Here is a 71,041-nt window from a genome sequence, read left to right as displayed (position 1 = left end):
GACGAAGGGCTGTTTCCCTCCCAAGGCTAGCTTCGCAATTTGCAACAGCACCGTTGGTGTTGAAATGAGATGATATGTACTAAGTGCCAAACACCCTGGCCTGAGACCTTGTATCTGGGTAGAGGAACTGCTTTCACAAGGGAGTAAGGGGAAGAGGAGGGCAGAAAAGAGACAGAATCTCAGCACACGCTGTGTGGAGAGTGAACTGGGTCTCACATGGTCTCTGCCTCCATGTTCAACTGAGAGTTTCAACAGTTTCAAAGTCCACAGCAAGGACCTTGGAAACAGGGGAAAGGTTTAAGTGGTCTGAGAATGGCTTTGTCAGACTCTCACTTAGCCTCAGCCCTTCAATGGCCCTACCTCTTAGGAATCCCTGATACTTCCTGCCTGTCTCTGAGAGCTTACTAGTGATGCCTTAGAGGACAGGGCAACTGGGAAATAAAAGGAGCAAAAGCTCAGGCGGAACAAATTGATTCCTTGTTAGCAGACTTGGGAAAGGTCTGTTGAGAATGGCCGTGAAAGGTGGGCAGAGATGCCTCTTTTGGGTTCACGATTGGCTTAGTCTGGGTTCTCCTGCAAAATAGACTCTTAGCAAGAATTTTGGTACAGGTAGCTTTTTTGGGAACAAATCCAAAGGAACAGGAATGGAGGACTGGAAAATCAGGCAATCAAGAAAGAACAGAGAAAAGCAATCCAAGAGTGCAGTACTGAACTGCAAGTTGGGCACCACCATGGGCCACCAGAGCCCTATCATTTTAGGAGTTACCAAGAATGCACCTCAGAACTGCCCACCCAGAGGATGGAAGAGTGGAGTATTTCTCTACCAGCTCATTTCTGCCTCAAAGGTTGTCCCACGAGGGGTTAGTTCTTTTGCGCTTGCAGGTATACGCATATGTCAGAGTGGGCAGTGGTTTCTGCAGGGGTCCCTAGCTGCTGTGATAGAGATCTGAGGCAGGAAAACACCAGGTGCAGCTGTTTGCCATAGCAAAGCTGGATTAAAAAGACAGCCTGGGAAGATGTGAGGTCAGTCACAGGTGCAGTCCGATATAACTTCTGGTCAAATATCCTTTCCCTGTTTTCCATAAATAGAACTACATTTCCATTTAATTCTGAGTCCAAAATCAGGGCCTAGGTGGAAATATTAATTCATCCTTTAGTTAACTGCTTATCTAGCAAGGCATAACTCCCAAAGTGTAACCAGTGACCCAATATAATGATTTATGTTTTGGCTGTGGCAAGATGTACAGACTGACTATTCTGAAACACAATACTGAAGAAAGTATGCTTGCTTGAGTTTGTCCGAAAATTGGGTGCAGAGAATCAAGTGCATCCTACCTTTGTGATCCAAAGGTAGGATCTTCAAAACTCTATGTGTCAGGAGCTGGGGATAAAGAGGGAAGAAACAGCAACTCTCAAGAAGCTCATGGAACTGGGCTGACAAGTTTTTTTTTTTTTTTTTTTTTTTTTTTAAGCCCCACCAGGCCAGTACTTCCCCCAGTTTTCATCTGCCTCATCCATTTCCATCCGTGCTTCTCTGTAATTTGACCTAAACATAGTTCTGCCACGGATTTGTCCTGATCGCTTCCTTCTCTCTTCAGCCGGTTTTCATCCTGGAAACTTGGCGAGGGCATCCTGATCTGTGGCCAATTGGCCCCTCATGTTCGATTGTTGAAACTCGGGGGGCTGTGCTATTCTTAAATTACTTTTAAAGATCCGTAGGAGTAATTCTTTAAATGCATGACATCTGATCGAAAGGCAAACTGACAAATCATCCAACCAACCCGGATGAGTTCTAAAGACAGAAAACATACACAGAACCTGGAAGGAGCCTCATTCCTCACCAGAGTTCCTCAGTTCCAGGTGCGGCACCTTCTCCTCTCAGCCCAAGCCCCGCCCCTTCCAGCCCCCCAGCCGCTCCAGAAGGGGGCTGGCGGTGGAGATCAGCGCCCGGCAGAGGGTTAATCTCTGGCTGGGAGCTCGCAACGCAGGAGGACGGCCAGACGGGACAAGGGAAGACTAGGGAGGATGAAGGAGGACGAAGGAGGACGAAGGAGGAAACGCAGGAGCACTCCCCGCCCCGGCTACGCCCGCCATCCGCCCCGCCCCGCGCAGCCCTAACGCGCGCACCCAGTGTCTAGACTTGTCCGCATCCGGTAGCCCTAGTAGGAAGCCGCGGTAGCAGGAGTAGGTAGAGGGGCTTCGAGAAGGAGACGGCGACAGCGCCCCCACTCGGCGGTTCAAGCCAGGAGCGCGGGTACCCGTGAAGCGCAGGTCTCTGGGGAACGCGCCAGCTTGGCCCTTCGCAGCCAGAGCCCCTCCGCAGCCAGAGCCCCTCCGCCCATTTGGTTTCGGGTAAGAGGAGGGGTCCGCAACTCTGCAGCTCTGGCGGGATGCGCCTGCGCCCTTGCTCAGTTTGGTTTGGCCTTGCGCGGCCAAGTAGCCGAGTCGCCAGGATGCGGGTGCGGAAGGCGCCACAGGTTCCTGTAGGTCTGGCCCTGCAGCTGCGGCCAGAGTCTAGGTGGGAAGGTGGACTTGCCGTGCCCAGACCCGTCTCAATCCCAGTCGCCCTACCGGGCTTTCTGTCCGCGCTCTGGGAGCCTGCCTGGCATTTATTATTTGGAATAATGTGCTCAGCAGGAAGAGGCCCGGGTTGAACATGCCACCCCGAGTCTCCCAGGGGAAACCCTTGGCGCTCATCCTTCCCCGCCGCTGAATTTTACAGAAGACCACCTTGGCTCCCAAAAGGGAAGGAAGCGGCCCAAGGTCATATCGTAGTCAGAGGTCGAGCTAGGACCAAAAGCCAGTAGTTCGGTCTTCTAGGCTCGGCCGTGTCCCCTTCTTCACCGCATCTCCCTCATCTTGCCCCGCATCGCGTCCTCCATGAGGCCCTGTACTCAGGACTTGGGGAGTACTCCTCCCCCTCTCCCCCCGCTTCGCCCTCGGGAAGGATGGTGGACAGTGGTTAGGCTGCCGGTCCTGCTGCCTTGAGCACGAGCTGAGACTGTGGTTGCTGGAGGACCTGACAGGCAGCAGGACTGGAGGAGGAGAAGGGAGCACGGTGGAGGCGCCATGGGGGGCAGTTTGGGGATGTTGAGGTGGTGGCGGGCCCTGGAGCACGCTGAGCCGCTGGCGTGGACCGCCGGGCTCTGTCTGGGCGGTGCCGTCTTAGCCAATGGGAGCGTGGCTCGAGCCGAGCCCCCGTGGCTGCAGCCTCCGGCCGGCGGGTAAGAAGTGTGGCGCTGCGATTGGCTGCGCTGACTCCGCGGTGTGTCGAGCGAGGGGAGGCTGCGCCTGCGCGTCTCAGGCGTCCCGCGCTCTGCTTAAGTGCTGGAGCGAGCGGGAGAAGGCGTGAGGCTGGCTGTTCGCCCTAGGCCGTTTCGGGGAGGGTTCGGTGCTGCCCGCGTCGTTGAGCTCCGCGCGTTTTTTTCCAGCCAGTCGGCCAAAATTGGCTTAGAGTCAGCTGATGCGGAGTCATCGGCTAACCTTGCGAGGAGTTAGTTGCAGGGGCACGTATATAATTACGGAGGGCCGCCTGCAGGCCTCCTGCTGCCGGGATCCTTTATGATGCAGCATTTGTCCTATTTTCTCCCTGAGCGTTGGGAGCCTGGCCCTGCACGGGTTTATATACACCCCAGGCCGGCGAGGAAGCTGACCTTTGGAGTTTGTGCAACTCTCCTACTCTCTCCATACACATTTGTATAGTGTCTGTTTCCTACCGGACACCAGCGTAGGTATTTTGAACGAAGTGAATGATAGAACACGTGGATCCTATCTGAGGGGCGCTCACAGTCCAGGTGGGAATTAGTAGTTAAGACAGGGGCTTGAATGCTTCAATACCTCTATTCCTACTCGTTTAGGTAAGTGCTATTCTAAGTGCTATTACAGAGGCACAGAAGGAAGCGACGAAATGCGAATGTAGGCGAGAGATTGATTTTTTAGTTAGGGCACCAGAAAGGCATCCTGGTGGAGTGTTATTTGAATCAGGACTTGGTCATATGAAGAAGGCACACGTGGTATAGGATGAGCAAGACGCAGAAATTGGAGAGTTCAGGGCTTGCCGAATGATGGTATCGCAAATGGTAATGAGTAGATGGAAAAGGATGACTAGAAACATGATTTGGAGCGGCCAGGTGAGGCCCAGATTGTATACCCTGATTTGAAATGTCTTAAGCGCTTATGAATAGAATGGCTCTTTAATCTGTCAGTTGTGGTACTATTATTTTTTTAATATCTGCACCAAAACCTTGGGAATATTTTTATTTTTCATTCTTGCACATCCTCCATTAAATTTGTCTGTTAAATCATATTGGGCTCTTCAAGATGTAGCCAGACTCTGACCACTTCTAATCACCTTCGTGGTTTCCCTTTTGTGTATCTCCAGAGAATACCTTTCCACATTTCACTGGAGCTGTGCAGTGCACAACCTTTGTGGCTATAAATTGTGGCCCTTGATTACTGCCATAGCATCTACATGGTCTCCCTGCTTCTGCTTTGGTTCATCCTCAGTTTATTGTTAACCCAGTGAGACTTACTGTATTATTGTATTAAGTCTGATCATAGTATTCCTCGGCTGAAAACCCTTTTAAGTAATTTGCATATTATGTGCCTACTGTATACAGGGCACTGTTAGGTGTTAGAGATATGACAGTGACAAAAGCAGACCAAAACTCCTGCCCTCAGAGTTTACATTCTAATGGGACTGAGAGCCAACAAGATAAATAAGTGCAATGTGTATAACTTTCTAATGTGGTAAGCCAAGGAGGGGGAAAAATAGAAGCAGGGAAAGGGATAGAAAATGTCAGGATGGGGTGGGATTGGTGGGGTGGCCAGGGAATGTTTTACTGAGTAAACATTTGAGTAAAAGACTGAAGTGAGAGAATGAGCTTGTGGACGGTGAGGGGGAAGAATGTTCTAGGTAGAGGGAAAAGGAAGGGCAGAGTTTCCAAAGCAGGAGCTTGCTTGTCATGTTCTAAGTATAGCCAGAAAGCCACTGTGACTAAGGGAAGTGAACGAGAGGGATGAGGCCAGAGAGGTCATGAGAACCCAGATCACGGACGGTCGTGGGGGCAATTTGTAGTGATTTTGGCTTTTAGTCCGAGCAAGAGTTTGGTGCAGGAGTGACATGATCAAGTTTGTATTTCACAAGGTCATGTAGACCTGTGTTGAGCCGTGTCTGAAGAGGGGAAAGGGTGAAAGCAGGAAGCCTGGTTGGGAAGCGGTTGCAATAATCCAGGCAAAAAGTGATGAAGGCTTAGACAAAGATGTTATCCGAGGGTCCTAGATATATTGTGAAGGTGGAGTCAGGATGTGCTGACAGCTTAGCCGTGGAGTGTGCAAAAAAGAGAGGGATCAAGAATGAGGAAGATGTAGAGAGGCAGATATTCAATGCCATAGCACAAGCTCAGTTTTGGACAGGCTCAAGTATAAAATATACCTATTATAATTTATAATAATAAATTAAGTTCATAATATATAATATATACTAATATAAATTAAGTTCGAGTATAGTATATGCCTATTAAAATTTATAATAATAAATTAGATACATGTTAAACATTCCAGTGGGGATGTCGGTTGGGCAGGTAGATACATAAGTCTGGAGTTTGGAGGAGAAGGCTGGGTGGAGATAAACATTTAGGAGTTGATAGCATGTATATCTTATTTATTTTAAATTAATTAAGTGAGAGAGAGAACGGGGGAGGGGCAGAGAGAGAGGGAGAGAGAGAACCCCTAGCAGGTTCTGCGCTGACAGTGCAGAGCCTGATGTGGGGCTTGATCTCCCAAATTGTGAGGTCATGACCTGAGCCGCAGTCTAGAGTTGGATGCTTAATCGACTGAGTCACCCAGGCACCCCTGTAAATCAAATTTAAAGCTACGAGAGCTCATCATGGTGGTGCAAAGCGCCCACAAATGGAGCCCTGAGCCTCCTGTCGTTTAGCGGTCTGACTTGAACTTGATAGGCAAGTCCTATTCTCCTAGGGATGGAACACCTGCTTAATCTGGCATTTGTGATTATGGCAATTTTGACAGCCCTGGTAACACTTTCTCTCAGGGAAGGACAGATGAGAAGTAGAGAGGAGGAGGCACGTGTTGCTGTTGTCATTGCAAGATCTACAGGGTGGCAGTCTCAGAATATGGGGCAGGCTTAAGAATTAATAATGCTCAGGGGCGTCTGGGTGGTTCAGTTGGTTGGACGTCTGACTTTGGCTCAGGTCTTGATCTCATGGTCCATGGGTTCAAGCCCCGCATCGGGCTCTGTGCTGACAGGTCAGAACCTGGAGGCTGTATCAGATTCTGTGTCACCCCTGTCTCTTTGCCCCTTCCCGGCTCATGCTCCATCTTGCTCTGTCTCTCAAAAATAAATATATGTTAAAAAAAAAATTTTAAAGAATTAGTAATAATGCTGTGCAGAAAGAACCTGCTTTCAGTGTATTTTAGCTAGTATTGTTTCGGCTCCAAGGAACAGGGACTATAACCATATTTAAATAACATGGAGAATAAGCATCTTGTATGCCTTACAGAGCTGGAGGACTGGAGGGCAAATGAGTCTCAGAAATAGGCCTGTCCTGAGGTGGTTCTGTTGTGTTTCTCTTTTTTCTCCACGTCCATTTCTCCTCCTTCCTGCATGTGGGCCTGGCTCTTCTCTCTGCAGACTGGCTTTCTCCCTGTGCCTCTCTGGCTTCAGGCCCCGTGTAGCTTGGCTGTCACCCTCCCCACTGCTGCAGCTAGCTCACTTGTCCCTGCCCCACAGAGGCTGATTTGCATTCTTTCCCAGTGCCCGGGGACAGAAGGATGGGTTTTCTCCCGGACCCAGTCCTCTGCGGCCAGAGGTGAGGTCTCACTGTTGGGCTGCAGCTGCAGAGGCCAAATCCTGTGTGGGTCTGAGAGGACAGGGATCAGGTGAGCAGGACAGATACCCCAAAAGATGACGACTTCAGAGAGTGGTGGTGCTTTATTATCAGAGGAGAGTTGGCATCACCTCAGTTTAATCAGGTGCCTGGAATGTCTCTCAGACTAACTAAAGTGCCTGTATTAGGTTTGCCTTCGCTGTACTGGGCTATGAAGTTAAATCCTTGGCTTGTACCGAAGGGCTCTGTCACACATAGCCATATGAGTCACCCCTGCATTTATGATAAAATGGTGAGACCATCGTCTACCATATCATTTAATGTTCCATATAATGCTTTTAGACTTTGGTTCCAGAATAGTCCTATCTCTAAGGAATAACAGGCATCTTTTTCAAATTAGGGCTTTAAACCTTGTCAGGTTTCCCGATTGTATGGCCTTAAGGAAGTCCCTGTTAACTATGTAGTTAGCATGTGTAGCTGAGCTGGGCTGGAATTTTTAGGCAAGGCCATATATACTAAGTAATCAGAAGGGAAATAGCCAAAGGATAATATGTCTCTATCTGCATAGGGATTTCAAACTCCAACGCCCATGGAGTCCAGGAAGTTAACAAAGGTGATTGTAGGTAGGCTTAAGATAGACAGTAGGTGTAAACTTTGTATTGAGTTCAAGCATAACTTAGCGGCCTAGTTGCATTGCCCTAGTTGCATTGCTTTTTAAAACACAAGGCTGGCTAAACAAAACAGCCAGGTAGGACACATTGGAGGCAACCTGCCAATTGTCAGAACTGGAATCTCACACAGAAGCTCACTGGTCTTAAAGCTGCTCAGTGTGGGGTCCCCTCCTAGGAAGATTCCTGCCTAAACCCAGCTTGCCCTCCTCAGTAGGACAGGGCCTTCCTTTCCCACTTGGTATTGCCACGGCCCATCCAGACTTCATATCTCGAATCACATATGTTCTTTTTCCTGCCTAAGCCCTGCCTCCTGTGTTCCTGTTTCCTGCTGATTCCTCACCTTTTTCAAGGATGTCAGTATAGGGAATGTCTGTCCCTTACAAGGGAGACCTTGATCCTGACCCACAGGAATGCAACCAGCTGTGTCCTCTGCAAGATAATCCTGTCAGAATGTGACAAGGGAGCCCAGCATCGGGGCAAGAATGCACACACTGTTTTTTTTTGGAGAGGAGGTACATTCCGCGGGTTATACATTGAAAATGGAAAGGAGGTGTCCTTGAGAGTAGACTCAGGTGTTTTCAGCATGAGGAAAGATTCTCCCAGATTACAGATTGACACGTGAGCATCTTGATTTTGTGACAGTATCTTAGAAATTTGGTCACTGGCGGTCAAGCTGCCTGTGCCAAGTTGCCCTGGGGCAGCTGACTGAGCTCAAGGTTCAGGAGACTGTCCCCACCGCCACTGGTACTCTGCCTTCTTATAGCACCCGCCTGTCACAGCCACCTCTGCTTCCAAACCAAAAGACAAGTGAGGGCTCTTCAAAGTTGAGAACTCCATATTTACAGAGAGGAAAGACCAGCACAAAGCATTAAGATGGCAAACGTCCCCAAAGACTACGTAGGAATGCCACTGCCTATAGCACTGTGTTTGGGTGAAAAAAGCAACTTGTTTAAGAAACTTAAAAAAGAGGGGCACCTGGATGACTTAGTCGGTGAAGTGTCCGACTTCGGCTCAGGTTACGATCTCACAGCTCGTGAGTTCGAGCCCTGTCTTGGGCTCTGTGCTGACAGCTCGGAGCCTGGAGCCTGCTTCGGATTCTGTGTCTCCCTCTCCCTCAACCCCTCCCCCGCTCACACTTCATCTCTCTTCTTTTGAAAATAAAGATTAAAAAAAAAAAACTTAAAAAAGAAGAGATCTAAAATTCTACCATTCTGTGTGTAAGAGACTACATTGTGACTAGTGCCTTATTCAAGGGGCTGAGTTTTCACGTTCTTTAAGCTATTTTTGACTCCAATCCTTTTCCATATTGCTGACTCGAGGGAAAATAAAATTGAAAGCAGCCCTCTGTTTGGAGATAATATTGAAGTAGTCTCTACCACAGGCACTGAGCAGAAGGCATGGAAGTGTTTTAGTTATAGACAACTGGATTTGGAGTCACCCAGTGGTGGTGACCTCAGACTCTAGTCCTGACGGGAGAGGTGGAGATGTGTGTGCTCAGCCAGCTCAGCCACTTGGGTGGGGGAGGGAGGCACCCAGGTAAAGAATATGAGCCACATGGGCTTGTGCCTTCTATGAAGGGCTAGTTTGGGCTCCATTTTGCTGTTGCCTGCCAAGTACTTGCCATGGAATCTGCTTTTGGGCTACAGGCTGACCTTCTACACACAGCTCATCCCCACTCAGCAGAGACTCACCGAGCCTCCTTTGTGCCAGGCTTCTTTGAGGCATGAGGGAGTCAGTGGTGAACAAAACGGACAAGGCCCCTGGTCCCACTGAAGAGGATAAAGTAAAGAAACAAGGTGATTTTGGATTAAAGAGTGATCTTACAGAGAGCAACCTCTGTGTACTGCATAGGGGATCACAAACAGCCTGTCTGATGTCCCAAGGGTCAGAAGGACTCAGCCATCTAGAGTGAGGGAGGAGCAAAGGCCAGGGTCCTGAGGCAGGAAGGAGCTTGGAACACATGAGAAACTTTCAGAAGGCCAGTGTGGCTACAGAGCAGTGAGCAGAGGGGAGGGTGGTACCAGACAAGGTTGGGAAGGGAGGCAGAGGCCTACTCCAACAGGCATGGAGAAGCTTTTAGGCAAAGGAGTCACATAACTTGACTGTGTTACAAAGATCTTTCTGGCTGCAGTGCTGAGAATAGAGTGCGGTGAGCAGGGGCCAGAGTGGGAGCAAGAGTCTGCTGCAGTGTCCGGGAAAGATCACACAAGCCAAGGGATCCCTACGTGTTTTCTATTCTCGAGGGTTAAGCAGATTAGATACCTCTACCTGCTGTGGCAGTGAACAGCGCAGTGGCTGGCCAGGTAGTGAATTTATTACAGACCTAGTGACCCAGGTGGCTGGTACTCAGGTTTGGGTGGCAGCAAAAGGGCAGGGAGGAGCTGCCTCCTAGGCAGAACCTCATTCCTGATAAGAATGGTCTAACCCCAGGCAGGTGTGCAAAGGAGGGGCTAGAGAGGTTCACCAGGAAAAGACCCACAGCTCCTCCAGCTGTCGTTGCCTTGCTCAGCTCCCTCCTAGCCTCCCTTCCTTCCTTTGGGCCAGGAGGGCTCACTGTTAGCCAGAACGGGAGGGCAACTAATGCACACACCAGTCAACTGTTAATAATGCACAACTGGTCATGATGTGCATGACGTGCGTATGATGTTTTGTCGACGAGTAGTCTTAAGGTGACACCACGTGGTACATGGCCTTGTTGCAATAAGGTTGATTTGACTTCAGAAGAAGGTGGTGGGAGAGACTGGGTGTGCATGTGTTTTAATTTAGGTCGATGGAAGTGTGTCTCATTTTCTAGCTCCAGTCTCCATGCGCTGAGAGCTACTGACGAATTGAGGCTCAGAGCCAGACCCTGTTTTTGGTGGGGTGGGGGAGAGAGGTGGAGAGTTGAGTCCGGTGATACGTGCCATGGGCTGGAAGAGCTGCCTGTGGAAGCACGGGACCAAACAGAGTGCAGGCTGGTGTCCTGAGTCACCACAGATTGGTGATCTGCAGGTTGTGGGGAACACAGACATGAGAATGGGACTCATGGAGTTGGAATCCCCAAGGGGGTAGGTCCCCAGGTCCTTCCTGCGGTTGCTACTTAGCTTGGTTTTAGGATCACTGGCCTGGTCCATCTTTCTCATGTTACAAATGGGTGATGGCTTGCCCAGGGTTGCCCAAGGAGTTGGTGGCACAGCCGGAACCAGAACCAGAACCCAGCCTCCTGACTCTTTCTATCCTATGAAGCTGCAGCTTGATGTAGGCGGTGCAGGAGGACACTGTCTGGTGCCATGAGCAGACCTGGGCCAGACAGACAGGTCCAGTTGGGACTCTCACAACCTGGAGTGAAAATGGCCACTCCCGTCTAAGCCCCTGAAAGGTAAACGCGGGAAGGCAACAAGGCAATGCTGAGTATACATTTTGCGTTTCAGAACCCCCCCGGGAGGAGGCTGACCATTCTACCTCTTGTGGCCATAATGCTGACTGCCCGCCTCTTCAGACCCCTGTCACAGCTCCCAGGGAAAACCCTGAGTTTGTGTGATAGAGAAAAGGGAACAAGGTAAGAAACTAAAAGATGGAGGTGCCCTCGAGGGTCACCTTCTAGGCGAAACAGAGCTCTTCACACACGGATGATGCAGGAGGTGTTAAGGCCTGACCCTCAAAGATGTCTGCCAACCCCTGCTCTCTACCAGCAAAGGAAACCCAAAGGTGCCTGCAACAGACAAAGACTTTCACAGGGCACAGAAGAATATCTTTCAACACTGCTTTATTCTCTTCAACTTTTTATTTTGAAATAACTACCCTTATACAAAGGTTGCAAAATTAGTACAAAGGGTTCCTGTGTCTTTCACCTAACTTCCCTTGCATTGTGCAATCAGCAAAACCAGGAAATTACCACTGATGTGATATGATGGACTGATCTAGAGACCTGATTCAAATTTTACCAAATAGCCTACAAACGGACCTTTTCCTGGTTCCAGGTACAAACCAGGGTCCCACAGTGCATTTAGTTGTCATGTCTCCTCAGTCTCTTCCTACTGGGGATAGTTCCTCAGTTTTTGTTGTTCATGACCTTGACACTTTGGAAGAATGCCTGTCAGTTTGCGTTTGTGTGATGTTTTGTCATATTTACACTCCGATCTGTATGTCTGGAAGAGTCCTACCTGAGTGAGGTGATGCCCCTCTTGGAACATAGAATGTTCTATGTCTATGGAGACATAGAACGTTGATGTGTCCCAATACTTTGATCTCCTGGATAATTGCTGTTTTTAAAACTTACACATGGAACCAGTTAACTAAAATGTCCTGAGGCTTCACTGAACTGTTTGTGTGATTTAGAGAAAGCATTAAGTACAAATTAAACAAGCAGCTCTTCTTTGAGAACTTCTGGAATTGCCTTTTCCAAGGGGGTTCAGAGTGCTCTGTTACCTCATTTTTGTCTTTTGCAGCACAGAGGCAAGGAAAAAATAATACGTTCTGTTCCTTTATATTTGAAAGGAGAGAAATTAGGTGTCAGGTTAAATTCAAAGTCTCAGCAGCTAGAAAATTGATGGATATTTTCTATACTGATTAATATGTCTGTCTAGAAGAACATGCATTTAGGCTTTTAGCACCATTTTCTTAAAGGCATTTCCTTGGGCTACAGAAGCTTGGTTGGAGATGGGCTTCAACTAGCAGAAGACCTCATATAAGAAGAGTATAGGGGCATCTGGGTGGCACAGTTGGCTGAGCATCTGCCTCTTGATTTCGGCCCAGGTCATGATCCCAGGGTCGTAGGATTGAGCCCCACGTTGCACTTCATGCCGAGTCTCTCTTGCTCCCTCTGCCCCTTCCCCTGCTCATGCACACGTGCTGTCTCTGAAAGGAGGAGGAGGAGGAGGAGGAGGAGGAGGAGGAAGAGGAAGAAGAAGGGGGGGAGGATGGGGGGGAGGAGAAGGAGGAGGAGGAGTATAAAATGGCCCTTCCCACAAAGGCAGCATCCCATTGAAGAGAGAATGGAGCCTGGCTCTTTTGAAGGACAATGACCTGATGACCTGCCCTCCCCCAGGAGAGGTGACTTACTGGTGCGTTCCCCACCTCCTGGACACCACCTCCTGGATCCTGGTTATACATACCGGTTGGCTTAACTCCAGTGCTCAGCACTGCCTGCCTGGGCATGATGTGTAATACTCCAGGATAGCCTGACCCAGGCAGAGTGGAGAAGGGCTTCTTTATCCTTTCCAGCCTTGGCTCACGTTAGATTCTTTTGGCAGTCACATCACTTGTGATTCATGGTTGAGCGGACTACTATGTTTTCACATATGCTGCTGTGTGAGGCCATATTTCTCCCAAGCTGCATTGTGTCCCTGACATTTGTGCCTCCTAGACTCCATCTTGTTATGATCAGCCTGTCAAATCACTTAGTCATGACTCCTCTCAGCAGAAAGCTGGGTTACCGGTCATTGTGGCTGATTCATGATGGAGGAACAAAAGGGATAGAGACACAGACTGGTAAGATGGAAAAGAAGCCAGGATTAATGCCCTGGCCAGCATGGGGTGGCATCTCAAATGTGGCCTGGCAAGTTCCCAGATGACAGTACTCTGGGGACCAGGGGCTTCTCCCACAGGCCCTCAAGGGAAGTTCCTGCCCCATCTAATGGCGCTGGTAGGTTAGGACAGCAGCCAGCCAGCTCTTCTTCTCTGAATCTGGCTGCTACCTCTTTGGGATTCTACCCCTCAGAAAGTTTACTGACTGTCCCGAGTTGAACTAGAACCGCCTGTGAGACTGGCATAGCTGATGGAGTAAGGGGTTTGGGTGACCCTCAGTTTGCTGCCGCCCCTTCCTGCTGAATCAGAAGGTCAATGGGAGGGGCCTGGGAGTCTGCATTGTAACAAGCTCCCCAGGTGCTTGTCAACTAAAGTTAGAGAATTGAGGTGTTAAGGCCTTTCCAGGCCCAAGAACCCTCAAATTGAGCAGTAGCCCCAAGCTAGGGACCCACAGCAGCTACAGGAGCCTCCCAGTGAGAATAGGAGCAGGACGAGGCGATCCCAGCAATGGCCAAGGGGGAAAGGTGAGAAGCCACGCAGTCCCCAGGAGGGTACCCTCATGTTGCTGGAGCTTCCGCATGCTAATCTTGGCCCCACTCCCCCACCTTGTCAAGGTTGTGCCTCTTGGGAGGTGAGTGTGGAGGGATGGAGCCTTGTGCTGGGTAGAGAAGAAGAAATACACCACTTACAGCTGGGTCTGGGCAGTACAGCCTGCTACAGTACACCCAGAGAGAGTCAAGTCTGGGTCCGAATATATTTGAGAATGGGGAAGTAGATGAGAAAAAATCTGGCGGCAAGTCCGTTTGAAATAAGTTCTTTCTCCTGCTGTGACCTTTCTGTTACTTCTCAAAGTATCAAGTAGTACAAAGGAACTTGCAGGGGGAGGAACACATATAATCTGGTCCAGACGGACACCTTGTTCTTTTTTTGCAGATTAACCTCTGGGGTCTTGGAAAAACAGCGATTCTCTTTGGATAAAATCATTTAACTACCTTTGAACATTCTAACTGTACCATTCTGCTCATGAGACCAGCATGTACTAGGATTTAAAGTCCAAAGAGACTCTTCTATGACAGTTCAAACGGACAGGAGTTTACTCTGGCAGATTTTCTACTGGACCCTCGTTTCTGGCTAGTGAACCCATTGTTCTTGAAGAATGTTGGATAACACATTTTTATGAATATCTAAAAAAACTTTGTTTTGAGTAGATAATATATTAGCAGAGTACAAAATTCAAATGGTAGAAAACAGTACAAGTCTATCTCCTACCTTCTCTCCCCTGTTACCAGCTGCTCACTTGCCTCCACCACCTCCATTTATCATTTCTGGTTTAATATTCGTTTAAAAACTAACTGCACTTCTCCTTCTGGAAAGATGGAGTAGATGTACTTTTCTCTATTGGCTTCCAAAAGGTACGACTAAACCCCCCGGGTATTATGTAAAGCAAGCATAGCAAGATTCTAGAAGATGGAGAGAAGAAGGCAGATCAGCTAGGGACCTCGGGGACTAAGAAACAACACAGTGATGAGCTCTCTAGGTTTTCTTTCCCCTTCATCTATCCCACACTTGGAGCTGAACCCAAAAATGCCAGTGAGCCTAGGCACAAAAAGCCCCAGCAAAAGCTTGCTCTCTTTAGCCAAAAGACCAGCCTAGCAAGACAGAAAACTGTGGACAATAATCACTGCGCTCTAGGCAGCCACCACAGAAAAAAGCTGTGGCCTCCCCCAGATGGTGAGGTGTTGAGCCTGCACCTCCACCTTCACCAGGCTGTAGTGAGGTACTGCACTCCCTCCATCAGGGGTAGTGTCAGAGAAAGCCAACGAGGGGCCAGGACTTTTGTTCTCACCCAGCAGTAATCAGGCACCCTGCCTGTGTGGGTGGGAGTCAGGGAGAATCAGGACTTTGCCAACCTCTCAGCAGTAGTGAGACCACACTCCCGTGCATGTGGGGAGCAGTAGTGAGACATCCCGACCCCTCCCAGGCAGGGAGTATGAGTGGAGACCTCATAGGGAGCCGGAACTCAATCCCTACCCAGGGCGAACACTTTGCACTTTATGAAGGTAGTATTACCCTGGTTCCAAACTCTACAAATACTGTACAGAAAAAGAGGGGGTGCCTGGGTAGCTCAGTTGGTTGAGCATCTGACTCTTGATTTTGGCCGAGGTCATGATCTCAGAGTGTGTGAGATCGAGCCCTGCGTCGGGCTCCACACTGACAGTGCGGAGCCTGCTTGGGATTCTCTCTCTGCTCTCTCTGCCCCTCCCCCGTCCCTGTGTCTCTCAAAATAAATAAACATTAAAAAAAAAAAAAAAAAAGAACCACAGACCAATATCCCTCATGCATACAGATGCAAAAATTCTTAAAATATTAGCAAATAGAATTCAGTAATACACAAAAATATAAACCATGAAAAAATAGGTTTCTTTCAGGAATCATGATAGCACACAAAATAAAAGAATATAAATAAAGTGTATTTTTATATCCTAGCAATGAACTGTGGATATCAAAATTTAAAACAATACCATTTAAAAAACTCAAAAAAATGAGCTACTGAAGCATAAATACAGTAACCATGTACAGGATTTTGTATGCAGGAAACTATACAGTGCTGATGAAAGAAATCAACGATCTAAATAAATCCCATACTATGTTCAGGGATCGAAGAACTCAAAAAAAGTAAAAATGTCAATTTCCCTCAAATTGATATACAAGCTTAGCACAATTTGTATAAAAATCCCAGCCAGATTTTTGTAGATAAGGATAAGATTGTTCTAGAAGTTGTACGAACAGGCAAGGAAAATAGGATAGCAAAAACAGTTTTGAAAAAGAAAAGATGGGAGCACATAGCTCAATGAAACAGAAGAGAGAATCCAGAAATAGACCCACCCAAATATGCCAAACTGATATTTGACAAAGGTGCAAAAGCAATGAAATGCAGAAAAGACAACATTTTCAAAAAATGGTTCTGGAGCAATTGGACATGCTTAGGCCAAAAAAAAAAAAAAAAAAATGCACTTTGACCTAAGTCTCACATTGTATACAAAAGTTAACTCAAAATGGATCATGGACTTAAAATGTAAAACACAAAACTATCACACTCTTAGAAAAAAAACAGGAGAAAATCTTTGGGTTCTGGGGTAGACAGAGTTCCAAAACTTGACACCAAAAGCATTACCCATAAAAGGAAAAATTGATGTCAGACTTCATCAAAATGAAACACGTTCCCTCTGCGAAAGAGCCTGTGAAGAGGATGAAGAGACAACTTCCAGGATAGGAGAAAATATTTGCATACTATATATGTGACAGAGAACTAGCATCTAAAACATGTAACAAACTCTCAAAACTCAATAGTGAGGGGCAGTTGGCTGGCTGAATCAGAGGAGCGTGTGACTCTTGATCTCGGGGTTGTGAGTTCAAGCCCCATGTTGGGTGTGGAGGTAACTTAAAATCTTGGGGTGCCTGGGTGGCTCAGTCAGTCAAGCACTGACTTCAGCTCAGGTCATGATCTCACGGTTGGTGAGTTCAAGCCCTGCATCGGGCTCTGTGCTGACAGCCCAGAGCCTGGAGCCTGCTTCAGATTCTGTGTCTCCCTCTCTCTCTCTGCTCCCCCAACCCCAGCTTGTATTCTCTCTCTGTCTCTCAAAAATAAACGTTAAAAATTTTTTTAATAAAAAAATAAATAAAATAAAATCTTAAAAAAAAGAATATAGACAAAAGACATGAAGAGACATCTTACCAAAGAACATATACAGATGGCAAATAAGTACATGAAAAGATGTTCAACATCATTAGCCATTTGAGAAATGCAAATTAGAAACGGTGAGATTATCTTTTTTAGTCATCAGTATGGCTAAAATAAAAGTGGTGAGACCACCAAATGCTGGCAAGGATATGGAGAAACTGGATCACTCATCCGTTGCTGCTGTAACGTAGAAGGCTTCAGCCACTTTGCAAAACAGTGTGAAGGTTTCTTAAAAACTAAACATGCAACTACCATATGACCCAGCAATTGCTCTCCTGGGCATTTACCCAAGAGAAAAATAGATTTGCACAAAAACTTGTACAGGAATGTTCATAGCAGCTTTATTTGTAATAACTCCAAACTGGAAACATTCTGGATGCCCTTTAATAGTTGAATGGTCAGGGGCACTTGGCTGGGTCAGTCAGTAGAGCATGCAACTCTTGATCTCAGGGTGGTGATTTCCAGCCCCATGTTGGATGTGGAGCCTACTTAAAAACAAACAAAAATAGTTGAACGGTTAAACTGTGGTATACCCATGCCATGAAATACAATGTAGCAGTAAAAAAAGAATATTGATACATGCAACAATCTGGATGAATCTCCAGAGAATTATGTTCAGTGAAAAAAGCAATCCTAAAAGGTTATATATACTGTGTGACTCCATTTATATAACATTCTTGAAATGACAAAATTGTAGCGATGGAGAGCAGATTAGTGGTTAAAGAGGCTATGAGGTGGGAGAGAAGTGGGTGTGGCAATAAAAGGGTAACATGAGGGATCCTTGTGGTGATGGAAATCTTCTGTATTTTCACTGTATGTCAATATCCTGATTGTGATATTGTGCTATATAGTTTTGCAAAATGTTGCCATTGGGGGAAATTGGGTAAAGGGTTACAGGACATCTCTCTGTGTTATTTTTTAACTGCATATGAATCTACAATTATTTCAAAAACAAAAGTTTAATTGAAAAATAGCTATCAGGAAGCAGCGTAAAACCTAAGGGTTAAGACATTGAATTTGCAAAAGGCTTTGTTAACAAAGCTGTATCACTGGAGGACGATTCCATTCCTTACACAGTGGCAAGAATGGCCACTGCAAACTGCTGGCTTACTTTGTCCCAGCCTTGCAACCCCAGAGGAAAAAGGTCCTCTTCCTCACTAGTACCAGCAGATTGTCCTCAGGGGCTTGGAGTGGGGAGCAGTGGGGTGCTCACTGGTACCCAGGAACAGGGCCAGGTGTGACCACAGACTTTACTCATGGTTTCCTTCTCTCTTGCAGACGCATGCAGCTGCTTTACTCCGCCTCCCCTGTCCCTCTCAGCCTGCGCACTTACTCTGATGAGGTGAACCCGGTGAGTGGCAGTCCAGCTGAAAACCAGCCAGGTGGTCAGAGCCCTTCCCTTCCGACCCCCGGCCCCGGGCCACCCTCAGAGCAGGGCCTCAGTGCTTCTGAGACATCTGGAACCACTTTCCACTCTCTTAACTGCCCCCTTTACCCCCATCAAATGAAGTTAGGGGTTGAGTTTAGACTCTGGAATCTCTCATTCCTGGTTTCAGTTCCAGCTCTACCACTAACTAACTACCTTGGGTATTTAGAAAATATCTATTTCCTCACTTGCAACGTAGTATAATAATCATACAGTATGGAGTTACTATGGGGATTAAATAAGAAAAATGCATGCACAGTGCCTTGCGTATGGTAAGAAACGATCAATATACCATAATGATGGGGATGGTGGTGTTGGGGATTATAGATTAGGGAACTGATGCCAGAAAGGTTAGAACCTGGTCTGATTCTGAGTCTAAGCATTTCCCACTATACCATGGTGCTTCTCTAGAAAGCTAGAGGCGGGTGGGCAGGGCCAGGACTGGCTCACTCAGGAAGCACTAATCGTTACTGCCCAGAGGAGGCTTGATCACTATGCTCATAGGATCTTGGGTTCCTAATGTGGGGTATGACCTTCTAAAACAGGTTGGCAGCAAAGCTGTCCTGGTCACAGGCTGTGACTCGGGATTTGGGTTCTCGTTGGCCAAACATCTGCATTCAAGAGGCTTCCTTGTGTTTGCTGGCTGCTTGATGAAGGTAAGAGATGGGTCATCTTTGTCACCATTGTCCTTTACACATACTTATTGTTTTGTAGTGTTTTTAAAATTGTAGTAAAATATGCATAAAATTTACTGTCTTAACCACTTTTAAGTGTACTCTTCTTCAGTGGTATTAAATATATTCACATTGTTGTACAGAAATTACCCCCATCCATCCCCATAACACTTTTCATCTTGTAAAACTGAAACTCTATACCCAATAACAATAACTGTCCATCCCCGTTTCCCCACTCCGCCCCCTGGCAATCATCATTACAATTTCTGTCTTTATGAATTTGGCTACTGTAAGTACCTCATATAAGTGGACTTTTACAGTATTTGTCTTTTGGCGACTGGCTTATTTCACCTGGCATAATGCCCTCAAAGTTTGTCCGTATTGTAGCATGTTACAGAATATCTTTCCTTTTTAAGGCTGAATAATATGCCATTGTATGTATGTGTCACATTTCGCTTATCCATTCGTCTGCTGTTGAACACTTACTTGTGTTGCTTCCAAGTTTTAGCTATTGTGAACATGGGTGTACACATGTCTCTTTGAGACCCTGCTTTCAATTCTTGTCCGTGTATACCAGAAGTAGAATTGCTAGACCATATGGTAGTTCTATTTATTTTTAAGTGTTTATTTACGTATGAGGGAGAGAAAAAGAGAGAGGGCAGGGGAGGGGCAGAGAGAGAGGGAGACAGAGGATCCGAACTAGGCTCTGTGCTGAAAGCAGCCTGGTGTGGGGCTCAACCTCAGGAACCGTGAGATCATGATCTGAGCCCCAGCTGGATGCTTAACTGACAGAGCTACCCAGGCGCCCCATATGGTAGTTCTATTGTTAAGTGAGGAAGTTCCATTTTAAATGAACTGCTTTCCACAGTGGCTACACTATTTTACGTTCTCACCAATGGTGTACAACAGTTCCAATTTTTCCACAGCCTCACCGATATTTGTTTTCTGTTGCTGATGTTTTATAGTGGCCACCTTAATGCCTGTGAGGTGATATCTCATTGTAGTTTCGATTTGCATTTCCCTGATGAGCCTCTTTTCATGTGTTTATTGGCCATTCATTATCTTCTGTGGAGAAATGTCTATTCCAGTCCTTCACCCGGTTTTAAACTGGGTCATTTATTTTTTGTTACTGTTGAATTTTAGGACTTACATATTCTAGATATTGAATCCTTATCATATAAATGATTTACAAATATTGTCTCCTATTCTGTGAGTTGTTTTTTTACTCCATGGGTAGTGTCTCTTAATATACATGATTAAAAAATTTTTATGCCAATTTTTTCTTCTGTTACCTGTGCCTTTGATGTCATATCCAAGAAATCATAGCCAAACCCAAAGTTAGGGTGGTTTTGTCTTGTTTTTCTCTAAGCCTTTTACTTTGGTGGGGGGGTGTTACATTTAGATCTTTGGTCTATTTTGAATTAATTTTTGTATATGGTATTAGATAAGGATCCAACTTATTTCTTTTGCATGTGCATTTCCAGTTTTCCAGCACCATTTGTTGAAAATACCATTTTTTTTTTTCATTGAATGGTCTTGGCACCCTTGCAAAAGTCATTTGACCGTACACGTGAAGATTTCTTTCTGGGCTCTTTCTTCTATTCTGTTGTTTCATATGTCTGTCTTTATGCCAGTACTAGACTGTTTTGACTAATGTAGCTTTGTAGTAAGTTTTGACATCAGTAAGTCTGTATCATCCAGTTTTGTTCTTCTTTTTCAAGATTGTTTTAGCTTTCTGGGGTCCCTTGAGACTTCATGTGAATTTTAAGTTGTGTTTTTCTGCAAAAAACATCACTAAGATTTTTACAGGTATTGGATTAAATCTGGAGATTTCTTTCGGTAGTATCTACAGTTTAACAATATTAAGTCTTCTGATCCATGAATGTGGGATGTGTTTCCATTTATTTATACCTTCTTTAGTTTCTTTCAGAAATGTTTCACAGTTTTCGTTGTCCAAATCTCTCACCTCCTTGGTTAAGTTAATTCCTAAATATGTTATTCTTTTTGATGCTGTTGTAAATGGAATTGTTTTTGTGATTTCCTTTTCAGATCGTTCATTGAGTACAGAAATGCAACTGATTTTTGTGTGTTGACTTTGTATCCTGCTACTTTGCTAAATTCGTTTTTTAGGGGCGCCTGGGTGGCTCAGTTGGTTAAGTGGCCGACTTAGGCTCAGGTCACGATCTCACAGCCCGTGAGTTCTAGCCCCGCGTCGGGCTCTGGGCTGACAGCTCAGAGCCTGGAGCCTGTTTCAGATTCTGTGTCTCCCTCTCTCTGACCCTCCCCCGTTCATGCTCTGTCTCTCTCTGTCTCAAAAATAAATAAACGTTAAAAAAAAAATTTGTTTTTTAGTTCCAGTAAGTTCTTCAGGGAATCTATAGGGTTTTCTATGTATAAGACCATGTTATCTGAAAACAATTTTACTTCTTCCTTTCCAACTTGGATGCCTTTCATTTCTTTGACAGACTCCAGAGTTCCAAAATAGTTACTTCAGACAGATTCTGCCAGTACACTTGTCTGGGGCAGGGGGGCGGGGAGAGATTCCTGGTGCTTCCTACTCTACCATCTTCCCAGAATCCTCCTTCAAGCTGAGTATTTCATACCAGTACTATGGGCCAAGATTTGTAGTTGTTTTTTAATTGCTTTCCTAACAACTGGTTCATCTGTTGCTTAAAACAGACCATACCTTTTCTATTCACTTCATTCTCACTTGTTCTTCATGGCTTTGTTCATTCATTCATTTATTCATTCATTTGCCAAATGCCAATGATGTGCCTGACGCCTTGATAGGTTCTCTAGAGGAATAAGACCTGGTCCCTGCATCTGAGGAGCTCACTGTCCAGTGGTAAGGGGACAGCCATGCACAGACACAGCTGGAAGAGTTAGAGCAAAGAGGGCTCTCAGGGTTGTGCAAAGAGTGTTTCATGAGATTGCATGGAAGGAAGGGATTGATTCTGGCATCACGGCAGAGGTGACATTTGTTCTGGGCTATGGAGAATGAATAATGCTGTCCCAGGTGGAGACTGGGAGTTCTGGATAGAAACTGAGGATCCTTTGAAATTCCTCAAGTGGAATTTGGGGGCGTATGAAGGGAAGCATTGGGACATGAAGCTGCAAAAGTAATCAGGGACAGTTCTCCTGATTTGTAAAGTTGTACAACCTCATCACAATCCACTTTTAGAACATTTCCATCACTTAGACATTTCCCTCCTGTCCATTTTCACTTAATTCCCACACCTTTCTCTAGTCCTAGACAGCACTGATTTCTGTCTCTTTAGATTTGCCCTTTCTGGACTGCTCATGTATGGAATCATACAGTGCATGGGCTTTTATGCCAGGCTTCTTTCACTCAGCATAATGTTTTTGAGGTTCTCCTTGTTGTAGAATGTATCAGCAGTTTACTTCTTCTTATTGCTGGATAGTATTCTATTGTATGGATGTACCACATTAAAAAAAATTAATTCACTAGTTGATGGATATTTGGGTGGTATGTTTGGATTTTTTGGCCATTATGAATTATGCAGCTATAAACATTCATATACATCTCTCTGTGTAGAAATGTTTTTACCAGATTCCTTTTAACAGAATTTAGAAACCAACAGCTGTGCTCTTTGTCTCTCTCAGTGGACAGAACTAGAAGATGTATAAATAATCACACACACATATACATACATATGCACACACTGTATATATTTATAACTATCCCCTATCTACATTTCCTATAAATATCACACACACACACGCACGCACACACGCACACACACACATTCATGCACGTATAATTCATGAGGTTATACTGACCTTCTATTCCAGTTCAACACTACAGCATTCTTCTTTGCTTCCCTCATTCCATATTTCTTTTTTTTTAATTTTTAAAAATGTTTATCTATTTTTGAGAGAGAGAGAGCACGAACAGGGAAGGGGCAGAGAGAGAGGGAGACACAGAATCTGAAGCAAGCTCCAGGCTCTGAGCTGTCAGCACAGAGCCCAGCTCAGGGCTCAAACCCATGAACCGTGAGATCATGACCTGAAGCAAAGTCGGATGCTTAACTGACTGAGCCACCCAGGTGCCCCCCATATTTCTGTCTTCCTTTTCCTGCAGTTTGAACATTGATCCCCAACTATATCAATATATTTACTCATTTGGTTAATACTATAATACACACACAATTGCTTCAGAATACTACATTCATACCATTACAAACAAAAACCTACTAAGTTGTGTCAGCTCAGTTCCTCCAAGAAGCAGATGCCGCCATAGGATAAGATGTGCAAGAGATTGATTTGGGAAGTGCCTGTAATGGCTAAAGGGGAATAGGGCAGGAAAAGGCAGGAAAATCCTTTAGATTGTGGTGCCATTCTGTGAAAAACAGTGGGAAGGAAGGAGGGTTAGGTAGGCAGAATTTCTGACTGCGGTCCAGTCCGAGAGTCTCATTTGGGACGATTAGGCATCTCCAAGTAAAGTATACCAGGAATGGCCCAGTATTCCTGCCATGCTGGGCCACTGGCTGAGAGCAGCTCAGGCCAGCATGGCCGTGGCCATGGCATTCATGCTACAGTGGATCTGAAGATGAGGCAGCCAGAGACCTTCAGTCAACTGCTCCTGCAGCAGATTGTCTTGAAGGGAGGTCTACTGCAGTAGAGCTTAAGATTTCTTTGAAGTGTTTTTATGTATTAACTGTGTTTAGAAGTTAACGTGGACCAGGAAAAAAAAAAGTTACTTGGACAGCATCCAAGAAAACAGTCATAAAGAAATGATAAGAAATATAGCCAAAGATTTATCTATGAAGACCATAATCGAAGTACTATTTGTAATAATAAAAACTTGGGAATAACCTAAATGACCAACAACAGAGAAATCGGAAACTAAATGACAGTAGAGCCCTAATGGGAACTATTAGGATCTTCATTATAAATGAGTGAATGAGGGGCTCCTGGGTGGCTCAGCCGGTTAAGCATCCGACTTGGGCTCAGGTCATGATCTCGTGGTTCATGGGTTCAAGCCCCATGCCAGGCTCTGTGCTGACAGCTCAGAGCCTGGAACCTACTTTGGATTCTGTGTCTCCCTCTCTCTGCCCCTCCCCTGGTCATTCTCTCTCTCTCTCTCAAAGAAGGAATAAACATTAAAAAAAAAAAAAATGAATGAATGTTACTTGGATTAATTTTTTATTTTCTTTGTCATTATTTTATTTTAAATACAGTTTGATTCATTTATTTGTATTTTGTTCCTTTCATTCTTGTTAATTTAATGTTGGAATATGTAAAACATTAAGGTTCTAACATCAAATTATATTAAAAATACATTCAAAGTAGTGTTAGTCTTCTACCTCCTATCTTTCCCACCCCATTCTTTCATTTTCCCCTTCCCACACAAATGTTTGTATCCTGCATGGACCTTTTTGAGTTTTTTTTTTTTTTAGGAAAAAAACCTTTATAATATACCAGAAATCACTCCATGTGAGTTCACAGAGATCTTCCTAACTTTTTTTTTTTTAACAACATTGTAGTACTCCATTGTGTGGTTGGACCATAGTTTACCCCACCAATCTCCTATATGTGAACATTTAGAATATTTTTCAATATCTTGCAATTGTAAATAATGCCACAATGAATAACTTCGTGCATGTGTATTTTTGTATTTGTTGGGGGTTTATCTTAGGGTAAATTCTTAGGAATGAGATTACCCGTATGTCAAGAGTTAATAAAATATGTCATCATTTTTTAAAGATATCTCCACATTTGTCATCATAGGGGCCGTGTAACTTTACATTCCCACCAGTAATGTATGAGAGGGTCTGTTTCCACACAATTTCACCAACAGTGTACTTGAAGTTTCTTTTATTTATTTTGAGAGAGAGAGAGAGAGAGTGCAAGCAAGGGAGGGGCAGAGAGAGAGGGATCCCGAACAGGCTCCTCACTGTCGGTGCAGAGCCCGACACGGGGCTCAAATCAGATCATGACCCCAGCCGAAATCAAGAATTGGACTCTCAACCAACTGAGCCACCCAGGCACCCCATGTACTTTAAGCTGTTGATTTTTGCCAATCTGATAGGTGAGAAATATATCCTAGTACAGTTTTAATTTGCATTTCTTCTGTTGTGAGTTCTGCCCTGGTATTTAAAGGCATGAGTGACCCAGAAGTTGCCATTTAGCAACCTTCACGCTCACTGTTGACCAGAACTTAGTCACATGGCCTTACCTAGCTGCTAGGGAGGCTGGGAAATGTAGTCCATATTCGGAGATAGTATGTACCCTGCTTAAAGTTAGGAGTTCTACTGCTATAGAAGAAGGGAAGAATGGGTATTTAGAATAATTTGCTGCCTCTTCTCAGTAGATGAGATATTTTTCTTTATTTTGAAGGCAGTAAGAATCCAGAGAAGGCATTTTTTTATAGTAGGTTTAATACTGTGAAAACAATACCTGTCCAATGTACATGTTCAATAAGATAAACAAACACAAATAATACAGTAATTTGCATGGCCATGGTTTGAACATATTTCGAAATCAGAGAGGGTTTCTGGACTTAAAGCTGTATTACAAAGCTGTAATCGTCAAGACAGTATGGTGCTGGCACAAATCAGAGAGGGTTTATTTGTCTTTTTAATTTTTCCTTCTTTTGAATTATGAAAGTAATACATATTTATAATAGATTCAAACCAGACAGAAGTGGATGATATAAAAAAGGCAAGTGTTTTTACTGCAGTCTCTTGCCCCAGAATAACTAAAACGTATGTGTGCACATTATTTGTGACTTTTGCTATTAAAATCAAAGCCACAGTGAATCGTCTTACACATATCTTTGCATGATTTTCATTAGTCATTCTTAGGAAAAATTTCTAGATATGAAAATATTGGGTAGAAAAAGGTGTACAGATTTTAGGTTTCATTCAAATCTGCCAAACTGCTGCCTCCAAAAGCCATACCAATGCCTACTCCCTGTGATAGTGCATGCAAAAACCTGTTTCAGAATGGATTTGGGGATGATGGGTGGGGCATATTTGGAGCTGGGTTCTCTGCATAACGTGGACCTGCTTCAACAGGTCCTGGCAGGAGCTGTGATGCCACAGAATGTTTTGTGCCTTTGAAGTTCCTTCTCCATGTCTTAAACACCTGTGCCATTATGGTGGCTTACCCAGTGACCCAGGGGCTGCACCCTGACTCCACATTGCAGGACAGAAGCTGCTGAGTGCTGAAGAGGAGCTTTTGAGAGAGAGTCATGACCTTGGATTCTAGTGCCGTATCAGCCACTAGCCCGGGACTAGGCACTTCCCCTCCCCGAGCCCCTTACTTGTAATAAGGGGGTTGGACTGGGTGCTCTTATTCCGTCCACCCCCATGGCAGTGATTCTGATATAGTGACTGGTATTTTCTTCAAAATACCAGACAAGGTCATTGCCAGATTATGTCTGTTGGAGCTACTTCTTGACTATTTTGATGTCATGGTCTGTCTTTTCTGGTCAAAAGCTAGAGGAGACAGAAGTCACTAGAGGTTTGAATTAATTATGCACAGCAGAAAGCAGTCAGGGCCACCAGAGACCAGGGATGAAGTGCTATAGGAATTGAAAACAGGAGGTCGGTCTTCCAGCCTGCTTCTGCGATGTTAAGCCACATGGTGGATTCTGACTACATCTGTGCCCAAACACTCCACATGCTCTTATCTCAGTCCCTGGGCCAACTCAAGGACTTGGCTCCAGAGATGTTTCTCCTCTCCTACATCATTAACTCCTCGCTCTCTACTGAATCATTTGGTTGCATGTGCACGCACACACATACACACACACACCCACTCTCTCTCTCTGACACAACCCCATATCCTGTGTCTGCTACTACCTTATTTCTCTGCATCCCCAGAGGGTTGTTTGTAATAGATATTTTCGCCTGTTTACTTCCCATTTTATTTCCAACCCATCTAGATTAGACTTTGGGCCCCACCACTCTGTTTATTTGTTCTTTCACCCAACAAATATTTATTGAGTACCTACTATGAGCTAACAATGTTCTCCTTTTGAGATACAGCATATACCAATTCAGGGAGGGTAAGCTCCCTTGTGGAGCTTATGTGGAGGAGGGGAGATGCACAGGGAGATAGAGAAGACAAAAATGTAAATTGCTTTTCTATGGGATATTGAAGCTGTGGAGAAAAATAAAACAGGAAAGAAGATGGATGGTGAATTTGGTAGAGCGGGTGTTGAGTTTAAAGAGGGAAGAAAGTCCTTACCGAGAAAGTGACATTGGAAGGAGGTAAGGGGTAAGGGAGCAAGGCTTGCAGGTTTGAGGGGGAAGAAGGGATAGCCAAGCCAAAGCCCAAGCAGGGTGTGTGCCTGTGTGTATTAGACAACAGCAGGAGGCCTCTGTGGCTGCAGTGAGGGAGGGAGGGGGAGTGGTGTGAGGTGAAAATGGAATTGGGGGTGGATCTTGTATCAGAGAAGGGACAGATTGCCTCTCTCTGGGAGTGGGAGAAGGCTTGATAGGCCAAGGTGGCATCTCATTGCCATCTGGAAGGACAAACAGGAGTTCCTGTGATGGAGTTTGCGTACTTAGACACTGTCAGTAGTTTGAGGTAGGTGAAGCCCAGAACCCTCCTGGAGGGAGAGGAGACCAGCTGGGAAAAGAAGGCAGGGAACCAGGAAGGCCCCTGGATGCCTCTGAACAGCTTTTATCAAGGATGCCGGCAGCCCTCATTTTGCTGGATCCATTGGCCACTTCTCGGATCGTATCATACTCAACCCATTAGCAGCTTTGACCTAACAAACCACTCTTGTTTGTTACACATTGTTTCTTGCCTTTTGGACACTTGCTCTCTTGGTTTTTCTTCCATTTCCCTTGCGAGCTGCTCTTGCTACTCATCCTGTGATTATTACAATGCCCCAGGCTTGCTCCTCTTCAGTGTTTCTAATATGTGCGTTAACTGCTCCCATTTAACATGCTGAGTGTCCTCACTCCTGCCTTGAGGTGCTAGAGAGTCTGTAAAACCTTCCTGCCACGATTAGTGATTAGTCCTTAGTGATTAGTCCGTCACCTGCCTCAAGATGGTAATAAGTGGAGGTGGAAGAGGTGGAGAGGTTGGACAGAGTTGTTAATGTGCTGTGATATTTTCCTTCTGGTCTCCAGTAAAATGAGGTGGACTTCAAGAAAAGTACTAGGAAAAACAGACTCTTAACCATGGAGAACAAACTGATGGTTACCAGGGTGGGGAGTAGGGAGTGGGGCGGGGCTGGGGGTAGGGGGACAAGTGATGGGGATTCAGGAGTGCCCTTGTGATGACCAGCAGGTGATGTATGGAAGTGTTGAATCACTGTAATATACACCTGAAACTAGTAGAACATTGTATGTTAACTAATTGGAATTAAAATTAAAAAAAGCGGGGAGCCTGGGTGGCTCAGTCAGTTGAGTGTCCAACTTTGGCTCAGGTCATGATCTTATAGTTTGTGAGTTCAAGACCCACACTGGGCACAGAGCCCGCTTTGGATCCTCTGTCCCCCCTCTCTCTACTCCTCCCCGCTCACGGTCTCTCAAAAATAAACATTAAAAAAACAAAAACAAAAACAAACTTAAAAGCTACCTGGAGAGCTTACCATTTATGCTCTGGAGTCTGAGGCCACAGAATGGTACCTTATTATTTACCAACCGAAGTCTAGAGCCCCAATAATGAGGCCAGAGTGGCTCATCTGGAGGCAGAGCAAAGAACGCTGTACCAGGAAAGGGTCGTCCTTCTGCCCGGAAGGACACGCTTGCCTGGACCTGATGTGGACAAGGGGGAGGGCTCCCCCGAGTCATCATAAGGGTGCCCATCCAGTGAGACTCCTAGGAGCACCCATGTGGCCCCAGCCAAAGGGCTGCCTCACTGAAGCCGAGGCTGAGGGAGAAGAGGCACAGGAGATGTCCAGGGGAGGGATCCCTGCAGAACCCACAAAAGCACCCCAAGAAGGGAGGGCCAGCTCTTGTGCACCTGCTGTCCCAGGGCATGGACAGCAAGACAGCAGGAGTACCAGCCTCTGAAGACTACAGTCTTGCCCCCTAATTTGCCAGTCCCTGGATCCCACCCCAGAAAGGGTCAGAGATTAAGGCACAGGTGAGGAGGAGCTAGAAAACAGGGAGAAAGACAATCTTCACCCCTACCTGCATCCCGTGGGTTTTCTGCACTCCCTCAGGCCTGGGTCAGGGCAGGTTTTAAATTGGATACAAGTTTGAGGGTTTGGGTCTTCAAACCAGGCTGGGCACCCTAAGTCAAACAAAGAGGCTCTATTATCTGAGAGTGTGTGGAATCGCTACAAGAATTGCCTGAGATTTCATCCAGGGGTAGAAAGAGAGCTGACAGATGAAATTTAAAGGGATAGTAAAAGGGGCACCTGGGTGGCTCAGTCGGTTAAGTGTCTGACTGTGGCTCAGGTCATGATCCCACGGTTGGTGAGTTCAAGCCCTGCGTTGGGCTCTATGCTGACAGTTCAGAGCCGGGAGCCTGCTTCAGATTCTGTGTGTCTCTGTCTCTGCTCCTGCCCTGCTCGTGCTCTGTCTCTCTCTGTCTCTCAAAAATAAATACACGTTAAAAAAATAATAAAGGGATAGTGAAAGAAGTGGGTTTATTAGTAAACCAGTTACATAGGCACCAGCACAGCAGGACTGAAAGCTTGTCCCTGAGCAGCAGGACAGATGAAGACGAAGACACAAAAACCCTGGAGCCAGGGAGTGTGGCCTTGGACTAAGGACAGGTGGATCTGGAAGGGGACCAGCTGCCCTGGTCTGCAGCCCTTGGGCTGAAACAGCTCCAAACAGCTGGAGGTAAACTGACGGTCGTGGTGTCCCTGCTGACGTGGCTGTCAGGAGCAGGATGTGAAGGCTGCTCAGAGTAATGAGAACTCTTGGGGACATCTGTCAGGTGAAGGTAGGAGGTGGGTTTCTCTCCTGGGGTCCTGAATGCTGAGCCCAAAGCTGTGAGCAGTGAGGTTAACCCCCAGTTTCTCTGGGGGAAGGCTGTTAGCTGCTCTGTTACCAAACTAAGTTCATGTGGGCCCCCTGACATGGATGAGGAGTCTCCCCTGGGGATTTCAGGGACATTGGCTCAATGCTGGCTAGAGGCTCAAGGGGAGGTCTGGTGTGGGGTCTGAGAGTTGCTGAAAGGTGGTAGCAGGGTTAACAAAGCCCAGGAAGAAGACAGGACCCATGGGTGCCTCTCCCGGTGGAAGTAGGCGTCAGTACCCCTTGGGCACTCAGACCACTTGGGCTCTGCTCTGAGGGGCATTCGAGGAAGCATGACATGAAGACTGCATGAACACAAGATACGTGTTTTTGTGGTACCTGCGTGCTGTCTGGGGAAGAGAGAGGTGTCTGTGGGCACCAGCCCCTCCCACCTCCAGGCCTGAAGATGGTGTCGTCCCAGGGAGTTCTTTGCTGGTGGAGCCGTCTGTGGGAACGGCAGCAGAAGCTCTACCTGTAGATGGAACACCCGTCGTGTTGTCTAGGAAGGGCTACGCATGTTGCTTCTTTCAGGGGAGGCTCCCTGTAGAGGGTGACTGTTTCGGGGTGTAGGAGATCTTAGTGGGGGGTGGGGGGGGATCAGCCTGGCCTTCTGTCTCCTGCCTGGGTTTTCTCTGCACCACGTTCCGCCCCATGACCTCCACCCTCACTGTCTGAGCTCCTGGGCAGTCTACACCATCCGTGGACTGTGAAAGTCACTTCTTGTTTTGGGCTGAGTTTCTTCCTGGCCCTGCTTCTGTTTTGTGGGCTGCGTGGGACAAGTCTGCTCCCTCCCTGTCCTGTTCTCCCCAAGTCTCTCTCCAGAGTGATTATCTCCAGCACCTTTGGCCCCATTTGACATAGTCCCTTCGCCATTCTCTCCTTTGTCCCTCTGACATGCATGTGCAGAGTGTCCAGCCTTGGGGTTAGGGTCCTCGTGGTTCAGACCACTTAATGAGGCTCAGCCTAATTTGTAGAGAAGTTTTCACCGCTGACATATGCTGACATCCTTGTGCTTCCTACTCTTGCCCTTGCTGAGGATGTTTGCTTCAGTACTGCTTGTAGCTCAGGCAAGCCCTTGGCTGGGAGTAAGGATAGCTCCCTCACGTCAGCATCTGGCAGCTATGTAGTCCTCTTATAAGATGCGTTACCGTTTCATGCACCACTAAGAAAGTCACTGTCAATCAAACTGTAATGGACAGTGTTTGACTTTCACATCCATTGTAGCTGATCCCTATGGTGGAAAAAATGTGGATTATAGAATAGATGAAATATGGTAATACAACCGGCCTCATGATGTGAGGGCTAATGAGAAATGCACGGCAAGTGCTTAGCACAGTGGGAAGCACGGTAAACACTCAGTAAATGATGCCTGCTTTTATCCACACCCTCCAGCAGCTCACCACTGCCCCCAAGAAGACCGCCACCCACCTCCCCAGCCGCATGTGCAACCATTTCCTTATCTGCTCTGCCTGAAAAGGACTTTCCTATGCCTGAGATGTCCCATCCCCAGGGCCCCTCTGGTTCATGGCCTCAGCTGTCACTGTTCTTGAAAGGCCTTCCCTGTCTGTCCCACCTTCTGTGCAGTCTCTCACCTCTTGCAAGGTTTCAATGCAGCAAATACTGCCTGTGTTGTTTGCTGACGCATCTGCTCCCTTCCTTACAAGGTGCCTCTTTGACAACAGGGGCTGAGTTATTTATTTTTGTGTCTCCAGTTCTTAGCACAGGGCTAAGAACATGATGGAGGCCCAAGAAATGTTTGCTTTCTCATGTTTAAGAATACCTGGATTTGCATAGCGCTTTATAGTTTAGCAGGCTTTAAATAAAGATGATTTCCTCATTCCGTTAACCTGAGCAAATCAGGACAGGTGGCAGTGTCCTTATTTCTAAGCTGGAAAAACTGGGCACCTGTTAAAGGATGCACCAGAGTACCTGAGCCTGAGTAGTGACTGAGCTGGAATTAGAGCCTGCTTTGGCCTCTGACCATCTTGGTGGTGACAGGCCCTTGTCTTAGAACAGAGGTGACAAACTGGCAGCCCACTGGTCACATATGGCCTGTGGATGTGCTTTGGCCTATGTCGTTTTGTTTTTTTTTTTAATGTAAGTTGCCGACACTTAAAAAATTAGGAAATCCTGGGCACCTGGGTGGCTCAGTCAGTTAAGCATCTGACTCTTGGTGTCAGCTTAGGTCATGATCTCATGGTTCATGGGATCGTGGGATTGAGCCCTGTGTCAGGCTGTGCACTGACAGTGAGGAGCCTGCTTGGGATTCTCTCATCCCTCTCTCTCTGCCCCTCCCTCATGTGCACACATGCCCTCTCTTGCACACTCTCTCTCTCAAAATAAACTTAAAAAATTAGGAAATCCTAATCTGAGCATCTGGCAACTCTATGTTACATACATACCCACATGGGCAGCAGCTGGCAGGGGTTGAGAGGAAGGCACATTCTTCATTCCCAAGTCCCCATCCTCCCCATTATCTGATACCCACATGCCTGGCCGGGGCAGGTACTGAGTCTGCAACCTTTGCTTAGAGAAAGACTCCTGCCAGTGAGTCTTTCTCCTGGGGGCTTGAGCTAGGGCATTTGGTTTGGCCTGATTTGTCATCAGTACTAGGGTTGAATAGAACCGCCTGCTGGTTGAACAGCCCCAGTGGGTCTCCAGAGACCGTTTCCTGCAGTTGTTAGTAAGCCCAGGCTTTGGCAGGGCCTTGGCCCTGGTCCTCATCCTGGAGGCAGGGTAGGAAGGAAGTTGTTGAAGCAGCTCCTCTCTCCTCCTCAGGACAAAGGAAATGATGGGGTCAAGGAGCTGGACAGCTTGAAGAGCGATCGACTAAGAACTGTTCAGCTCAATGTCTGCAAAAGTGAGGAAGTGGACAAAGTGGTGGAGATTGTCCGCTCGAGCCTGGAGGACCCTGAGAAAGGTAAGGGGCACCTTGGGGCAGCAGGGTGCACTAGCCGTCCCAAGGGCACCTTTCCTAAAAACTACGCCCCATTTACTTGTGTCCTGCCAAAAGCCTACTTTCCCTGTTGTTTAAGCTCTTCCTCTTGCCCAGTGGGAGGCAGTGGGTTAAATTAAACACACACATGCAATAAGGCAATGCGAAATAAAGCCAGAGGTGGTTTAAAAATCTCTAGAAATGGGGCTCCTGGGTGGCTCAGTTGGTTAAGTGTCCGACTTCGCCTCAGGTCATGATCTCGTGGTTCGTGGGTTCGAGCCCTGTGTCGGGCTCTGTGCTGGCAGCTCGGAGCCTGGAGCCTGCTTCAGATCCTATGTCTCCCTCTATCTCTGCTCCTCCCCTGCTTGCGTTCTGTCTCTCTCTCTCTCTCTCTTCCTCAAAGATAAATAGATGTTAAAAAAAAATTTTTTTTTTTAAACCTCTAGAAGAGATGAATGGATGAGTGCTGGTTCAGGTCCGTTCAGACAGTGCTCATTGGATGCCCACTCTGGGCCTGGTGCCAGACCAAGTGCTGGGGACACAGAGATGACCAAGGCACAGTTCCTGTCCCCAAGGACCTCACAGTTTATTGGGGGGCTAGCCCCGATGATTTCCAAATCCCCTCTCAGGGAGCAACACACAACAGAAGGACACAGCCCAGTCTTCAGAGGGGTGGGGAGCTGGTTGTTGAAAGCAAATTGTGGCAGAGCGCAGGAGGGCATTCCAGGAGGAGGGGAGAGCGTGAACGATGGTGAGAAGCACACGGCATGTGCCAGGGAACGAGCCAGGGGACAAGTCTGGTGGAGGCGGGAGCAGGAAATGGGGCTGAGGAGGGAGGTCGTCCAGGGCCTGGGGTCCAGGCAAGGGAGCATGGTCACTCTCTTGAGGCCTGTGGGAGCCACTGAAGGGGATTTTCTGAGGGGAATGACCTGGTCAGTCTGGGGACTGTGACGGCAGTGTGGAGGGTGGATTTAAAGGGAGTGCAGGAGTGCTGAACGAGGGCAGTGGGTGTTACGGATGAGGAGGGATCAGATTCGGGAAGGCACACCTGGCTGGACTTGGTGACGGATGCATGTGGGGATGAGGGAGGGGCATGAGGCCTCTCCTGTCACCTGGTGCCCCCCACTGGAGGAGCAAGTTGAGGGATGGGGAGTGCCCATGGGACACCCTGGGGGAATGTCCGCGTGGAGACCAGATGTCCAGGCCGGGAGGTGAGGCTGGGGTGCGGGGTGGGGGGGTGCGGATACAGAGGGACTCCTGGAAACATAAGCAGTCAGGGGACGAGAGGGGGAGAGGCAGCTGGCAGAGAAGGTGGGTACTGGGCACGGGAAGCTGAAGGAACAAAAAGTTTGAGGGCCAGTAGCTAACAAGGTCACATGGTACAGAAAGTTCCTGTAACATAAGGACTTAGCTCTCCTCCCAGTTCGGCTCATGGAGGACCTAAGTGAGAGGAGACACCATTCATGAAGTACACAGCCGTGATGGTGCTGCATTCTGGGCTACTTGCTTCATCTAAGACATTTACCGTTTTGTTTTTTTTTTATGTTTATTTATTTTTGAGAGAGAGAGAGACAGAGCATGAGTGGGGGAGGAGCAGAGAGAGAGGGAGGCACAGAATCGGAAGCAGGCTCCAGGCTCTGAGCTGTCAACACAGAGCCTGATGCGGGGTCGAACTCACGAACTATGAGATCATGACCTGAGCCGAAGCCGGACGCTCAGCCGACTGAGCCACCCAGGTGCCCCTAAGACATTTACCTTTGAGTTTCCTGATAGACCATGCAGAAAGAGAACCTCATTCAGTTCTCTGCTTTTCCACAGAATGGGGTGGGGGCAGCTCTCCTGAATGGTGACTTCAAGCACTAGTAGGGAGGAGGGGAGGGCACCAGGGCCTGTGCTGGGCCCTGTTGAGCATTTATCAGGCAGGCGGAGATGCTGTCACCGGCCAGCAGCTGCCTCAGAGACTCCTGTGCTGTGTGGCTATCGGAGAAGCTGTTGCTTGGCCTGCCAGCCTGTCGCTGATGTGTCACCTTGTCAGCTCAGTGCTGCCCCCATCCCAAGGCTGACCATGGCCAGGTCTCTCTGCTTTCTGAGGAGAGGCCTGTGAATTCCCTAACTCACTGAACATCTGTTTAATAATTAGCAGGCAAAGCCAGGGCTCCTGTCCCATTGAGAAAAGGCAGGATATGGGTCCTACTGGCATGATTATCAGCTTGAGAGGAACAGCCTGCCTCACCCCTCCCCAGTGGTAAATCCTCCTCATGCCCACCTTCCCCGACTGCCAGGATGTTGCCTTCATAAGCGATTAGGCAGGAAAACAGCTGCATTCAGCACCATAAAGCCACTTCATTGCAGCCTGAGGGTTTGTGGTGATTTAAAATGCCCACAGAAAGAAATCATCACTGTAGACCTGAGCACAGAGTGGGGCTGCACCAGAGCTGGGGGCTGCCCAGGATCCTGATCTTTGTCCCCTGCCACCAGGGCAGGACTGTTTCGGTTCCCTGTATTAGTCTGGCCGTTTAGCTTAACAGGCAAGGCAGGGTAGACCCGGAGCCACATTGAGCTCAAAGCCTAGTACTGCCTCGATGCGTAAACTTTTCCCTACTGCATTTTCCCTCATGGCGCATTTCAATGAGGGCTGATAAACCACACCATGACCTTACTTAACCAATACTGCCTTTTCTGGAAAAAGATTTGAAGATTTTTCGGTCTGAAAAAGGTAATAAATCTGTCAGACATGTGGTTGTCCAGGTCTCTCTCTCTCTCCCTACTTCTCCCTCCACCTCTCTTCCTTCCCTGTGGCCCCCAACCCCACCCCAAGGGCCGTTTTTTTTCCTGGTAAAGCCACTGCAGTTCTCCCCTTCTCGGGCAATGCTGTCCTTGAGCTCCAGGTGGCGCCCTCTGGGGCTTTCAGATCAGCCTGCGGTTCCTAAGTGGGTGGCTGCTTCCAACTCACCACCCAGACAGGATCCTAACCGGGACAAGTGGAGCGTACATTTTGATGAGGAGTTTGGTGCCCTTCACGTTGGCTCCGTGGAACAGTATCTGTCAAAGCCACGGGAGCCAGGCTCAGGGGGGTGAGATGAAGGGGATTGTGTGATCAGGGCAGGTGAGCCATCTGTGCTCACCAGCAGAACTATTGAGTGACTGGATGGACACCTGGAGCCTGTAACCAGCACTGCCCACCTGCACCCCAGGGAAAGGCTAAGTCAGTGAGCCAACCGGCAGGCCCGATCTTGCAACCATCACTTAACCTCACAGTCCATAGATACTTATTGAGTACCTGCTGTATGCTTGGTAGTGTGCTGAGCACCAGTAAGGGTTTGACCTGGCAGGAGGAGTTTGTGGTGCGACACCAGCCAAGTGTAAGTTGGTGGCTTCATGGCAGGACCTATTTGGAACAGTTACAGCACCGGGGACATTATGCCGCAGATAGGGAAGACCCTGTCCTCCATCTGGGACTCCCTCAGTCTGGGAGTGAGAAGACTGGAGTTATTGTGGGCTTCATCTCTTACTAGAAGTGTGACCTTAGGCTTGTATGTTCCTCTGTGTGGGCCTCAGCTTGCCCATCTGTGAAGTGGGAGAAGTGCCTGTGAGTGATCCGGTGCTCACACCTAGATCTGACTGCCGCAGCACCATGGGCAGAAAGTCAGCAAAAGCTGCTCTCATCTCCGGCTGAGGGACGGGGCACTGAGCAGAGCCAGGGAGCAGCAGGGCGGGGTGGAGCATGAGGCAGGAGCGTAGGTGGCTCAGGCTTCCAGAGGGCAAAACAAGAAGCCTGGCAAAGGAGGCCTCACATACCCCCTGTGGAAGGGAATTATCAGAGGGGGAAGTGACTGATAGAGGACAGTGTGGCTGACCGGCCTATCAGGATGGAGGTGGAGGACAGAGGCTGTGACAAGGAGACCTGGGAGAGTCTTCTCCAATGATACTGGAGGGAGGCCACCAGGACCCAGAGTAACGCTGTGGAAAGAGGAAAGAAGACACCGATTCTGTGACAGCAGAGGAAGCCAACAGCAGCACAGAGTTGAGCATGAGGGCTGTGTTTTCTATCCTGTCCACCTGTTAGCTGGATGACATTGAGCAGGGTGCTTAACCTCCCTGAGCCTCAGTTGCCTCATCCAGACCTGGGACAACTTAGTATCTGAATGAATGCATGCAAAGTGCTTATTCAGGGGCTGGCAGCTGTCCTTTTGATCTTGATCAATAGTATCAACTGATCAGTAATATCAACTGATACTCTTGATCAGTACTCATAGATGGGGGGAGAAGCGAGGAACCAGATGAAAGTGAGGCTGTTAGCAAAGAGGAGGTGTGGGCTGGAGCAGCTGGAGAGTGACGTGTTGCTGTGGGTCAGGGGTGCTGGGGCCCTGGGGGGCATTGAGGTGAAAGTGCCCATCAGGAGGAGGAGACCGGGGTTAGGAGAGAGCCATGAGTGCAAGGGGTACATGGGAACCCTTGACGCAGAGGCGGTGATGTGACGGGGCTGTCACAGGAAAACAGCAGGAATGTTCACTGTGAGTGGGTTTGGAATGTTGGCTGAGGACTCCAGAGAGCTCCTAGGTCCGCAAACTGTTATTGCTTATCAAGTCAGCAGAGCTGTAATCCAGGAGCAATGTGCTTCCACAGGCCAAGTTCAATTACACTTTTTTGGATATCAGTGTCAGATGTAATTAGTTTTTAGTTGGAAAAAAAAAAAACCTGTATGCATTTTAAGTGTGATACTGTCCTGTGTGAATCAAACACAAAGCAGCTGGAAATGTCCATGAACGTAAAGAAGACGAGGCTGCCTGAGCACCAAGTATAATTTGAGAGAAGGTGGTGTAGGACAGGACATTGGTGGACACCTGTATTTAGGGGGCAGGTAGAAGAAGGGTGTCAGGGAGGATGGAGGAGATGCTTGGGTATCATTAATGCCAAGGGAGGAGTGAATGTCAGGCACCATGAGTCATGCTCATACTGTGGGAGGTTGAGGGGAGTGAAGATGGGAGGGAGGGATGAGGGGGGACGGTGACATCCTCAGCAGGTAGCACCGCAGACACCATGGAGCAGCAGCAGGGCTGGAGCCCAGGGGAGCAGAGAAATGGGCCGTGGAGGGAAGGAGAGCAGACAGCGGTGTGAGGAGGTAGCGTGGTTAAGAGAAGGTTCTTTAGAGTGTTGAGACATGGTATTTGTAGACGTGCATTCATCTGACAAACATTTATTGAGCATCTAATGGGTATAAGGCTGAAGGGAGGGAGTCAGGGGCAAGGGAAGGGTTGAGGTTGCATAAAAAAGGGACAAGGAGTGATGGCTTATGGTTTGGAAGGTGGAGGGTGAAGTGTCAGCCTTGTCAGGTGGCGGGAGGCCTCCTGCCCTTCCTGGGAAGAAGAGAGGGGTGAAGACTTCCCGGGGAGGTCTGCAGGGTGGGGGTTGTAGTGGCTGCGTCACTGCGAGGTCACTGGTGAGACCTGAGAGCCTGAGGCATCCGCTCAGCCGCTGTGGGGAGTGGGAGTGACAGCTTCATGAGCACTTTGTTAACCAGCAATTTCCTCTCTTAATAAATGTCCTTAATTCTCTGTAATTGAAGGAGAAGGCACCAGAGGTCAGCTGAAGCTTTAATTTGGGTAACACGGAAGAAAAGCAGCGAGAGACCAATCACTCTGTCATTTACACAAACTCATTTCCATGATTAACTTGGAAAGTGAAGCAGGGCCAGGGTTCCCACAGGCAGCAGGAGGACAGGCCCTGGAGGACAGCTCTGCCCTGAGGCTCCAGCCCATCCAGCCCTGGCCCCCCAAAAACAGAACTCAGAGGGCCCTGCAAGTCAAAGCCACCTCCTCGGTGCCACTTTCCCCAGTTCAGCTCTGCCTCTGACTTCTGGGGCACCCTGAAGCCAGTCCCTTCTCCTCAGGGCCTCTGCTTCCCTGGCTGTAAAAGTAGTCGTCAGAGCTCCAAGTATCCTTCCAGCACCAGTGTTCACTGAGTCTACAGAAACCAGCTCTCCCCTAGCTGGTCTTGCTGGAAACAGTCAACCCAAGTATACTCAGAGTGTACGTTTGCTCCGATTCCGTACTCCACCTGGGACCACACAAGGCTGAGGGGGGTTCTCTACCTGCAAAGATCAGGTGTATGTATACACTGGGGCTTACCAGTGGTAACCAGCAAATAGTGCGTGGTTCCCAGCAGGGAGATCAGAGAATGCAGTAATGATCAGAAGGGTCTCAGGGTGGAGTAGGACTGGGGCTCGGCCTGAGGTCAAGCCTTAGCTGAGCCTCTCACTGCTATGTGACCTTGGAGGCTGGGTCCCTCCCTTGACCTCCAGAGAAGGCTTGACCTGGAAGACTCCTGTGGTTCTCCTGGCTTCCAGCAGGAGGGTGAATTCAGGTGAAGTTGCAGAGGCAGGGATGAATACTCGGTGCGGGGTGCAGGGTGCGAGGACGTGACTGCATGGACCAGAGTGGAAACGAGTTAGCTGATGTGGGACTCAGGACTGAGGGCACCTGGCAGGGCTGGGTCATGGTGGGGCCCAGAGAGTCAATGCAGGTAGAAGCAAGATGATGATTGGACCTTTTAGACTTAAGGGAGCGTCACAGCCAGCACTTTCGTCCTCTTGGTCTCCTGTTATTCTTGGTGAGTCTAGAAAGTGTCCCAAGAGCCTTGGATAGGAAGTGGCAAGTTTGGGGGGAAAGGGACAGGAGCAGGGAGGGGGATGGGCTGCAGGCTGATGGGTGAGGTCTGAGGCCAAGGCTAGGTGGTGACTGCAGTTCTGTCCCATCCTGTCCAGGCATGTGGGGCCTGGTCAACAACGCGGGCATCTCGACTTTCGGAGAGGTGGAGTTCACCAGCATGGAGACCTACAAGGAGGTGGCAGAAGTGAATCTCTGGGGCACGGTGCGGATGACAAAATCCTTTCTGCCCCTCATCCGAAGGGCCAAAGGTGAGTTGGAAAGGGATCTTCCTCTTGCCCCACCTTTTCTTCTTTGCTTAGTATGGAACTTGGTCTCAGCAGATCCAGCATCCGTTCCCCGGTGAGGCTGAGCACCTGACTCTCAGGGGCTGTGCAGGTCTTGTGGATGGTGGTAAGTGGAGGTGCCATGGCCAGGCAGATGGAAAGGGATGTGTGATTCTCAGGAAGAAGGGCTGCTAAGAGGTCAGCAGTCTCAAAGGCTGAAAAATTAACAGCAATAATCCCACTCTCGGGACCTAATCTAGAGAAATAACCACCCTTGTTCACAGAGCACAGAGTGTGCACATCAACTATCAACAGAGGTGTGGTTAAGTAAATTTTGGTATATCCGTTCTATGAGTTACTGTGCCACAGTTAAAAAATAAGATGATTGTGGTTGTAAGTAAAATACAGTGATAGTAACAGGATTAGAAATCTGGAACCAGACAAAACACTCAAACCGTGTCAGTTGGTTAGGAAGTGACTGATTCAGATTTTCTCCCGAGATAGCAAACAATAATGGAAAAGAGGGCACAATCCATACGGTCTATCCCAAAGTTTCGGCAGTGATAGGATGAACCCAGAGAGCAGCTGTAGGATTTTAGAAGAAAACCCCAACCCTCCAGTGACTTCCAGCTTAGAAGTTTCTGAAAGTTGCCCTCCCCACAGTGTCTAGGATGAGGCTGTGCCTTAACTTGCTGAGTGCACACCCAGGGCAAGCAGGTCCCAGGTCTGCTTGGGCTTACTTGGATCAGCTCCACCTGTATCCCACTACCCAAGGCTGGGTCTGTGGGAAAGCCTCTTGAGGTCACCACTCTCTTCCGGTGCCGGAGACCCTGTCCACATGGCCTAGCCCTGAAATCAGGTGCAGAACCCTGGCCCTGCCTGCTTGCAGCTGGAGCCCTGGCAGGTGATAGAAATTTGCCCATTCTGTGTGCCTTCCTCGTATGCAGCCTGCTCTTTGCTCTTCCCGTGTCCTGCCTGGCACAGTCAGCTGCCTGGGAAATATCAGGGAGGTTCATCCTGACATGTGGGCCTGAGCTGACTATAAATGAGAAGACCCCTTGACCCTGGGTGGTTCAGAAGTCCAGGCCCCAGCCTGACAGGCAGCAAAACAGGTGTCAGGGCCAGGAAGCCAGTTGCAGCCAGGCCTCTGGAAACATGCCGGGCCCTCGGCCCTCTGCCCCACCAGGCAGTGCCTCCTGAGCAGGTGTTTGCCGTCTCCCTCTGTAGGTCGCATTGTCAACATCAGCAGCATGCTGGGCCGCATGGCCAACCCAGCCCGCTCCCCATATTGCATCACCAAGTTCGGGGTGGAGGCTTTCTCTGACTGCCTGCGCTACGAGATGTACCCGCTGGGCGTGAAGGTCAGTGTGGTGGAGCCTGGCAACTTCATTGCTGCCACCAGCCTCTATAGCCCTGAGCGGATCCAGGCCATTGCCAATAAGATGTGGGAAGAACTGCCTGAGGTGGTGCGCAAGGACTATGGCAGGAAGTACTTTGATGAGAAGATCGCCAAGATGGAGACCTACTGTAACAGTGGCTCCACAGACACATCCCCTGTCATCAAGGCCGTCACCCATGCTCTGACCTCTGCCACGCCCTACACTCGCTACCACCCCATGGACTACTACTGGTGGCTTCGAATGCAGATCATGACCCACTTGCCCGGAGCGGTCTCCGACAGGATCTACATACACTGAAGAGTTTCCCACTGGCCTCTGTTGGGGACCCCTGGTGGGAGGGAAGGAGGGAGGTGGGGGAGGGAGGGAGGCTCTTGACTACCTACTTGTGCATTATCCACACACAGTCTCAGGAGGACCTACTACCCGTTTTAGCATTAGCCAGAGGGGACAGCCCAGCCCTACTTGTGCGCACAACGAGTGGTCTGGGCCTTCGCAGTCATGGTATGGAGTGGTGTGCAGGGCCCCAAAACCTCAGGGCAAACACGGTACATCCAACTCTCTGGAGCTGATTTCATACAAAGCATTTGGGAAGACATGTTTATATTAAAAACAGATTTATTATCAATTCTTCACATTTTAAAGCCAAAACATCAGTTCAAAAATGTATCTCATTTGATTCTTAAACCAGCCTGATGGGTAGAAAGGACAGATACTCTTTCCTTTGGTACCTGAATTTGTGGCCCAAAGAGGACACACGAGCAACCCATTTATTGCCTGTAAATGATCCGGGTTGTGTGCTCCTGCCACTGCTGTAGAATCGCCTCATGTTTTGTGTTCCAGGGCTGCTCTGAATCCAGCTACCTGAGAATCCTGTGATGAGCTCTGTATCCTCACCTGAGCACCCCTTTGCATGTCCATGGTGCCTCTGTGTGTGACCCAGAGCCAGCGATTCGAAGGGGTGGGGACATTCTGGAAATATCCATTTGTGATTTCTCCAACCTCTCTTAGGACTTGTGTAGAGGTGCTTGTTGGCTAAGAGGTTGGTTTGTTTCTGGTTTGAGTCTGCTTAGTTTTGCCTGGGGTGCGACCATGGTGACGGGGCATCCTTGGCAGGAACCGTGCGTGGTACATAAGCTTGCACCAGGGGTAGGTCCAGGCTCCCTGCCTGTCTCATGTAGTAAATGTATACACACATACACACAGAGTACCCTTCACACACACAGACACACACAAACTCAGGGTGGCCTTTACTGATGGCTTGCTTTCCCGCTATGGCCTTATTTTTAATCAAAAGCCAGGTCACTGATAGGCAGAGTCTGTATTATCACTTATTGGGTTTGGGTTTGCAAGTCGCTATCCCTGCAATTGTCCAGAGCCTGGATGTTTGGATCAAAACCAGGCCCCACTCTCTCCTCCAGGTGGCTGCCCCCCCCCCCCCCCATGGTAGAGTCCTGAGCGCCAGCCCTTCAAATCAAACCGGCACTTCCGCCTCTCCCTGGAATGGCTAGGACGGCCGCTAGAGGGCGTTCTGCCTCTTCTGCAGCCCCTGTGGCCTCTTCTCTGGACTTGGGTGCTTCCACCCATGCCTGAGGTCTCAGAGGGTTCCAGATCCCCACCTCCCAGACAATCTGGGCACAAAAACGCAAGACCCTTTTAGAAACAGCACTCCTGCTCAATAGCTGTCTGGCTTAAAGGCGGAGACTGGCACCAGAAGAAGGCAGAAGAACAGCTGTGCAGCTGGGCCTGGCCTCTGGCGGGGCTCAGGGCAGTGCCAAGGAATAGGGGGTTGGACAAGGAGGAAATTCAGCCTGCCTTTTGGGCCTTGGTCCCCTCTGTCTTTAATCAGAGATGCCCTACCCAGCCACCTGTCAGCAGGGTGAGGCCTGAAAGGGCCTGTGGGGATGATGGGGTGGGCAGGCAGGGCTGAAGCCTTTTAGAGACCAGAGGTGGACTTTTGATGGCCATCGTGTTCACATAACAATCACATCCTTTTAAATCACAGAGTTTACCTTTCAGGATCGCATTTCTACATCTTGGAAGATTTTGTTTTCGTGCTCAAATTTATGAAAGAGATGGACACGACACTTGGAGTTACATGTGTACGTGGACACCCAGGAACCAGAGGGAAGGGGAAGCAGTCAGGATCAGCAGTCACCTGAGCACTGGACAAGCCATATCTTCATCGGCTGGGGTCTCCAGGAGTAATACAGGACTGCTAGACTGGCCTCCAGGCTTCCCGGAGTTTTTACTTTTACCCCAGTGATTGAAAAGCGCAGACACCTTCTTTCCAGATAATCTCAATGGTAATGAAAACCTCACAATTACCTTTCACCCTGGCAGCCTTAAGCCTCCTTGGGTGCACGTCTCGTCCTCATCCTTACAAGAGACAGCTGAGTGGGCAGAACAGAGGTGGTTGTTCCCATTTTACAGATGATATAACTCAGACCCAAGAGGGAAAGTGACTCACCCAGTGTCACAGTGGATCTGAAAGTCTCCTGAGTGGTGCTGTTCACCATCACCTCGCCCCAACAGCCCTGGGAACTAAGCAGATCAGGGTCCCCTGGCACCTAGACCCTCACTGCTTGTCTGTCAGCAGAGAGCTGCCCCTTCTTGGGAGTGGTGACGGGAGGGAGGAGGCTCCAGTTCTGCTGGGTACAAATGGCATCCACTCTCTAGGGTACTCTCCTTGATGGCCGGAGACTGGGTGAGAGCTTTTTGCAAGATGCTTCTGACAAGGTGCACTTAACATTCTACTTGGGACCAAGAAGCTTATGAGCAGGTGATGGGCCAGCCTAGCCCTGCCTGCTGCCAGCTGCTGGGATGGTGTCCCTGTTGTCCTTGGTTGGGGGGGGGGGGCAGTCTGCCAGACTCCCCACCTGTGAGGCCTGTTCACTTCCTGCATTTGCCTGGCTCTGCAAAGCTATGTGAAGCCCGTCTGGTGCAGGTGCAGACATGAGCAAGCAGAGGCTCCCTTGCTTGGGTGGCACCAGGCTCAGGCTGCCAGATAACCACCGGGCAGAGCTGTGCAGTGCTGGGTGCTTTCCACAGCCAGTTCACTGCCGCTCCCCTGAGTCTCACAGTGGCCCTGGGAGGTGGCAGGGTGGGGTTACTATCTCATTTTACACATAAGGAAGCAGATTACCCCAAGTCTTTTGCCAAGTGAGGGATAGAACTAGGTGGCCAAGCCAGATCTAACCTCCAGCCCAGAGCTAGTGATGCATGAAAAGCAGGGCAGATGGCACCAGGATCTAAAATAAGGAGGGGAAAAAAATACCTCAATTACGTAACAGTGAGAAAAATCTGTAAGCATATACACAGTAACAGCCACAGAGCACTGCCACATGAGCCATCCCCTCCTTCCCTTCCCCCTTTGGGCTCCGGGTGCCACTCCCTAGGAGAGCATATGCCAGAGGAGCCCATTAGTGTCCCTCCAGTAGGAAATGTGCCCTAACTGGGCCAACACTGCCCCCATCAGTGGCATTTCTGAGGGCATGCTCTAGGAATGCCGAAACCCAACCTTGGGCAGAGACAGATTCTGTAGCTGCTCCCAGTGTGCTCAAGGGTTATATGAGCACAGGGCTTGAGAATCTACAGATAAGGATGTAGAACAAGGAGAGCTATGGGGCCCTGGTGCTCTGCTGGAGACCAAACAGACAAGGCCTTCCTGATGTGTGCAGGCACTACGGAAGGTGGTTTGTGAGTAGCAGCTTCAGAAGTGTAGGGTGAGACTTGCTGCCCCAGGGACCAGGGCCTTGGACTAGGGCTGGGACAGGCTGCTAGGAGCCCCCAGAACCTCAGAGGGGAAAAGGGGATTCAACCACCATCGTGCCTGACTCTCAGCCTCCAGAGAGCTGGCCAAGCCTTGAAGTCCTCCAGTGACAAGAGGCTCATTACTTCCTGAGACAACGTTTCCTTGGTTGGGGAGAATTTATCCAAAGGCTGAGCCAAAACCCACCACCCCTAACATAACTCCTTTGGCAAGTGGCTATGACCCAGAACTGCACAGGACACCGGGTATTTGGAAATGGCCAGGTCACGTTCAAGAGCCCAGGTCCCTCGTTTGGCAAGGTTTCCATACTCCTCACGCTGAGTGGCCACCTGCGTCTCCTCAAGCAGCTAGAACTTGGAGACAGGTTTCAGTACCTTTGGTGAGATGCTGACAACTTCTTACACTCGTGTGTCCGCTTGTGAGTCATCTTTTATCCGATCCTCACCAACCGCTTATGACTTAGGCGGGACCACTATTGCCATTTTACAGATAAGGAAACTGAGCCTCAGGGAGGTGATGTGATTTGCCCGAGATCACAGGTCCAGGAAGTGGGAGAGCCAAGACAAACCAGGCTTGGATTCCATCCTTGGGGCCCCTTCCTTTACTCCCAGGTTGCCTCAGTCTCCCCATCAGGGCCCTTGAGTTAGGCTGGACCCCACTCAGTCAGGCTGGCCATGTAGCCCGTGAGGGAGTGATGGGGGGAGCACTGAATTCAGCTCTCTCCTAGCCCACAGTTTTGCAGAGAGCAGTGTGGAAGGGAGGCTAAGGCTTGTGTCTCACTGCAGGTGTGGCCTGTGGGATCCGCCAGTGGCCTGGGCACAGGTGAGGGCCTGAGGGTTGGAGAGAGCAGGCCAGGGCCGTGCCTGAGGACCATTCTGGCTCAGCATCGACGGGCACATGTTAGAGGAGAGAGAGAGAGTGAATGGGGACCAACCTCAGGGGATGTTGGGGCCCAGAAACACCTTGTGCTGCTCTCAGTGAGACTTAATTACTCTGTAAAATTGGAGGCTGCTCCCACTTATCAAATTATAGATGAGCTTAATTACAGCGCATTGAGTAACCACACAGGGTTCCTTCAGAAATAGCAGTGGGGCTGGCTGCTCTCCTCAGCTTCAGCCGCAGCCACCTCGGTTTCTGGAGGAGCTGCCTGTTGTTCTCAGGGTCAGGGTCTCAGTGTTGCTAAACTCTGCTCTCTGACAACGAGAGTGGGCTTGGCAGACTGTTCTGGGCACCCTTCTCTGTGGGCCATCCAGCCACGTGTTCCATTACTAGGCTGTTTACTCAGCGGGGGCCTCTCTCTCTCCCCTACTTAACACTGTGTTCTGGCCAAAGGTTTTGATTCATCATGTCTCACCGAAGGTCTACAAAGTAGTGCAGGCCTCACTGTGAGAAGCGAAGAAAGAGCACTGCTCTGGATGAGAAAGCATGCGCTCTGTGAGACTCTGGGGGCACCTTCAAGGAAACAGGGTAAAGAGTGGCAGGCCACGGGGGGCTAGTGATGTAATGAAGGGCATCATAAACTTCCCTGCAGGCTGGCAGGATCAACAGACTGGTTCCAGTGGAAGTGTTGGGAAAATAAGTAAAGTTCTGCACCATAAGATGGCCAAAGGAACTGCAACAAACTCGAGTTTCTAGCTCAGAGACCCCTCTTCCGGGTTCTTCTTCCTGCCCTGCTTGCGGCGTGCGCCAAATTACTACTAATGCGGAATGTGGAAGTAACAGACTATAAATTGCCTCCCATGCTTGTGCTCAGGGCTCAGATCTTTGGAGAAATGGTCTCCTCTGAGCCCGCCGGTGTTAAATAAATCTCCGATCCACCAAGATCTCTGAGTGCCGCTTGGTTTTTCTGCCAGCATTCCGGCCTGGTTCTATAACAGAAGAAACTGGTGGAAGGCACACTGTGATTTCACCGGGCTTTCGTGGGAATGGAGGAGCCATTGCAAATGCCCCTTGTGTTCCCATATTCAGAGGATCGGCCCCATGCTCAGTAGTGTCTGCTCCCTCTCCCTCTGGCTCCTGTATCATTTGAGTGTCTTCTTTGTGCCAAGCCCTGTACTAGGCACACAGTGTCCGAAGGCAGGCAGCCCACGGCCCTCCTAGAGCTCACAGGCTAGCCCAGGGAGCCAGGAACCTTAACCCAGGGTGACAGGTGCCATGATTTGGAGGAGGAAGTGAAATGCTTTATTCCACCAGAGATGAATAAAAGTATGGCCATTTTTAATCCCCACGCAACCTAATTTGGCTTCTTCCTAGCAGAGTCTCAGGGCCCCAGGCAATAGCAGATGAGGGTGGGGCATGAAGGGCCAGGGGTCCTTCCCTGCTTGGGGAGTTCCTCAACTTTCTCAAACGAAGCATAAAAGTGAATGTCCCTGAAAAAGCACTGCTGGGCCTTGTCCAGACACCAAAAACATAAGGTAGCCGAGCCAACAGTGCTGGAACCATGTGAAGAATGACCAGGCAGGGGGCTCTGACACACAGTCTGGGCACATGATCTGGAGGCTGAAGGTGGAACCAGACCAGATGCTCAGGCTGAGCACAGATACAGAAAGGTGGATACCACCTGGAGGAATGTGACAAATTGGAGTTTTCAGCATTGGGTGTTTATTTTCTGAGAGGTTTAAGTGTACAAGAGAATACGATAGAACACTAAAGAGATGCTCTTGGGGAAGCAGAGAAATAAGGAGCAAATCTGGGGGTCCCTGAGTGGCAACCCCTGGGGAAGGGAGCCTACTGGTGATGTCCTGTTGGAGATGGAAGGACCTCAGAGACCGTGCAGTTAGAGGATGGGAAAGAAAAGGCCTTTCCAGAAATTTCATTCTGGGCAAGGTTGGGTAGAAAGAACACAAGTTTTAGGACCAGCTAGACCTGACATTGAATCCTGTTCGGTCACCTTCCATTTGTATAATGCAGTCAAGTAATCTAGCCTCTCCCAGCCTCAGTGTCTTTATGTCTAAAATGGGGATAACAGTGGGTATCTTGCAGGGCTACATAGATTAGGTGACTGTGTAAGCTCCCCAGCACAGTGCCCGGCACAGGGGGAGAGACTCCAGAGGCACGCCAGCCAGCATAGCCAGGGCCTAAAACACCCTCTCCCATCCCTACCCACCCCACCATGGCCTTTCTGAGAAAGGCACACAGGCTTTAGTCCTAGGGTGTGTCAGTGCCAGAGACAGAAGTTGGGAAACACTCAAGGCTGAGCCACAGCAGCCTGAGCCCTCCTTCCTGCTCACCTGCTCCTTCTGGGGGCCTGGGGCAGAGGAGGTAATTTCCTCCTCCCAATCCCCCTCTCCTATGGCTAAACAGAATGAACTCTGCAGCCCTGCATCACCTCCTTGCCAGAAATCCCTGAAGGGGATGTTGGTGGATAAAGGAATGAGGGGCCACAGAGGCTTCAGTCTGGAAGTACAGGCCACAAGTGCATCCCCGGCAGAAAAGGAGGTGTTTTCTGAGGCACAAACCCTTGCAGCTGTCCAGGGGGTGTCACCTAAATAGTTCAGCTCAGGGGAGGACGGACCAGTTCCTCCTGCCCACAGCTGTCTGTGTTTGGGCTCTTCCTGTTGCCTCTCCATTATGTCTTAGCCAGGCCTGTCTTCCTCTCTGTCTTGTCTTTTTCGGCATTCAAGTTCTGAGGGTGAAGTGCCATCCAGAATCAGGCTGCAGGGGGTCGGTGGTAAGATTGCATTCCTAGCCTTGAGGCGCTCCAGTTTTGTGGGGCAGGTGAGCTGTGCACCAGCCTAGGGGAGCTATCATCACCCAGGACAGCCTGTGCTACACCGGAGGTACAACCACGTGTGGGAACCCAGGAAAGGGAGAGGGGGATTCTGACTGAGCCGGTTACAGATGCTTCCTAAAAGAGGTCGTGTTTCTGCAGAGCCTTGATAAGGGAAGAGGATTTTGACAGGTAACACCGGGAGGCAGGGCGCTTGGCAGAGCATTTCCACTGAAGGGAGCAACATGGGACAGGCCCACCTGCTTGCTGTGCCTCTCTGCCCCTCAGAACCTCTGCTTTGCTCAGTGTCCTCTGTTTAGCCAGGAGGGAGCAGTCAGCTGCCTTTCCCGGAGCCTTCCTGCCTTTAGAGTTGAAGCCCGGGAGGGCCTGGGAGGTGATTAAATAGAATACAACTTTCTTTGACCTCTGGCTGGAGGCATGAGTTCCGGTTCCAGTTCCAGGTTCTCAGCTGTAGATTGAGCCACTGAGAGTGGCTGAGAAAGCAGCATGCTCCCAACCCTGTGTTTTAGTGCGTAGGTACCTGGCTTCCAGCTGCCTAGCTGGCCAAGACAAACCAAGACCCTCGGAGCAGAGACTGCTAGGTCTCTGATATCCATTCTGTCCTTCTATAGGAATATATCCACCAATGTTTAGCTGGGCACATGGCTACCCATAATAAAGACCTCATTTCCCAGCTTCCCTTGCAGCCAGAGGTGGTCATATGACTATGTTCTGGCCAATGGTAGTTCAATAGCTTTCAGGAACCTTCCTTAAGAGATAGACTATAAGCATCCTTTGGCTCCTTCACCCCTTCATTCTGCTGCCTGGCTGGAACTTGGATGCTGCCATCTTGAATCATGAGGTCAAGGCCATCTATGGCATTACAGGATAGTGTGGTGATCCCAGACACTGGCAAACTACTTTCCTTCCTCAACCACCCATTTAGATTTTATGTGGGATGAAATAAACTTCTATCTTTTCTGCATTACCACTTTGCAGGCAAATCAGATCTTAACTAATGTAGGCCCTTGATGGACAGAAGATAGGGAAGGTATTGCACACACATGGGGGCAGGAAGCCACATTTGATAGTAATAGTTATGGGCATTTATTGAGCACTTCCTACTTGCCAGGCCTGGGGTTAAGCATTATCCCATTTGATCCTCCCAGTGATACTATGAGGTAAGACTTATAATCCCAATTTTATAGATGATTAAACTGAAGCTTAGGTTTAAATACCTTGCCCAGTCAGTCAGAAAGTGACAGGATTCAGAACCAGACTCTCTTTAACTGCTGGGCGCAAGCGTTGACTGTTCCTCTGGTAATAATGAGGGTCCCTGCCAAGCTGACTTTGGCCTCCCTGACCTCACCTGGGCCACTGGGGCCTGTGGCTCAACTTAGATTAAGAGGAGAGATTCATGAAGTTGTGGCTGCGCTGAAATTGACCATAAATCAGGCTGAGACCCTGGGCAGCCCAAAGCACAGTCCTTACTCTCAGACAAAATTCTTAGATTTGAAATATTTTTGAGGTCTAGTTTCTCTGCCTAATGAAGGTGTCCCCTCAAGAGCAACCCCAGTGAGATCATCTGCTATGGTCTGAATGAGTCCCCCACGCCAAATTCATATGTTGAAATCCCAACCCCCAAACATAATGGTATTGGGAGGTGGGGCCTTTGGGAGGTGCTTAAGTCATGAGGGTGGAAGCCTCAGGAATGAGATATATATCTTATAAAAGAAGCTCCAGAGAGATCCCTAACCCTCTTCCAGCATGTGAGGACATAGGGAAAAGTGCCAGGAAGAGAGCCCTCATTGGACCATGCTGGTGCCTTGATCTTGGACTTCCAGGGTCTACAACTGTGAGAAATACATTTCTGTTGTTTATCAGCCACCCAGTCTCTGGTATCTTGTTATAACAGCCTAAGATGATTAAGACACCGTTTCTTATTGAGTGACTAAGAGGGATCAAGACCTCTCTTCTTCCCCCTCTTCCTCCTCTCCTTGCCTTCCTTTCCTTCTTCCTCCTCCTCTCTTCTTCCTCCTTCTCCCCAAACTGCCCCCTCCTCTATTTCCTGAGGTTCATGGAGTTCATGCCAGAGGCCCCTCATACAGAATGGCCTCTCCCAAATGGGCTTTTGTTTATCTGCAAAGATTTCCATGGAGTATCAACCTCAAAAACCGTAAAGGACTCATCTAGACAGGGATATTACTGATACTACTCCCAACTCTAATACCAAGTTCCCTTGTCACCTGGGCAAGTCCCTTTCCTCTCTGGGCCTCACTCTCCTCATCTTAAAATATTGGTAATGATCAGAAAAACAACAATCCTTACCATTTTTTTTTTTTTTTTTTTTACTGTGACTCAGGCACAACATGCTCTAAGTGCATTTATATGCATTAATTCACTTACTCCTTATGACAACCCCATGAAGGAGGTCCTATTACTATTCTCATTTTACAGGTGAAGAACCTGGGAGGTTTTTAAGTTGCCCAGGGGCATACACAACAAAGTAAAAATGTGAACTACCTCTTAAAAGAGGAACTCAGGCGTGTATTTATTAACAGTCTCTTGTTTCAATGACATCGCATGCAGTCTCAATGCAGTAAAGAAGAAAGTGGGGTCTTGGGTAGAACGGGGGCGGGGGTCTAAACCCTGAAGGCTTGGCCTCCCCTGAGCTCTAGAACAGTGTGGAAGCCACAAAACTCTAAGGGCCCTCCAGTTGGAGTATCCTGAAGAGTCTGGCATGGCCAGGGATTCTCTGGGATTTGGAAAGCCTGGAACAGAGGACGTGGTGCCCTGCCATCTGCCAGTTGAGACTGGGATTAAAGGCTTGATCAGAACTTGTCTGGGAGTCCCCTTGCTTGATGAACTCTCCAAAGTGGCCTATTTTCTAGGTGAGCAGAATATTCACATAAGGAGAGCTGGGGCCCCGGGGCTTCTTGTTCGACCTCAGTTCCTTTCAGAACGCAACTCTGCTTCAAACTACTGGCAGCACCTACTCCCTGGAGCAGCGGAACGGAGGCGGCCAAGTCTTTTGGGCAGACCCGCAGCAGCAGCAATCGCTCTCCTGGGCAGGCGCTGCTGTCCCCACCACCTCCCGGGATCACGCCCGCCCCAGAGTGCATTCCTGCCACCTGGGGCGCCGCTCCCCCCGCCACGTCCTCAGCGCCAAGAGCCGAGCAGCACTTGGGACGTGGCTGCGCGCCCGAGGCCAAATGGCCCGCGGGTCCCGCCGCCCCGGCCGGCTCCACGCGTCCCATTCTGACGCTTCGCAATCGCGAGCCTCCCCGCCTCAGAGCTGAGCAGCTGGGCGGCTGGGAGTCTGACAAATCACAGGTGGCCCCGGGCCCAGCTCTGTACAGAGACGGTGGGACTTGGGTCAAGGCTTACCAATCTCAGCGACAGAGCCGTGGTCTTGGCCTTCAGTCCCTGTCGGTCCTCGCCTCCCCTGTGTGGAATGTAGCTCCATCGAGTCCCTATGCCATATTCACACGGTGGGTTGTTTGCGTGTCTGACTCTGCCCACTCCCCGCCCCCAGGCTGTCAGCTCCCCTTGGCAGGAAGCCAACCCCAAAGGTCCACAAAAGTCACTCTCTGGCCCATGGCTCATGCAAATGCCCTCTGGACCATTGGTGGGAGACACCAGGGGCCCTTCTGCAGGTGGGTCTGTCTCATGCTGGCCACTGGCAAAGCCTGGCTGCCAGTGATCCAGGGAACCATGGAGAAGGCAGAGCTAAGGCAGCTGGAAGGAATTTCCATTTGTCTGTTCTTGCCAGGCCTGCTTCTGCTTTATTTCAGCAAGGGGCTCAGTGCCTCAGAAACGTCCTGCCAAACATTCTTGTTTTCAAAGGAGATGGTGAGTCCCTTACTTCCCAGCCAGATTTGTTTATTATAACTATGTCAGCACATCCCCCTCCTCCATTCACTAGTCACCCCCTTTATGAGCCTCCTTTCTTAGGCTGTGTAAATGGCCTAGGAATGAAGGAAAATTCGTTTCTCTCTGATGTCACACTGAGCTGGAGACATCTGTGCTGAGAGTTAGAGACCCGCACTGAAAGGTGGTTTTGAGACAGTTAGGGACCATGGGACCAAACGCCAAGTGAAAAACATTGTGCATCTAGAGCACTTTCTGTTGGCTGTTCTTATTAAACCGCGAGCCTTACAGAACAGAACCAGAGGACCCCAGCTCCAAAAAGCACCAATGAGCTGCCTGAGTTGTCTGCCAATATTGACCAATAAGGACGAGACCTTCCAACCAATCAGAATGCGGCCCTTTGAGCCAATCAGAATAAGGTTCCTCCAACCAATCAGGACGAGGCTCCCCCCCCCCCTTTTCATATTGGACCCGAGTGAGAACCTGAGCGGGAACTTTCTGTATGAAGGTAGGCTTTCCCTCGGTTTCCGGAGGCTAGCCTAACTCAAGTGCTTTGGTGTTGTGCCTGCCCTTAAGTTGAGCTGTAAGCTCTACAAACCCTTGCTTGTGCCTTTGGTTTTTGGGTCCCGCCTTGTACCTGTCGTTGTGGGCTCAAGAACAGTTTTTTTATTTGGTTTCCCCACTAGTTTGTTGTGTGGCATTGGTCACATTCCTCACCCTCTTTGAGCTTCATTTTCCACATCTGCGCCATAAATCAGTGGTGCTTCGAGTTTCAGCGATTCCTCAGAATTAGCTGATAAGGGGTTTGCTTTAAGATCTTATGAAGAAAGTGTACTGCTTTAAAAACACAGATGAACATAAGGGAAGGGAAGCAAAAATAATATGAAAACGGAGGGGGACAAAACATAGGAGACTCTTAAATACAGAGAACAAACTGAGGGTTGCTGGAGGGGTTGAGGGTGTGGGAATGGGCTAAATGGGTAAGGGGCATTGAGGAAGATACTTGTAGGGGTGAGCACTGGGTTTTATACATAGGGGATGAGTCACTGGAATCTACTTCTGAAATCATTATTGCACTATATGCTAACTAACTTGGATGTAAATTATAAATAAATAAATAAATAAATAAGAAAAAAAAGTTTGAAAACTCCCGGACTAGATGACCTTACACCTGCATCAAGCAGTTGTCTGCTTTGGTTTCTGACTGAAGGCTTTTCTTAGGCTTGATCACAGCGAGGCCCCTGAGTCTGGCATGTGCTAGTGAATGCCTTACATTTGATAGTCATGCAATAGAAATTTCTTACTGGGGAATGAGGGACAAAAAAGCCTAGTGAACTGCTGGCTGGCCAGCCGTGTGTGTGTGTGTGTGTGTGTGTGTGTGTGTATACTAAGTTGGACTCACTTGTAAAATGGAGCTGTGCCAGTTTTCATGAGCTGGGGCTGTTGGATGGGGGCTTCTTAGGATGTAAAGTATTACCAATGTGAAAATGCACTCTGAGGGTCAAGTAATTGTGGTATTTTGGGTAAATGCACTATAAATACTGACATGAGAGAAAGGGATGGGGAGCATCTTACAGCAAAGGACTTGCTGTCCCAGGGCGGCCCCAAGTAGAGGCAAGAATTCAGTCCTTGTGCAGAGCTCACCTGCCTCCTGGATTTGCAGTTCATCTCTGTGCCTGCCTCTCCTCCTTCCCTTTCCAGGCCTCTGTCTTGTCCTACCAGGTAATGACGACAAAGCTCTCCCACACCCTGCTGTCACTTGACACAGCAAACCTGTAATGGGGGGAGGGACAGGAATTGTTTCCCCCATTTTACAGATGAGAAAATGGCCATAGAGATGAGGGGATTGAGCAAGGTGACAAAGCAAATTTTTGGCAGAATGGTGGAAGAATCCTGGCATCCTGATAACTTCAGGTAAGCCAGGACTCCTGCCAGCTGGGGAAATGGTTCTGAGAGGTGTGATGTGGCAATATGGAAAGATACCGTCTGAGCAAATCCACCCCCTTGAACCTGCTGTAACAGGCCATGGCATGGAAGGGTGGGGTGTGACTTCTCTTGGTCCTCTGGGGTTCTCTGAACACTTCCTAGGGGTCCTGAGCCAGGGCACTTTGAAAAACGGACAGAGGTTCCCAGCAGAGCCAGACCAGAGGCAGGGAAGACCCCGAAGCAGTGATTTCACCACCCATTTGTCCCCCTCACACACATGCACTTGGCAGTGAGCGAGGTTCTCGTCCATGCAGGTTGCCTGACATGGGAGCACTGTGTGAGAGGAAGGGATCTCTTTGCCAGCCAGCCCACAGGCTCTGAGAATCTCCCTTGAGCATCGCTGGCAGGTTCTTAGCTTCCTCTGCTGTTTCTAAGACGAGCCCGGCACGTCCTCAAGGGACCCTGAGTAGGAATCAGGATTCTAGTCACATCTCCAGTGTCTGTAATCCCTCCTGCTTGAGCAGCACGTGGGAGTTTACAAAGCACATTCACACCAGAGGCCAGGGAGGCAGGCAGGGTAGACAGCAGATAGCACATTTATCCCCATTTTATGAACTGGATAAAACAGAGACTCAGGGAGGGACTTGTCTAAGCTCATGCATGACACTGGAGGACCCAGAACTAGAACTTGGGCTGCTGCTGTGTCAAGCTGAGGGCCTTGTGGTGGCAATTCCTGGCTTTGCCTCCAGGGCTTCCTACTCGGTTAAGACCACAACAGCCTCTCTGGCAGAGGCTAGAACAGATCCATCTTTATTTCTGGCATTTCCCATGACACGCTGCACCTTTTACAATCAGAAAAGGAGGAGCCTTGTTAGGGGACAAAAATCACATAACTGACTTTGGAAAGAAGCACTTTCCATGCCCTGTCCTAGTCCACACCAGCCCAGGGTAGTGGGAGTTAGGAGGCTTGGGCTTGGTGTCCATTCAACAGCTGACCCTTTGGGGGAGTTTTCTTTTTCAGTCCGTTTTTTCCCCTGTAAGATGGGATGAAGGACTAGAATCACTATTCTCAAACTTATATGAGGATTACCTGGGAAAGTTTGTACAAAACCCAAATCTTGGGGTTTCACCCTAGACCTAGTGTACCAGCTATGAGAATGGAGAAATCTGCGAGAACCCACACTGCTAACTAGTTCCCTGGGTAATTGTGAAGCCCACTGACGTCTGAGACCACAAGACTGGATGGTCCCAAGGGCCTTTCCTGCTCTGACATCCTATTATTTGAGGCATCAGGAAGTGTGCTAAGTGCACTCTGACTCTCCGTTTATTTCCTCCCATATTTTATTCTTTATAGTGGATTCAGGATCCGAGAAGTGGAAAATATCTTGAACAGATTACCAAAGTACAAACTCTTCAGGAAAAGTACAACGAATACGAGAAGGCCCAGGAGGGCCAGGACTTTCCCACGGGGCCATGAGCCAACTGTGGGTTCTCTGGGCCTCCACCTGTCAGAGTTTCCCAGGCCGCCAGTCTGGGGTGTATTAGGTGACCAACCCCGTGGGCATATCCCAACAATAGGATGATTTCTGTGATGTGGCCTTCACCCACAGATCTGTAGGAATTCTGATTCCATCCAAAGGCCCTGCTGGCTCAAAATGGCCACCTTCCCTCCCCAATTCTGAGGAGCCCATAACTTCCAGGCTGCCAAAGCAGTCCTGTCCACTTGTCTGCGTGCTTGGCATCCACACGCGTGGTTACATGGAGAAGCCAGATGTCACTGCCCTGCTGGCCCCCGACTGTACCAGTTGTGGTTATTGGCTGAAAACAACAGAAACTAATTCCGACTGACTTAAGCTGAAAGGGAGTTTAGTCAGGGATAGTGGGAAGCACGGAGACTCGCCAGGAAGGCTAGAGAGCCAGACTTGAAAAACAGGTAGAAACAAAGCTGGCTACCTCCCATAAAGACTTATCCCATGGGGAATTCTCCAAAACTAAAGAGGGGTTTTAGATACTGTGTACCCACAAAATGACAAATTCTCTACTCATGCGTAGATGCAGCACCCTGAAAGATTGTGCACCCAGAGAAATGTTGGTGATGTCTCCTGTGGCTGCTACCAGTAATTGCATTTCCTCTTCTTCTGGCCAAGTTTCAAATCCTATGTGCATCCCTTCTGAGAAGGGATCGTCTCCTTTGCTCTACCCTATTTATTCTTCACAGTGCTATAATCATGTTTTTTATGCTCAACCAGTGGAGCTGCTAGCTTCTGACCTCTGATTCCAGATCAACCCTTGTCTCTCGACCCAAACACTCATGCATGAACACCCTATGCCCTGTCTCTTTGGTCTGCCCCACTTTCCCGGAAGAAGGGCATTAGATCTCCAAAACCATCTACTAGGATCATACCTTTTTCTCCAATCACTTTTCTCCTTCATCCAGTCCATCATTAGTGTTGACTAGGTAACTACTATTGTCAGCAACTGTGCTGGGTGCTGAAGGATAGGATCATCTCTTTGCATGGAGCTTATAGGACAGGACACTACATATACATATATACATATATACTGTATGTATACATACATACAGTCAAAGAATCATACAATAACTTGTTACCGACTGTGGTAAATACTAGGGAGGGAAAGCTCACCAAAACCTTGAATGTGTTAGTAGGGAGAGCTGATCTGGTCTGGGATGCTTCCCTGGAAAGGTGACATTTGAGTTAAATTGTAAAGGATGAACAAGAGTTAGCCAGGGGAAGGGAAAGGAAGGAAGGGAGGAAAGGAGGAAGGAAGGGCATTCTAGGTTGAGGGAACAGTATGGGCAAGGATGCTGAGGCAGAATGAAGTGTTATCTCCTCCCAGAAGTCAAAGGAAGCAGGGTGGTTGGAGCGCCTGGTGCAAGAGGGAGAGTCATGCTGCCTGAGGCTGGGGAGGTAGGCATGGACCAGACCAACAAAACATTGGACCCATGTTATGGATTTTAGTTTTTACCAAAGGGCAACAAGGAACAGTTTTTAAAAAATGTAAGGAGGAGTTGGGGCCTACAGAGTGGAGAACAGATTGGAGACAATAAAAGTGGATGAGGGGGCCTGTGAGGATTCCGGTGGGAAATAATCGTGTCTTGGTCTACCGAGTGGTGGCTGTAGAATGGAGCAGAGAACAGATTCAGGACATACTTAGGAAGTGAATTGACAGTCCTTGGTGATAAGCAGGATATGGATTAGGGGTGTGTGTGAGAGGGAGATCATATGCCTAAGATGACTCCAAGGTTCGTGACTAATGCAACCAGGTAGATGGTGTCGGGGGAACACTTGTTCCCCACTCCTCACGTTTCCAAAAGGAGGGATGCTTATTAGAGTAACACTCCTGGGCTCTGTCCCAGTCGCTGGGCTAGTATGACTCAGCACCTTCTGGGTTTTCTAGTCCCCTCTGCTTGCCACAGACAGGTATAATCCAGTTTGTTCTCCAAGCCATGCAGTGAGCTTAGTGGGGCCGGCTCTGCCCTGGTGGTAGGAGCCTGAAGGCTGGGAAGCATGTTCAGTTTAGGGTGGCATAACCAGTTCAACCAGCCCCAAACCATGGTTCTGACCGGGAAATGGAGTCACTCTACCCCAAAGCCCCAACAATTAGAGGTGTATTTACTGAGGTAGGGAATACCGCAGGAGGAGTAGGTTTTGAGGGAGAGATCATAAATTCAACTTTGAGTCCCTTTCCTAGCCATTTTGGTTTCTTAACTTTGGCTGACATGTTCCACTAAATCTGTGTGCTTACCCGTGTGCCTCTTTTATCATCATCATCATCACCATCATCATCATCTTGGGACATTAACTATATGAAAACAAGAGTTTCTAAAATTTTCCTTTGCTGTGGTAGATCAGCCCGGACTTAAAATCTGAGCTAAGTCTGCTCAGAGAGGCGGTAAGCCTTCACCCCATCCTGGAGAATGATAGTAACAACTACTATGACTGAGCATTTAACACATGTCCTATAGTGTGCTAAGAAGATCTCATTTAATCTTCACGGTACCCTCTGGGAGAAGCACTTTTTTTTTATTCCCACCCTGCAGATGGAGAAACTGAGGCCCATCAAGGTTAAATGGCCAGAGTCGAGGCCATCTGGCTAATGAGAGATGAATCTGAGATTTCAAAGCTCTTGCTCTTAAACTGCTGACTAGAGGATGTACTGGAAGACTTTTAACCACCGTGTGAAAAGCACAACTGTTGTGCTCTCAGCTGAGGGATTCCTAGGACCCATTAGCGGCTGCTTTTCTCTCCCCATCCCCGCTGCTTCTGCAAACCTTTGAACTCAGAGCTCTCTTTTCCTCTCTCCAGGCATTTTGCAGATGTCCCTCCCCTCCTCTAACGCAGAGACAACCTGTCTGGTAAAGCCTTGCAAATCCAACCAGAATCATCTGGAAGAGTTTAACAGGCAGGCAGGAAGGCCAACCTGCAATTGAGTTAGCAGGGATTTTGCCTGAGGCCCTCACATCAACTGTGCAACATAATCACTGCCCGATGCAAAAAACAGGCAGCTCTGGAGCTGGCAATGAAATCACCTCACTGTGGATTGTCACTGGCTTGTCCTCATTTGCATCAGGATGTAAGGCTGCTGTGAAATTCAATCTCATATAGTTCTGCATCAGAAGCTGGGAGGACACATGGAGGCCCTCCCCACCCCAGCAAGCTGTCCCAAACCCCTTGTCCCGGGCCCCAGCCAGGCGCTTTGTGCTGACCAGCGCCCCTGTGGTCTGAGCACCTGGAGGCAGTCCTATACCCTGTGCCTTTTAGGGTCTCTCCCAGGCCCCTGTGTAAAACCGTGAAAACGGGGGGCACCTGAGCGGCTCAGTTGGTTAAGCGACTGACTTTGGCTCAGGTCACGATCTCATGGTTCCTCAGTTTGAGCCCCACATCGGGTTCTCTGCTGTCAGCACAGAGCCTGCTTCAGATCCTCTGTCCCCCCCCCCATCCCCTTTTGCGTGCACATGTGCCCGTGCTCTCTCTCTCTCTCTCTCAAAATAAATAAATAAACTTAAAAAGAAAACCATAACTGCCAACCCCATGGAGCCTTCATGAGAATAAGTGACTTACTGTATCTATAGGCTTTTGGCACACAGTGAGTGTTATAAAATGGGTGGCTGTCCTTGTCACCATCATCCTCATCATCAGGGCTTGGTTTCCCACCTTCGCTTTTTTAAAAAAAAATCAAAACCGAGTACCCTATGTAATATTATTTATTTGCTACTTCATTTAAATGAACTTTAAATAACCTCACTTTTGAAACATAGCATCCTCCTAAGCAACAGTATCCTTGAAACCACAGGTTTGGTGGTTTCAGTTTTATTTTTAAAGGCACATTACAACAAATGTGTGCCCTTTGAGGTAAGTATGCTCCCCCCGTGGCCCTCAGTCACCTCGTGTGCGGCCAGTGGTCTTCTGGCCTTGTGTGGAGGAGCAGTGCTGTATGCAACCGCTGGCGCCTAGCTTGGTTTTCTGATACGCGGAACAGGTGGGATGTGACGCTGATACTGCTTGCCAGCCTGTCGTCCTTCTGGGACATGTTGGTTGTGACCACACTTTGTAGAGTGCAATTCACTAGCTAAGTAGATGTCACCTAGAGGCCCTATCCCCGCTCCTTTTCACATTTGTAGAAGGCTTGTTGTCCTAAGCTTGCCCCACCCCCATCCCTTCTCTTGGAATTTGTTGGGCTGTCCTCCAGGGTATATGTGTCTTTTCACCTGTGTTTCCTTTTCTTAGGCTAGAACAGCTCCCCACCCCCAACCAAACCTGTTTTCATCTTGTGCCTCCATTCTTATCCCTTCTTCTTATCTTGCCTCCGCTGAGGGTGGCAGGTCTGGCCCCAGGGTTCTGGAAGCAGAACTTCCAGGAATTTTCTCTTCGTTGACATGGGCCCTCCTCTTGCTTGCTTGGCCACCTAACTCACAGGTCTGGAAACACCTTTTCTTTGGACCTTTCCAGCAGAGGCAGGTGTTTGAATTCTGCCTTTTCCTTCTGCATGATGACTCATTAGGCATTCCCTCAGACCTGGGCCTCTTCCCCTCTTTCCACATGGGCCAACAGGGTAAATCTCCATGAGAGGTCTCAGGGTGCCTTTAGCTCCGTGTAGAGAAGGCTGAGTCCCATGGGTGCTGTTCTGTGGACAGAGGAGAGGGTAGGAGTAACTTCTGGGCTGATGCCTGGGATGCTTTGCATTTCTCTGACCTGCCCTGCCCGACCAATACCCAGGGCTTCATAAATGTCCATTTAGAAAGTTCCACCCTGCTTGTACGGTGAGGTCCCTGTGACTGGCTGGTCCCCTTCAGACACAGGAAAAGTAGTGGAAGTTGGGTACTAGCTTTAGAAAACTGATGACAGTATGATTCCTTTTATTTTGTGACAGTTGGGGGAAAAATGCATATAAAACAAATCCAGAGCTTTTCCCTGAAGAGTGGAAGGGAAAAGCAGTTTTCACTTTTATAGTTTTATTCTTAGGCTATCTATATCATAGAGTCCAAAGAATGTACAAAACAGCCCTTTAAGTGTGAGTTGTATATTCTAAACTAGTCAAAGACAGTGAGGTTGAGGGTCAGAAGTAGCTCTTTCATTCCGGTGGGGTAATCCGTGGGCCCCCTCAGCCCTTGGTGCTTTGAGCGAGGCTGAGGTAGGCTGGGGAGTCCCTTCTATCTGGCCCCCTCTCCTTTCAGCACCCTTCCTCAAATCCTGCTCCTTCTTTCTTACCCCACTGCTGTCCCAGGTGCTGCCTGCATCCTCAGCATCTAACACGGGGCAGGCATTCGGCCGCCTTGGGTTCTGCTCTGCTTGGGCTGGGACCAGGGCGGAGGCTGGCAGCAGAAACAGGCGATGGGTTCTGTAAGGTGAGCTAAGCTTGCTCTTGGCCAAGCTGGCCGTATTGGTGTATCCCCTGTGTAGTGATGTGCTTCTGGACTCTCTGCTCTTTCTCCCTCTGTAGTTGGCCTAGCTTTGCTTTGTCAGGCCCCAGGACAAGGCAAGAGGGCGGGTGAGGTTTTGTCATGGTCTGAATGTTTGTGTCCCCCCCACCCCAAATTCAGATGTTGAAATCCTTTAAAAAAATTTTTTTTTAATATTTATTTTTGAAAGAGAGAGAGAGAGAGAGAGAGTGAGAGAGAGAGAGAGAGAGAGTGGAGGAGGGGCAGAGGGAGAGGGAGACACAGAATCTGAAGCAGGTTCCAGGCTCTGAGCTGTCAGCACAGAGCCCGTTGTGGAGCTCGAACCCAGGAACCGTGAAATCATGACCTGAGCCAAAGTTGGACATTTAACTGACTGAGTCACCCAGGCACCCCTTTTTTCTTTTTCTTTTTAAATTCACATGTTGAAATCCTAACCCCCAAAGGGTATGCATTGGTAGGTGGAGCTTTGGCACCTGATTAGATCCTGAGGGTGGAGCCTTCATGAATGGGAGTAGCACTCTTATAGGAGAGATCCCTCACCCCTTCTACCATGTATGGATTACCAGACCATGCTAGCACCCTGCTCTTGGATTTTGAGCCTCTGGAATGTGAGTAATAAATTTCTACAGCTTATAAGCCGTCCGCTCTGTGGTATTTTGTTATAGCAGCTTGAATGGACTAAGGGTTAGAGGGACATAAAACCCATTCTGCCCTGCACACATATTTAATTACTTGACCAGAACACTAAATTTTATTTTCCCATGGCATCTATTTAATTGCACTGGCAATTGTTATCTCTTAATAAGTGGGTTCATAAATAGTGGATCCACCTTATGGAATTCTGGAGAAAAGAGCTTCCAGAACAGTGCTATGGCCTACTTCCCACAAAATTAAACATGTTGAAGATGTCTGTGAGCATCAACCCTCATTATGGCAGCTGCATCTGGTGGGATAGTTAGTAGGTGATGCAAGGACATTCATAACAGACATGATAACCACAATAAAATAATAGCTCTTATAATCAAAGTACAGCCAAAGTGCTGGGCCCCATGTTGGATAGTGAGGACTCATCCATAAACAAGATGTGAACTCTGTCCTCAGGGGCTCCGAGCCATTTTGACTCAGAAGTTTGAAATGACCCTTCATCTCTACTCTTCTCTGTCCACCAGCCCAAACTGACAGCCGTCGACATGCCGTCAGGTAGATTCTGGTATGACTGAGGGTCGGGCAGCCTCACCTTTTATTCCTTCACGATGTTCTGTTCTCAGATCTTGTGCACATGGTGTACGTCTGCGTGTCTTTTTACATTTTCATCCACACCAGTTTTGGTGGGTTTTTTTTTTGGCTTCTTAGCTAAATTCCCAAAGATGAGAAGGAAGCGTGTTTATTCATGGAAATCACATTGTGCGAGGATTTGCTCAGCCAAACACCTGGCTCAGATTTTGACAATGATGATGTTGATGTTGACAAAAGCCTGATAATTCAATAAGTATGTAATGCGTCCTATTTTTAAAAGAAAGCTTGGCTAGAGCCTCACTAAAACCGCAGACAATTCAGAAGAGGGTTCTTTAAGAAAATGGCAGAAGCAAAGAATTCGCAAGCCCACCAGGTGAGGAAACAGCACTCCTCAGGAAACTCACTCCAAAGGCAGTTTTGTCTGCCTTTGGCACTGTCCAGGTTCCCCCCCCCCTCCCCCCCCACCCCCCCACAGAATGGCACAATGTCCCTGTGGACCTCAGTCCATCTGCTTCTGTCTGCCAGGGCCCAGGGCCCATCAGTCCCTAAATGCTACCCTTCCTGCCTCCTGGGCAGGCTTGGGCCTCCTCTGTGAGTCATACTCACAGCAGTGGTGACCCACGCAGCTTCTCAGTGTGTGTCAGCACAACCTTCGTTATCAGCCTCGGTGTTCATCCAGTAGTTTCAGGATGAAACTGTAAGATACGATCCTACGCCTAATCGGAAGCTGTCCTGCAAAACCATAGTGTGGTTGAGGACGAGAGTTACTTCCAAAGCTAAAAGTAAAGCCAGACAAATACAATCCTGAGATATTCTGTTGTTCAAGCTGGATGCTTTGACATCAGCCTGCCAGAGGCCATAGTGACACCCTGGAAGTGCCAGGTGGAGGCTTCCTTGACTCCTTGTGTCCAGGGCTGATATCCAGCTGGTGTGCAGGGTACACAAGTCTTTCCCACGGGCTTCCATGTGCCCTCTCATCTCTGGAGGCTCCCAGGGAAGAAGCTAGAATGGCTCCCCCTTGGACAGAACGGGCAGCAGCCACACCGCATATTTAGAGATGGAAGTCTCTAGATCCATTTTTCATCACGAGACTTTCAGTGGCTCCACAACAACCTCTTAAGTTCGCCTGGTCACGTCTCTGTCTCTGGCCTGACACTCCAGTTGAACAGTGTAAGGAAAAGTGCTCTGTCAGCCCCTGTGTTTCTGTGCACCTGAAAGGTGTGCCCTCCTTGGCCGGGGAATTGGCTCATGGGAGCTGGGACTGGATAGTGCAATATCTGGCACTTTCTCTGCAGATGTTGCAAATATAAGGCAAGGACCTTGAAACCAAAATTCTAGAAGGTATCAAGAAGAGACAAGTGTAGGAAAAAGAGAAAAGACAAGTGACCAAGACTGATGCATAAATACAGAATTGGCAAGAAGATGCTGGTTTCCCAGAGGAGATGGTTATTGCACTGATTCTTACCCCAAGCTGAAGGCCCACTACTGGATTGGGAGGACATCTGGGGTGTGTCCAATAACCTGGGTATCTTCTTTTCTCTTTGCTGGGTTTCAGCTTGAGAAACAGAGAAGAGGAAGGATGGTTGGTGCATAGGGCATGTGTGTGAGAGAGAAAGATGTGGATGTGAAAGGAAGGATCTCTCCAACTAACATCTGAGATTTGCCACCCACTGGAAAAACATTAGTGAGGCACTACCCTAGGCCACCTAATGCGGGGTCCTACACATCTGTGGGACAATTTCCATCTCACAGCTTCTTACCCACACATGTATTTTGTATTCTGAGCCAAGGAAGGGAAGGAGGTGGATGGACCTGGTGGGCCTGCAGGTGATCTGGACCAACAATCAGAAAGAGCTTGAGTTTGGTACTGTGGCTCAGACACCAGCAGTCTAGTCTGTCTTTCATCTGCTCCCTCTTGGATCCCCTGGACACGCTGGAAATAATCTCTGACAGTTTCTGGGTGGTTTTGCTGGCTGAAGTAGCTGAGAGAACAGAAGTTGGGAGAGCAAGAACCAGGCCACAGCAGACTGTCGGCCACAACGAGCCACAGTGTAGATTCTGCTCTCAGTGCAATTCAAGTTATCAGTTATCACTAACTCTTCCCTGTGGATTACCTGCTGACTGGCCTGCAACTTCACCAAACTGGTAGGAGCAGATGTTCTCATGTGATGAGAGCCTCACAGAGCAGTGTTTGAACTGAGAGGATCACTGGGTATTGGGGCCAGAACTCCTTCATTTACAGATAAGGATACTGAGCCCCCAGGAGTAAAATATTAGTTAATTGGTTTACATTTCTGTTTCCACAGATTATGAGGTTCTCTAGGGTCAAGACTATGTTTTTGAAACCTCAAAGCCTAGCAGAGGGCTTGGTCGTTAGAGAATGCTCAGTAAATGTTTGTGAAAACGAGAAAGGGAGGGAAGAAGGGAGGAAGGAAAGAGGACTTGTTCGAGGTCACACAGGTAGAAGGGGCAGAGCTCAGCCTCCCTATAGGCGTCTCCCTTGAGGCATGCTAGCCACTGGGAGAGCCGCTCGTCCCCCTCTCAGCACTGCCCACTCAAATTGGTGCCCTCAGCAGGTCAGGCTGGCTCTCAATTGCCCACATAGTGTCTCTGATACCAGACCCCACGGCATCCACTCTTCCACAGCAGGGCCCAGGCAGAGTCCCCCGGTGTGTGATGTGAACAACATCAGAAGACCAAGCCTGCTTCCTGCCAACTCCCTTGCTAGGACTATGCCTGGGGCATCAACTTAGGCTAATGTCTGTGGCAGTGCAGGACTCGGGGCTGGAGCCTGAGAGCCAAGAGTGAGGTGCCCGGGGCGCCCCCAGGACACAGGCAGGATGAGCCTAGCAAGGCATCTATGCAAAGATATTCTGGAATTCCAGAATTCTGGAAAAATCTAATGAGGCAGGATCTCAGTTTCTGAGGTCCCAAGAGCAGAAGGGACCTTGCTCAAGCTCACCCACTCTCGGGGGCAGAGACAAATTAGAGGCAGGGTTGGTCTCTTCAGAGGAGGAAGAGGTAGGCTCAGAATGGAGAGGAAGAGAGGGAGCCGGAGCAACGGAGCAAGTCCCTGAGGAAATGTAGTACAGCGGCAGATTCTGTTAATAGGGCAGCAGCAGCCTCACCTAAGGCTGGGGAAGGGGAGTGGGCATAAGGAGTGGGAAGATACCAAGGGAGGGAGCTGAGCCAGTCTGGATTGTCTGTGTTGTCTCAGTCTTGCTCCACTTTCTGCCTGCCCTGGAATCTACCTCGTCTCTGTCTTTGCACTGCCCCCACTTTGGGGGTGGAGAGGGCCCAGAGTTGGGAGTGACTCTCTTCTAAGCCACCCTCAACCTCAGGACCATATTAGTGGTGTCACCTTCTGCACTGTCCAGTGAGCCCAAGCATTGCACGTTGGGATGGGGGTCTTGGGTAAAATCACTGAAGCCGGGAGGGCAGGTGGGCAGGAAAGTTGTTGGGCAGCTTCGAGATCACATGGAGGCCAGTGTTTTCCAAGCATTTTTTTAAGCAGTAGAATCCTTCACCAAAAGAAATGTTACCAAGAATGTACCAACCTGCTCAAAGCAGAGCTGCTGTGTCCTCTCAGCTTTCCTCTTATCCCAGGGTTAGTCCCCAGAAAATGAGTGGAGCTTCACAGCTGGACTAGTTCAACCTCCTTATCAGATGAGTAGGGAAACTGAGGCACAGAGAGCAAAAGGGACACACTCATTTGCTATGAGGAGCAGAGGCAGATAAGAATTGAGGTCTGTCTCCTCTCCCCAGCATGGGCTTCTGCTAGTAGAACTGACATCCGCCAGGATGTCCACCAGACTGGAGAGATCTTCAGCCAGGCTAAGGAATGTGGGTTCCACAAGATGGGGAGCCATCGAATGCACTTAGGCAATGGCTTTCTTTGTGGCATTCTAGTTTGACAGCCCAGCTAGGATTGTGATCTCCCGATGTCTCCATCCCTTGATCGAGAAGGCCAGCATATCTGAGAAATATCTGAGAAATAGCTCCAACAACGCAGGGTCAAAGAAACTTGGGGATGGTGGTTTTGGCTAAAGAAAGATAGATGGCATTTTGGTTAAGTTTTGGTAAATAGATGAATTGTCAATGAATAGGTTCAATGGAAGAATCAGTGCTTCCTTAAACTGCAGGAGAAATTGTGCCCATTCATTCGTTGGCCTAGTAATATGGCTTTAATTAACTCAACAATAATTTTATTTTTTTAAATTTTTTAATGCTTATTTTTGAGAGAGAGCGCACACGTGCATGAGCGGGGGAGGGGCACAGAGAGAGAAGACAGAGACAGTGACAGAATCTGAAGCAGGCTCCAGGCTCTGAGCTGTCAGCACAGAGCCCCTTGCAGGGCTCGAACTCATGAAACACAAGATCATGACCTGAGCTGAACTCGGACGCTTAACCAACTGAGCCACCCAGGTGCCCCTCAACAATAATTTTAAAAGCCCCATCTTGAGCTCACAAGTAATGCAGAGAACTAATAAGTATCTTCCGAAGCCAGAAAAGATCTTTTGCTTCTGTCTTCCCTGCGGGCTTGTCTTGGCCATGCCTCCTTGTGGTAGGCCTCCACCAGATTTTAGGACAGGTCTTAGTTTCCGTTACCTCGTGGCCAAGGGACCTGGAGTGAGGTGAAGCATCTAAACTGGGCAGCACATGCATTTCTTCTGATCCTTTTTATTTTCTTCTTCTTCTTCTTCTTCTTCTTCTTCTTCTTCCTCTTCCTCTTCTTCTTCTTCTTCTTCTTCTTCTTCTTCTTCTTCTTCTCCTTCTCCCCCTTCTCCTCCTCCTCCTCCTTCTCTGCCCCCTCCTCCTCCTCCTCCTTCTTCTTCTTCTTTTTTATATGACCAAGCTGAGAAATGCTTGTCAGAGAAAATCACTCACTTCCTGAGGTCTTAGAGACAAACTACCCCTCCACAGTCACCCAGGAGAACTGCTCTCTCAAGTCCTGAACTCTGTCCCCACCCCATACGTTATATGCTACATGTACGGAGTACTTTACAGTTTATAAAGAGCTTTTAAGTGTGTTCTCTCATTTGAGACTCACAAAAGTGCCTGAGGCAGACCAGGCAGGTTATTATCTTGATTTTAGAGATGGTGAAAGCAAAGGTCAGAGAAGCAAGGACACTTGCTCAGGATGGTGTCACTAGTGAGCATTTATTCAACAAATATTCATTGTTTTATTTATACTTGTTTATGAATGATATTTGTTATTACAGCATGGGGCCAGATCTGCTGACTTGCTTCTCAGGACTCTTTCAGCTGCACCAGGCTCTTTCTCCTAAGGATATAAATAAAAATGGATTTTCCACTGGAAACAGGTCAAATGACTTAATACAGCTATAGACAATTCAGAGGGACCTGGTAAATCCTAAATGAGTCATGCTTCATTTGATTAACAAACAGCCGAAAGAAATAGAATTCTACAGTTGGAGGGAACTGATTATTGAGACCAGTGGCTTTGAAACAGTTTTAAAGCACAAAACCCATTCTTAAAATCTTACCTTGCAGCTCAATGTGGAAGCCTATCAATACAACATCTTTATAGAGCTTGAGGCCTCACTTAATATCTTTGGAAACCCTTTTAATTTATATAGATGAGAAAGCAGGCCCAGGGAGAGGCCCCTCGGGGAATCAGTGCTGGCTAGGGCTGGAACCCCAAGCCAGTGGTATTCCCACTGAAGGTTCCCCATGAGGAATGAGCTGATCATCTCAACTCACTTTTTGATCATGTCCCCCAGTGTTCCCCATATTACTAACATATCCAGTTCTTTCTAGTCTCCTTTTCCTCCAGCTGTACCTTCTTTTCAGAATGCATTTCCACTGTTTAACTTGCATTTTTTCCCCTCCAGACAAAGGTCAAAGGGACCTCCCCTCCCCTATGAAGTTTCCTCAAGGATCACAGCAAGAGAGATTCAGTCTTCCTTCTGACTCCCTCTAGAACCATTGGTGACAATCTTAGGATGTTCTGCTTTGTCTTAGAGCCATTTGGGACTTAATCCCACTTCTGAGGTATCATCCTTCTTGAGGACGAGGGCCTCTTTCCACAACCTAACAGTGTCTTCCAGCTCTAAAATACCACGAAGCTGTGATCTCAAAAGATACTACTCCAAAATAGAAACTTTTTTTTTTTAATAGAATTGATGGGCAGAATCAGTCTTATTTCTGAATACCCAAGTCCTGGCTAGTTAGATTCTGTTAAAGCTAAACAAGGTTCCTCACATCTTGGCTTCTTCCTCATTCTCGAGCCCTTATCACACAGCTTCACATGAACAAACACTATCTGACCAACCTTGATCAGGGCCTGAACACACTGGCTGCCTTCAGGGAGACTGGCCAAGGAGTCTGACTGGCCGTGGCCCTGCCTTTTCCGGGCATGCCGTGTCCTCCCTCAGAGCTTCTGCCCCTTCAGCTATTACGCATGCCCCTCCTCTGTGAGGAGCTGAAGACAAGTTATATGTAGAGGCATTATAAACTGCAGGCTGCCTTGGTGGCTAGCTTGTTGAAATCAGTGAGAAAAATTTAAACTCAGTTTCTAAGATTTTCAAAAATGGTGTAATACCAAATAACTGGTTTATGTGAACGTTTTTCTAGTGAGTCATTTGGCATTATATAGGCACAGACTCCCTCTCACTTGCAGGTGTAGGCCCCGGCTCTTGCATTTGCTGCTCTGGAAAGCATATCACTGTACTCTCCTGAGTCCAGCTGAAAATATTCATTCATTTGCAAAAATGGTTTTTGAGCATCTACTGCACCAGGCTGTTACGGGTTGAATTGTTCCCCCTATGCTGACGTCTTAGCCCCTGTTATCTGGGAGTGTGAACTTATTTGAAAATTGAGTCTTTGCAAACATAGTCAAGTTAAAATGAGGTCATACTGGAGTCAGGCAAGCCCTACTCCAATATGACTGGTGTCCTTATAAGAAGAAAAGAAGAGATTCAGACCCAGACACAGAGAGAAGGGTACTTGCTGTGTGACAGTGGAGGTGGAACTTGGAGTGCTGGTGCCATAGCCAAGGAAGGCCCAGGGCCACTGGAAGCTGGCAGAGGCAAGGAGGGATCCTCTCCTAGAGGCTTTGGATGGGCATGACCCTGTAAGACCTTGATACTGGATTTTGGATGTCCAGCCTCCAGAACTGGGAGAATACATTTCTGGGGTTTTGTTTGTTTGTTTTTTCTCCCTTCTTCTCTTCCTCCTCCTCCTCCTGCTTCTTCTTCTTCTTCTTCTTCTTCTTCTTCTTTTGAGAGAGAAGTGGGGTGGGGAGAAGCTGACGGGGAAAGTGGGGGGGGGGAGAGAATCTTAAGCAGGCTCCACGCCCAGCAGAGAACCTGACACAGGGCTCAATCTCACAACCCTGGGATCATGACCTGAGCTTAAATCAAGAATTGGTCGCTTAACCGATTGAGCCACCCAGGTGCCCCCAAATTTCTGTTGTTTTAAGCCACTTACTTTGTGGTACTTTGTTATGGCAGCCCTAAGAAACTGATGCATTGGCATACTGGGGATCTGGCGGAGAATAAGACAGATAGCCTGCTCTCATAGAACTTACATTCTAATGAAGGGAGGCATGACCATAAACATGGATGAATAAATATGAAAATGGCAGGTTCAGGTACGGAAGGGATTAAACAGGGTCACGAGATATTTCAGTTCTTTCTTTTAAAAAAATTTTTTTTAACGTTTATTCATTTTTGAGAGACAGAGCATGAGCAGGGAAGAGAGAGGGAGACACAGAATTTGAAGCAGGCTCCAGGCTCCGAGCCGTCAGCACAGAGCCTGACGCGGGGCTTGAACTCACGAACCGTGAGATCATGACCTGAGCCGAAGTCGGACGCTCAACCGACTGAGCCACCCAAGCACCCCATGAGATATTTCAGTTCTTTCTTGAAAGAAGGGAAGCCCATGGAGGGGGAGGTGGTTGGACCCAGATCATATAGGGACTTGGGATGGGAAAAGTGATTGACATGGAGCTGGGGTGGCTGTAGACAGACTTAACTGGGGTGTTTGAATGGATGGGTGGCTTGGAAAAGAATGGTGGTGATGGAGATAAGCAAAATGAGCAGATTCAACATATCTTGTGATGGTAGAACCAAAGGATCGTGCTGGTGGATTGTCTATGGAGTTGTGAGAGAGAGAGGAATCAAGGATGAACCTAGGTTTTTGGTTTAAGCCAAAACATTTATTTTTGGGTGGATGGTGAGGTCATTTATTGAAATGGAGAAGATTAGGGAAGGCACGCGTCGGACGTGAGAGGGAGCGAATCCAGGGTTCTGTCGACTTTGAGATGCTTGTTAAACATCTTTGTGGAGATACAGTCATGTGTGTTCAGTGGCAAAAGGACCCCCAATCTACGGTCTTTCTCCTCATCTGGTGAAAAGAGATCGTTCCAAATCCCAAGGTCTCTAGAGACACTGGAGAGGGTTTCTTCCTATTGGAAGCATTTTCTTTCTCCAGCGTTACAGCTGGGCATACGTACCCTGGAGGCTCTGAATAACCACGTCTGCTAGGAAACTTGCTAA

General features: G+C 48.5%; 1 protein-coding gene across 1 annotated transcript; it reads left to right on the top strand.

Annotated features, from left to right (window-relative positions):
* The first annotated feature begins 10,676 nt into the window (after positions 1 to 10,676).
* BDH1 (3-hydroxybutyrate dehydrogenase 1) lies at positions 10,677 to 46,709 on the top strand. The gene is made up of 6 exons (XM_049628370.1): positions 10,677 to 11,057; positions 18,045 to 18,117; positions 18,738 to 18,848; positions 32,600 to 32,741; positions 39,520 to 39,672; positions 40,915 to 46,709. Exons 1-6 carry the CDS (start codon positions 10,903 to 10,905, stop codon positions 41,382 to 41,384), a joined length of 1,104 nt encoding a protein of 367 aa, XP_049484327.1. The 5' UTR covers positions 10,677 to 10,902; the 3' UTR covers positions 41,385 to 46,709.
* The last annotated feature ends 24,332 nt before the right edge of the window (positions 46,710 to 71,041 follow it).

The sequence above is a fragment of the Panthera uncia genome, chromosome C2 (genome assembly GCF_023721935.1).
Source record: "Panthera uncia isolate 11264 chromosome C2, Puncia_PCG_1.0, whole genome shotgun sequence".
NCBI lineage: Eukaryota > Metazoa > Chordata > Mammalia > Carnivora > Felidae > Panthera > Panthera uncia.
Note: the sequence above shows the minus strand (reverse complement) of the source record. Positions and strands in the feature narration are given on the sequence as shown.

Excerpts from the sequence above, each read along its gene's own strand:
- BDH1 (XM_049628370.1), top strand. The coding sequence starts at position 10,903 with ATGCTGAGTATACATTTTGCGTTTCAGAACCCCCCCGGGAGGAGGCTG. Across the intron at positions 18,118-18,737 it reads ACTCTGATGAGGTGAACCCG|GTTGGCAGCAAAGCTGTCCT; the intron begins GTGAGTGGCAGT and ends CTTCTAAAACAG. Across the intron at positions 18,849-32,599 it reads TTGCTGGCTGCTTGATGAAG|GACAAAGGAAATGATGGGGT; the intron begins GTAAGAGATGGG and ends TCTCCTCCTCAG.